Source organism: Nyctereutes procyonoides, unplaced genomic scaffold (genome assembly GCF_905146905.1).
Source record: "Nyctereutes procyonoides isolate TBG_1078 unplaced genomic scaffold, NYPRO_anot_genome, whole genome shotgun sequence".
Taxonomy (NCBI): Eukaryota; Metazoa; Chordata; class Mammalia; order Carnivora; family Canidae; genus Nyctereutes; species Nyctereutes procyonoides.
Window position 1 is genome coordinate 60,320,857 of NW_026575142.1, and position 72,089 is coordinate 60,392,945.

Consider the following 72,089-nt stretch of genomic DNA (forward strand, 5'->3'; position numbering starts at 1 on the left):
GTTATAGCAGAAAGAGGTGCTAGACATAAACTCTCTAGAAGAAGGAGTACATAGGAAAGAGCCAAAGTCAAAATGGAAGATAAAAAACAAAGACACTAGGAGAGCTTGAAACCCTGGCACAGATAGCTGTGGAAAATATTAAACAACTCTCAACTTCTAGCCCAATTAACATAAATTCTCATACTAAAGACCTATACACATCAATCCCTATCACTCAATACAATATGTTTGTTTTTCAGTAAGAATATTAAAATGTATATAAAAAGGCAAGAAAAAATACAATTTGGAGAGACAAATCATCAGAATAAGACTCAGATATGAGAGAGATTTTGGAATTTGTAGATAGGGAAGTTAAAATAACCATGGATATTATGCTAAAAGCTATAATGAAAAAGTTCGATCATGCAAGAAGAGATGGTAAGTATAGATATAGATATGGAAACTCTAGGGAAAAATTCAAAGGAAATGCTAGAAATTAAAAACACTGTGATAGAAATGAAGAATGCCTTCGAAGGGCTAGATAGTAGACTGGACACGGCTGAGGAAAAATCAGTAAACTTGAATATATGTCAACAGAAGCCTACCAAACTTAAATGTAAAGAAAAAAAATTAAGCCAGAGCAGAACAATCAAGAACATGGCATGATAATTTTTAAAGATGCCATTCCCTTTTATGCTAGGATCCAGTATTTCTATTAAGAAAATGTATTGTTTCATTCTTACTGTTACTACATTGGAGATAATGTAACATATTTCTTCATCTGCTTTGTATTTTATGTTTTAAAGTAATATACTATAATATTGATTGTTTTGTGTACATTACAATGGATTTTAACACAGGTAACTACACCAGTTAGAGTATAGAACAATTTCATCTCTCCAAAAAATTCCTTTGTGTGATCCCTTTCCTACTATTTTCATTCAAGAATGAGTGCCTTCAGGTTGCTCATCTTAATCTTACTCTGAATCTTAAATCTCATAATTTATTTTCCCAAAAATCAAGGAAGTTTTAAGTTCCATATAAATTTATTTTCTGAATAAGTATGTAAAACATTTATATTTATTTCATATCTCTTTTTTTTATCACAATGGAACAACATCACTCTGGCAATTGAGGTCAGTGCAGGATATTTTGCCAGAAGAGACAGTATTCCCCAGTTATTTGTAAGATTTTTTTTCTGTTGCTTTCTTTGGTCCTGACTTCTGCTTTCATATTTATCCTCTGAACTTGATTCCTAGACTTTCTAATCAGTCTATTTTAAGGTTATCATATCAAACTTGTTCCCTATTCTTTCTTCCCCTCATTCTTCAGGTGAAATAGCAACTCTGTATATAATCCTTAAGATTATGATGCCTCCTAAAATCTGGCACCCACTGCGAGTCATATACCTGAAAGAGTTCACCCCTACCTGTGACAGCAGAACTAGGGCAATGACCTCAAACATAGTCTTACTCTTTGTGGCTACTTTATCTTAGTATTTGGTGACAACAGATGCTAACATCTAAGAGTCCAGGGCTAATTTAAATAATTTTATCTTCAAGATATTTACAATAGGATTGCCTTTTTTTATTATAGTTGTCTTGGAAGATTTATTTTATCAGAAGGTTTTATTAAGGTTATATCAACACAGCAGTAAGGTTCTTGTAATTTCAGTCATGATAATTCACAGAAGATTCAGCTTAAGCATTCTTTGGCTGGTCTGATAAATACACTGCCCAATTTATACCTAAAGTAAAACTTTGAAGTTTAGAGAAGACTTCTAACATTATAATTAATATTTGCATAATCATATTTTGCCTTAAAACCAAGATTGGTTCATTTGCATATTTCTATGCACTTACCTAGTGATTGTCATACCAAGAAGGACTAAGTAAAAATAATAATAATAATAATAAAATAATAAAATTGTATTTAATGCTGTTATTCTTGTTATTTTTCTTTTCCTTTTTTCACATGAATATTACAATGAAAAAAATTGTTGAAAAGATGAAGTAATTTATATTCACTTTGTTTGTATCCTCCAATATAAACTATTATTTTGAGTAAAGACATATTTTTAGGATGAAATGTGAAATTAGTAACACTAAATAGTGCTTAATAGGTCTAAATTCCTAGAGATGATTCAATATAGAGAAACCAAATGCTCCTCCACATGCTTCTCATATAAATATAAAGCAAAAACATAAATTGATGCAGGCACTTGAAAGATTTGATATTGTCATAGATAGTAATCACCAGAATTCAGTCTGTGGGACATGAACTACTTCCTCGTATTTTTTAGTATTAAAAAATAAGAAAAACATGTTGCATTCATTTTTTTTGTAAGCCCAGATATTGTGATTGTCAAAGAAAATGGTCTTTTAAGTGAAGTAAGAAAATAATGATTTTATATTGACATATGTTTACTCTTCAGATCATTAGTTAGAAAATGCTTCTTAGTGGGTCAAGCAAGCTAGTACAAATATACCATTAGCTTTAAGCACTTCAGCAATTGTAGACTGTTAAAGTGTAACATGTTTTCTTTATTCTAGAATTTAAGATAGAGTATTTGTGTTTGCAAAAGGATACCATTTGCACAAAATGATGATACAAGGTAATATAGATTTGTTTAATTCTAATTACAGGTGTTTCTACAAAACAATGCCTTAATTTTACATAATGAACCCAGTCTTATTTTTAAAGAAACTTGTTTTTAATATTGAAATTTCTTTTAATAATTTGTTTAGGAAGTAGTTTTAACATTTCTATTCTAAACTGTTTTTGTTATCTGGGTTAGGCTCTTATGGATATATGCCAGCAAGGTCGTTTTGAATTTGCTTTTGCAGGGGATGTTTCAAGACCAAATCCAGTATATGTTGATTTCTGTGGTTGGGTTCCTGCATAAGCATGTAGCAAAAATTTAGAACCCGCCATGTACTTTCATAATTTAAGCTTGTGTTTTAAATTTTTCCTTTTTTTTTAAAGATTTTATTTATTTTTTTCATGAGAGACACAAAGAGAGAGGCAGAGACGCAGGCAGAGGGAGAAGCAGGCTCCATGCAGGGAGCCTGATGTGGGACTCGATCCTGGGACTCCAGGATCATACTCTGGGTGGAAGGCAGGCGCCAAACCACTGAGCCACCCAAGGATCCCTAAATCTTTCTTTAGTGACTCTTTTTCCCTACCCATAACTTGGATTAAGCAGTACATCTTTGCTTTGTTGGGACAATTTAGGAAGAGATTTTTCTAGGTTTGGTTTCACAAAAAATACAACTTTTTTATGTTTCTAGGTTTTGGCAAGGAGCTTAGTTTTCAGCCTCTGCCAACATTTTAAAGAATATTTTCATGGATATTAACAACATAAACCCTAGACAATAGAACAGTAGCTTTCCAAAAAAAAAAAAAAAAAAAGGAAAAAGAAAAAAATTCTCATTTGTATTATAATCTGGTACACAAACACACACAAACTACGTTTCTAAAAATAAAACTTACTTTGTTATAGGATATTCATTCTGATTAATGCTACTTAAAGCTCTTCAAATATAATTTCCAAAAGGTGAACAAAAATAGTGGTCATTCAAACAAAAAATGATCATGCTTCAGTGATTTTATTTATACCATTTATAAGGGAGCTAGTAAGCTATTAAGACAGGTATAGGGGAGTATGGGTGGCTCAGTTGGTTAAGCAACTGCCTTAGGCTCAGGTCATCATGTTCTTCAAGATTCTGGAATGGAGCTCCAAGTCAGGCTCCTTGCCCAGGGGAGCTCCTCTTGCCCCTCTGCCCTCCTCCTGCATGCCTTCTCTCTCAAATAAATAAATAAGTCTCAAATTAAACATACAGGTTTAAACAAGAATTTTAGAAACTATAAATATGAATTTTTATAAAGGAATGTTAGGATAGAATCACAGGATAAGATACAAATTGATTAGTGACCTAATGGGAACAGAATGTAACTCCTGATGTCATTATATCTAGTGGAATCAATTATTCCTATCTTTCCCAAATAAAAATCTACAAGTTAACTTCTATGCAGATATTCTATTAGAAAATAACCCAGTCAATAAAATCTCAACAAATTTTCAATCTGAGCACAGTAGTGAGAGTAATCTACATATTTTTGCATAATTTTAATATTCATATATTTTTTTGTGATACAACCCACCAGATAGATTTCAGTAGGTCACCATCCTCCAGTTAAAAAGCAGTACTTGACCTCTCAATTATATCTGATACCAGAGTCCACTATAATTTTGTTCTTGCTTACCTCACAATTTTTGCCTTTTATCTTCAGTTTTAGAAGCTAAGGGTTTCTCTCTCCTCTCTGTATGTGTGTATGACAAGTTACTTTTTTAAAGTTTTACCTAAAATTTTTATGTATTTTTAATATGCCCGGGAGGGGGCCATTCTGTCATAAGTTCAATCTGTCATATGGCAGGATGTCCTAGCTATCAATTTTCTACATCTCAGGTTAGTTGCTTTAAATTCCATAACACAATGGAACATAGAAGATCATTGAACACAGTGGAATTTGATTTTTCCACAAAAAGGATTCTTGCCCCCCAAAATGCACTTTTTGCTATTTAAAAAATTCAGTCCATTCCTCTTTTCATTTTTTTAAAAGGAGAAAAAAACATAGTCATGCTTTATATGTAATCAAACTATGAGAAATGCTAGGGTTAGTAAAGGAGATCTTACAGTATTACTTCTTTTTTATGTGTACTTACAAAATTTTAAAATAGCCTTTAAAGAAGAGACCTTGTTTCTGATTAAAGAAAACAGAATTACAAATAAGTATTACCAATGGAAAAAGAGATTATTTAAAGTGAAATTCTTTTTTTTTAAAGTGAAATTCTTATTTGATTATATCACATGTTCTCAAAACGAACTTTGTCACACTTTAGCCAATATGGCTTCATTATTACAATAGAATTACTATTTTACACCTTGAATAAATATACTAAATATACAAAACCCAATTAAAAAAAACAAAATCAAAACTACATTAGCCTTACTTGAAGATGCCTAACAATAGTAGTTTCTCATATTGACAAGTAATGTGAATCACTGATAAAACGCTTTATCAAGTTTTTACGGAAGTATATGAGGCAGAAAATTGTAAAGATAAGCAGTAAGATGGCTTGTTGGTAAGAAAAAAGTTTAACATTTGCTGATCTCTGCCTGTCACATAAAGGAAATGAGTTGCTCTAGGATTCAAATCATTTAATATGTTGTTTTGCAAAACACTGCAAATTCTTTATTATAAACATCTGTCTTTCAATACCCAAGGCAAAAGTAGTGTGTTTTTAGAAAACAAGCTTTATTATGTAAGGATCGCTGGATTTATTAAAGGAAAATAGAACATCGCAGTGTTCTCTATTTTCAGATAGACATTTTATCTTATTAGGCAAGACAAGAGTTCTTTTTTTATTCCATTATAATTTATAAAGTATCACATTGATAGCCTGTGTGCCACTTTGTTATTGTTCACTCTCTTTGCACTGTTAGGCTGTGAACAAAGCTTAACAAATTCAACACAAGTCGTAAAAGACCACCATCACATATGGAAAAATTTACTAAAAGCTTTTGGATACATATATGAGTAGAACCTTTAAATTGTCATTTTCATTAACTTTATGATACTTGGAAAAATCAATACTTCTTCTTCCAACAATAAGGAGAAAAAAATCTATCCTCATTTTTCAAGATTTTGATAAAATTCATTGTTAGTAGGGGGAAAAGAAAAAAAAAAACAAACCTCTCCAAAGAAATTCTTTATACAATTGTTCTTTAAGCTGTCAAATATTTTACCTAGTTACTTCAACTCTGTCTTGAAAATAAGTGTCATCTGTTGACATCTTGTCATTTTGCTGCCACCTATTTGTCTTTCTTCCAGTGTATCATAAGTAGTCTATTATTTATAATGAGAGGCCACTTCTACAATAGAATAAATAATATGTCATTCTAATTGCATCAACATTTAGGAATTTTTAAATTTCCTTTTTAATCTCTATAAAATTAGAAAAGTTAAGTATGAATTAATAAAAACAATGAAAAACAGTTACATCTCAAGATGTGTATTATAAATGTATTAAGATAAACTATTGCAGTTCTTGACTTCAACTAGTACGTGGGGGAACAATTTTTTCTCGTAACAAGATGATTGGTCTTACTTGTTCATTTTTAACTCAAATGCCATGAAACTGAAAATTTACACCTATAAAGGATGTACTTATGCCTTGACTAATTTCTGTCTTTAGAGATTATTATTATTTTATAAGGACAAAAAGAAACAATAAGTTACATTTGTTTTAGCCATTAACTTGCTGGGGAAAATAATATGCTAATTGACCATTAGTAGTAAACATTATCTTGTTTATTAATTCCTGGATTTATAGCTTCATAAAATAGCCCTTGTACTCAGTACTGCAACCTACAGTTTTAATCTAATGGCTAGAAAGCATTACTTGTTACAAATTTAAATTTCTACTATTATAAATGTTCCCCAGTATTATAACCATAAGACTGCCTGAACCCATCTTCCCTTGTTTCATTGAGGAAAGCCTTAATGAGCAGACAGGCAGCAAAAACAAACAAACAAACAAACAAAAAAATGGTAGCCTGGGTGCCGAGTAGATATCCACTGCAGCTTGGAAAAGGGGAAGGATATATGCTGGGTGCAGTGTTAAAGGTAGAGGAAGGACAGTAATATTTGTGAAAGGTGTACACTTGATATTTGAATTCACAGTACCTAGGAAGCTTGAGGTCCAAATGGAAAACCCCAGCCTTTTCCTCCCCCCAGCCAAAACACAATCCGAATAAACTTTTAATAAAGATAACAATGGAATGCAGCTAATAAGGCTAGAAATAGTTCCTCTTTGGGGAATGACAGAGTTGTAAGAACCTAACCGAAATGGGGACAAAAAGACAATGTATTAGTTACTAAAAATATCTGAAATAACAGTGTATTGTGTTATTTTTTTATGTTTTAGTTTTCTTTAAAGATTTATTTATTTATTTTAGAGAGAGAGAGCACGAGCAGGGGTAGGGGCAGAGGGAGAGAGAGAGAAGCAGGCTTCCTGCTGAGCACAGAGCTGATCAAGTGAGGTTCCATCTTGTGACCCCGAGATCATGACCTGATCTAAAATCAAGAGTTGAACTAATATTATGAAAATGTCAATGTTACCCAGGGCAATTTACATGTTTAATGCAATCCCTATCAAAATACCATGGACTTTCTTCAGAGAGTTAGAACAAATTATTTTAAGATTTGTGTGGAATCAGAGAAGACCCCGAATAGCCAGGGGAATTTTAAAAAAGAAAACCATATCTGGGGGCATCACAATGCCAGATTTCAGGTTGTACTACAAAGCTGTGGTCATCAAGACAGTGTGGTACTGGCACAAAAACAGACACATAGATCAATGGAACAGAATAGAGAACCCAGAAGTGGACCCTGAACTTTATGGTCAACTAATATTCGACAAAGGAGGAAAGATGATCCACTGGAAGAAAGACACTCTTCAGTAAATGGTGCTGGGAAAATTGGACATCCACATGCAGAAGAATGAAACTAGACCACTCTCTTGCACCATACACAGAGATAAACTCAAAATGGATGAAAGATTTAAATGTGAGACAAGATTCCATCAAAATCCTAGAGGAGAACACAAGCAACACCCTCTTTGAACTTGGCCACAGTAACTTCTTGCAAGATACATCCACGAAGGCAAAAGAAACAAAAGCAAAAATGAACTATTGGGACTTCATCAAGATAAGAAGCTTTTGCACAGCAAAGGATACAGTCAACAAAACTAAAAGACAACCTACAGAATGGGAGAAGATATTTGCAAATGACATATCAGATAAAGGGCTAGTTTCCAAAATCTATAAAGAACTTATTAAACTCAACACCAAAGAAACAAACAATCCAATCATGAAATGGGCAAAAGACATGAAGAGAAATCTCACAGAGGAAGACATAGACATGGCCAACATGCACATGAGCAAATGCTCTGCATCACTTGCCATCAGGGAAATACAAATCAAAACCACAATGAGATACCACCTCACACCAGTGAGAATGGGGAAAATTAACAAGGCAGGAAACCAAAAATGTTGGAGAGGATGCGGAGAAAAGGGAACCCTCTTACACTGTTGGTGGGAATGTGAACTGGTGCAGCCACTCTGGAAAACTGTGTGGAGGTTCCTCAAAGAGTTAAAAATAGACCTGCCCTACGACCCAGCAATTGCACTGCTGGGGATTTACCCCAAAGATGCAGATGCAATGAAACCCCAGGACACCTCCACCCCGATGTTTCTAGCAGCAATGTCCACAATAGCCAAACTGTGGAAGGAGCCTCGGTGTCCATCAAAAGATGAATGGATAAAGAAGATGTGGTTTATGTATACAATGGAATATTACCTAGCCATTAGAAACGACAAATACCCACCATTTGCTTCAACGTGTATGGAACTGGAGGATATTATGCTGAGTGAAATAAGTCAATCGGAGAAGGACAAACATTATATGGTCTCATTCATTTGGGGAATAGGGAAAGGGAAGAGAAGGGAAGGGAGAAGAAATGGGTAGGAAATATCAGAAAGGGAGACAGAACATGAAGACTCCTAACTCTGGGAAACTAACTAGGGGTGGTGGAAGGGGAGGAGGGCGGGGGGTGGGGGTGAATGGGTGACGGACACTTGACAGGATGAGCACTGGGTGTTATTCTGTATGTTGGCAAATTAAACACCGATAGAACATAAATTTATTATTTAAAAAGAAAGGAAAAAAATATTTGAATGCTTAACCTAATGACCCACCCAGGCACTTCTAGCGTTAATTAATTGATTTTTAAATTTTAATTAATTGATTAATTAATAATTGCTATAATTATTATAGCAATTAATAGGGAAATGAAGATAACAAGGATAGAAAGTAGGATTTTGAAAAATAAAAAAAATAAAATAAAGAAAGTAGGATTTTGGAATATAAGGTTTTTAGACTATGTGTGAAGCAGGTTAATATTATTTGAAGCTAGCCTTAGAACAATTAAAATATATATTATAAATCCTAAGGCAATTACAAAAGTTTTTAAACATAGGTATAAATAATAACTCAATAAAGGAGATAAAATAGAGTAATAAAATTAATCAGTTAAATCCAGAGAAGGCAGAAAAATAGGAAAAGGAAACAGAATAAATGGAGCAAATAGAAAGCTAGAAAGATGATATGATCTCTTTAAAAGTAATTAGGTTAGCATATCAGTAAAAAGTTGTGAGAAGCAAACCCCAAAAATATTCTATTTATTAGAAACAAATTTTAAATATATATAAATAAGTTAAAAATAAAAGGATGGAGAAAAATACCACTTACCCTTATATCTATTAAAGAAATGGAATCTGGGCACCTGGGTGGCTCTGTGCTTTAAGTGTCCAACTCTTGGTTTTGGCTCAGGTCATGATCTCAGTGTCCTGGAATTGAGCCACATATCTAGCACCAAGCTCAGTGTGGATTCTGCTCAAGATTCTCTTCCTCCCTCTCCCCCTGCCCCCCCCCACTCGTGCTCTCTCTCTCAAATAAACAACATCTTAAACAAAATAATAATTGGAATCAAGAAAGCCTTCTAAAACAGAAAGCATAAAGCTAAGCAGTACCAGTTCCCATAATCTCTTTCAGAAAATAGAAGCAGAAAGAACACTTCCTAAATTATTCTATGAGGTATTACTCTAATACCAAAACCAAATAGTCATGAAAACTAAAGACTAGTATTTCTCATGATATATAGGTACAAAACAAATTTAACAATGTTTAAAGAGATATGTACCACAACCAAGTGATTTTTTTTTTATGGCTAAGCAAAGCTAGTTCAGCATTTGAAATTCAATCATAATAATCCACTAAAACATAAGTCTAAAGAAAAAATAACATAATATCAAGCAATGCAGAAAACACCATTGGCTAACACATACACACGACATAAACCTTCAGAAAACTATAATAGGAAACTTCCTCGACTTGGTAAATAATGTCTACAAGAAATTCAGCTAACATCATAATTAATGGTGGGATATTGAGTATTTTTCTCTTAAGATCAACAGCAAGGCTAGGGTATCTTAGCACAACTATTCAATATCTTACTAGAAGTTATAATGAGTGGCCAAATGAGACAAGAAAAAAGAACTAAAATGTATCTATATTAGAAACAAACAGAACTCTATTTCCAGATGGCATTGTTGCCTATGTAGAAAATTTCAAAGAATCTCCAAAAATCCCCTAGAACTACCAGTATCACAATGGAGAAAGGTAGAAGTATCATTATACAAATCAATTATTTTCTTATATACCAGCGTGAAAAACAAAATTTTATTTATTTATATATATATATATATATATTATTTATGATAGTCACACACACACAGAGAGAGAGAGAGAGAGAGAGAGAGAGAGAGGCAGAGACATAGGCAGAGGGAGAAGCAGGCTCCATGCACCGGCAGCCCGAGGTGGGATTCGATCCTGGGTCTCCAGGATCGCGCCCTGGGCCAAAAGCAGGCGCCAAACCGCTGCGCCACCCAGGGATCCCGAAAAACAAAATTTTAAATTTAAAATACCATTTACATAGCAAGAACAAAAATGCAATATATAGGTTTTAGCCTAACAAGTTATGTGTAGGTTGTATATATGGAAAACACTGATGAAAAAGAATAAAAGATTTAAATGAAGGAAGAGATACCCCATTTATGGATTAGAAGGTTCAGTTTTGTTAAGATTTCAGTTCCTTCCAATTTGATCTATAAATTCAAGACAATCTCAATGAAAATCCCAACCGGCTAGTTACAGGTATCGATAAAATGTTGTAATATTAATATGAAAAGGCAGCAGGACTCAAATAGCCAGAATCATTTAAAAAGAAAGAAGAAAGAGAGGAGAGAAGAAGGAGAAATAGAGGAAGAACAGAGTTGGAATATTCACACTGCCAGAATGATGGAATTGCTATCAATCCACAGTAATTGAGGGAATGTAGTGGGAAAGAATAGACCCATAAGTTAATGGAACAGATGGAGAACACAGGAAGAGATGCACACAAACATAGCCAACTGATTTTGGACCAGATTGTGATTGTCAGTTCAACAGAGAGAAGATAGTATTTTCTATACATTTCCCTGAAATATTTAGAAGCCCCTTAAAGAGTGCTCAGTCACTGGGCACTGAAGGGAAAGTCTGAGAAACCTATCTAGAAGAAAGCAAACATTCACACTGTGAACTGCTTATTGGGGGTCATGTCAGTAGGATCTGAGAGTGGTGACTAGAGGAGAATAGCCTTCATGTGACAACCACCAAAGAAAGGGAGACTTCCATTTTAGATTCTTTTAACAAGAGGAATGAGTTTAGAAAGGTGTTTTTTTGTTTGTTTGTTTGTTTGTTTGTTTGGTTTTGTTTTGCTTTTGTTTCCCTCTTGTTACCAGGAGAGTTTAGCTTGGTTGACATCTTGATTTTGATCCTGTAGTTCTCTGGATAGAGAACCCAGTCATACCTTGCCAGACTTCTGGCCTACAAATCCATGAGCCCATAAATATATGTTGCTTTAAACTTAAATTTGTAGTCATGTTCTATTCAGTAATAAAAAAATGATTATAGTATTATATCAATAAAAGTGATTAAATGAGCGAATGGAAGAGAAGAAACAAATCTTCCCAACGGAATTCTGAATTGTAAATGTAAAAAGAATGTAGGAAATAGAAAGTCACCATTAACACTACAAAAATAATTTCTATATACAACATCCATTGAATGATAAAATCAGCATGCTAAACTTTGAGAAAAAAACAGAATATTTGCATAGCTTCAAGCTATCTCATCTTAATTACTTATTAATTACTGTATTGATTGTAACGTATGTCTGCAGTCTTTGATACTCTTCCCTCCAAGATATGGAGTATAATTTCTTTCCTGTAGCCTTGTTTTAGCGACTTGATTATAGCAACAAAGTATGAAAAGAGAAAAATAGTAATTTTACTGTAGATAGATTTGTCAGACATCACCTTATCCAAATATTTCAGATTAATGTCATGAATCATAAACCATGTTGGTATTACATTCCCCATTATCTGATGAGATGAGGAGAGCATCTCATCATCATCTCTCTAGGATTCTTCCCCAAACCCCGAACTCCACAATCAATAATCATGAGAAAATACCTCAACAAGGTTACATTGAGGTACATTCTAAAAAAAAAAAAAATAAGAGAAATGCTGGTTTCTATCACATTTCTGTTTAATTCACCAGTCTGGCTTTTGGAGAAACCAGATGAGTCCAGGGGGAAAAATGTATGTATCACCCAAACTTACCAAGGAGTAAGCCTGATTTCAGCTCTATGTCTGGTATTTTGATCAGTATTACATTACATTAATAAGGTCTCAGGTATACATCTTTCGGGCTTTTGTAATGCCAGATACATAAACAGTGAATCTCCCACACATGATCTCCAGCGTGGAATCCTGCTTCATGAAGAACAGTATACAAGGATGGGTACAACCATAGGATCTATTGGACCGTGTATTGCACCATCCAGAAACCCTAATATGGTGCTATGTTCTCAAAGGAAGGTTGTGTGGGCCCTTGACCCTTGATCTGAAGTAAGAATGGCTCTGATCACTATCACTTGCAGTGACTCAAGTAAGTAACTGGGTTCTCTATTACCACAAATCTGGGCTCTGAATATTCAGAAGTACTGATCCTCACAGAGGGACGCACTCTTGCCAAGACACACACACACACACACACACACACACACACACACAGGATATCAGGGATTGCCTGTTACAGGCACAGCAAAAACAGTTTGAACTTTGCCCATGTGCTGGTAGGTGAAGAAAAGAGTCACCACACTGGCAAAGAAGGAGGTAGGGCTGCTTTCCTACATGGAGACTAGAAGGAATATGTGTGCAACCCAGATAATCCACTTAAGTGCCTCTTGATGCTCCCATATTTATTTTAATTGTGAGGGGACTTATACAGCAACCTGACCTGAGCAGGTGATGAGTATTGAGGTTTCAGCAATGGAGGTGTGGAACACAGACCAGACCGACCTGCCTAAGTCACCCTTCACTGTAGAGGGAAATTAGAATGCATAGTGGTTGGGAGGAGATGATCAAGACTAACTATAGTGCAGAGATCAGCTGACATGATGGGACTGTGATTCAGGCAAAAAGGCCCATGGAAGAACTATACCCTGAACCTTTTATGGGAAATAGATTTGTGTGGCACAGTAGTGGACTGTGGTAGTCATTAAAATGCCCTATAGAGCTCCAACTATGGGGAATATAATTGAATAAGTAGATGGTCTCTAAGATCTGACCCCATGTTTACTTGCTATGCTTTCTGTGGACTGTTCCCAGCCACTGATGGAGTATATCAGCATGAACATCTATGCAGGCTTGTTTCTAGAAAAGGTGAGCTTCTTCAGATGATCCAGTTTGGCTCAAGGACTTCCTGTTTTCTCCCATATAAGCATTTGCTCTAACAATTTTTTTTTCATGTTAAATCTTCCCTTGATGTCAGCTTTCGAGGATCCAGACTAACATTTCTTCAAATTACTAGGGCAGCCCAGGGGGCTCAGAGGTTTAGCGTCACCTTCAGCTCAGGGCCTGATCCTGGAGTCCCAGGATCTAATCCCATGTTAGGCTTCCTGCATGGAGCCTGCTTCTCCCTCTGCCTGTGTCTCTGCCCCTCTCTCTCTCTCTATGTCTATCATGAATAAATAAATAAAATATTAAAAAATAAATACCATTGACTATATTCTCTGTGCTTTATCATCTATTCCCATGACTTATTCATTCAATAACTGGAAACTTGTATCTCTTCCACTTATCTCCCATTTTGCCCATTCCTTCCCCTTCCTCTGGCAACTATGAGTTTGTTCACTGTATTTATAGGTCTGATTCTGCTTTTGTTTCACATTTAAGTGGAATAAAATGGTATTTGTCTTTCTCTGACTTATTTCACTTTGGAAATATCCTCTAGATCCATCCACATTGTTGCAAATGGCAAGTTCATCCTTTTTTGGCTGAGTAATATTCCACTGTGTTTGTGTGTGTGTGTGTGTGTGTGTGTGTGTGCACGCGCGCGCACGTGCACATGAACCTCACATCTTTATCCATTCCTTTATGGATGGAAAAGTTGAGTTGCTTCCACATATTGGCTATTGTAAATAATCCTTCAATAAACATAAGGGTGCATATATGTTTTTGAACTAATGTTTTATTTTTCTTTAATCCATTTAGAATTGATTTTTGTGTATGATGTAAGGTAAACAAGCTTCCATAACTTTTTGCCCATGTTTCTATTATTTATATTTTCCTCATTGATTTATAAGGCTTGTTTACATATTCTTGATAATAAGCTCTTTTAAAAAATGTGTGATAAATGTTTTTCCCTTGGCTTATGATTTTACTTTTAATGATGTCTCTTGATGGATTGAAATATTTAATCCAATATAGTTAAATATTTCATTCTTTTCATAAGTAGTTCGTAATTTATTTGCCTTATTGGATCCAACAAATACTTTCTGCTCACCAGCTTACACTCACAGATACCTCTGTGAGAGGCTTTAAGCTCTCCAGTCTTGGTCTGCAGTTTCTTATGTGTCAGTCTTGGCCTACTGACTTTAGGCCAACTCTGACAGGACAACTCAAGATTTCTCCTCCATCCTGTGAATTCCAACCACACATTCACCTGCTATCTGAATCCCAACCTTGGAAAAGACTCTGCCAAATTTATTCTTTTCTTGAATAATCTCTCTCAGACCTAGATTATTTTTAGAGTTTTTGTTACCTTTTTATAATTAATCACCTATTATCATTAATAATTACTGATATCCAAGTTTCTATTTCATATTATTTGTGATTGTATTGCCCTAGTTAGATCCTAATAATAGATACCATTCTTTATAATCTCTAGTATTCACTGACACCATTTACAAGTATTGCTTATCTTCTTTTAAATCACTTGGGCAGCCTGGGTGGCTCAGTGTTTTAGCGCAGCCTTCAGTCCAGGGCATGATCCTGGAGTCCCAGGATCGAGTCCCACATCAGGTTCCCTGCATGGAGCCTGCTTCTCCCTCTGCCTGTGTCCCTGTCTCTCTCTCTCTCTCTCTCTCTCTCTCTGTGTGTGTGTGTCTCTATGAATAAATAAATAAAATCTTAAAAAGAATAAATAAATCACTTCTATTCATATCTTTATATTATAACCTGTCATTTGGTATTCTTAGTTACTTCTGATGATTCTTAATATATATTTTTATATTTTGTATACATTGGAATAACAATGCTAAGGCTTTCAAAATTGATCCTATATAGAATAATAAACTGATTATAAGGGAGATTTGACCTTTACTGTAAATAAAGTTCTTTATAAACTCACTTATGTAATAATTTGTTTACTACAAAAATATTCCCATTTTGTATAATTCTATAATATGTAGTCCTTCTTGCATATAATTCTCTGGAAGGGAAAGAATGAAACATATACTATATCAACTTTGCCGGTAATTGTTCTTTATGGACAAAAATTTGTTTTTTTGATGTGGAGAGTGAATTTTGCAAGTTAAGAAATGAAGTCTCTGTCCTATATATAAAAGGGAAGTTATTAATCCTACTACTATTTCTAATAAAATGGCATCTTCTTTTTCTAAAAATTGCTGATATTTCATATATATTTATATAATTTGATAAATATCACTCCAAATCAGTCTTTTTAATTTTATTAAAGCTTTTGGAGCCTCTGGGTTTTTTTTTTCTAACTCAGATTCACCCAATGAATCTTCTGACAATCCTCAACTAACCGATTGTAGGTTTTTGAAAATATTAAATTGTATTTGCCTTAAAAATTATTTCTGATCTTCATGACTTCTCATTATATATCAAACCTATTCTGTGTGCTTAGAAATGCTAATATTAATAGAACTAAATCCTCAAATAAATGTAAAAACTAGTCATAATGATTTTCCCTTGATGGTATATTTTTATCATTATTTGCCAACTTATGTTCATGTTGGGACTATACTATAATTTTATAAATATGTAATGTTAATGCTTCTTTTTCAAATTGTGAACATGACATTAAAAAAATAAATTTATCATTATTACTAATATTATTTTGGTTCAGAGTGATGCTATGAGTCTCCCCTAAGTGAAAAATAAGCAATCTCTCCAAAGAACTTAGAAATGATACAGTGATATTGACAAGATATGACACTTAACCACCTTCAGATTTGTTTTACTAAGGTATGTGAAAAACTACCTATAAACAAATATTAAGTTTTTAGGTATTAAGTACAAGTAACATAGTCTAAAAGCCATAAGCCAATAAATGGCATTGTGCCCTTTTTATGTGTTGAATATCTTTTGTACCTTACTTATTTTCACCCATATTTTTTTCATTCATTATTACTATGGCAGTAACAGAAGATATATTCTGAAAACACCTTGCTCAGCTACATCCCATATGTTTGGTTTATGCCTTCATCTTCTCCTTCCACTGTGTGGATGACTGTAGGAACCTGCTCAACCATCTGGTACATGTAAAGTTGATTTACAACTGGGCTAAAAAATCTTTATCTCTGTCTTGGATGTCTGGGTTTTGACTCTTGGCTAAGATAGGACAAGACAATTTTGTGATGTGAAGTTTTATAATGAAACTCTCCTAGTGACCCCCAAATCAGTTCATTACTGATGGTTTGCTACTGGTCTAATCAGTTAAGTCAGGTTTTCTTGATTAAGTGGGGTGTTTAAAACCTTCTCTAGGAACTTCTGCTTTGAGTTTTCTTATTCTTAGTAGATGTGCTCCCGAAGCGAGCATTACTTTGAGTTTACTCAAATGCAAGCTTCCTCACATAGATGTCAGTGGTTTGAGCTGAAGAGAGAGCATGGTCCATGTCTGTGAATAAGGTCCTCTGAGAATGTCTCTGGGATGCCTGATACTTCCCTGCATTCTTGATGGACCACATCAGTTGCCTTTAAATAAAAGCGTTAGATGAGTATGCTCTGTGAGTGTTTAATCTACTCAAATATTCAAATTGGGGAAATTTTTGCATTTTTGCATATCCTGGAAATAAGAAGGATGTAACAGCTCTGGGCCAATATTTGAATAATGAGCAGCAAAGGGCTATAGGTACATATTCCCCTCATTTGTGTCCCAGATGGACAATTCTGAAAGGCATGATGTAAGATTCCTTAGGCCATCTCTAGCAACACTGACCCCTTGTTTCCATAGAAGAAACTAACCTATTATTTACCTATTGTTTGGCTTTCCTTTCTTCTCTAGTCTGCCCAATTCTGGTCTCTGGGATCAAGTCCCCAAATGAATTACCTGCCTGCAAAACCAAGATGCAGATTCTAATTTCTAAGATAAACCCAAACTAATAATAAATTAATTATGCTATTTTTCCTATTCTTTTACAATTTTTTGAAGTAGTATTCTTACTACCAAATGCTAAATAGATGTGGATTTTTAAAGTGAAATTTATACTATTATTTCTGTTATGGAATGAATAAGTCACAGGGATAAAAGGTACAACACAGGGAATATAGTTGTCAAAGATATTATAATAGCATTGTATGGTGACAGATTGTAGCTACACTTGTGGTGAGCACAGCATAACATACAGAGTTGTGGAATCACTGTGTGGTACACCTGAAACCAATGTAACATTGTGTGTCAACTATACCTCAATAATGGAAAAAAGAAACATCTGTTATGCAGTATGTAATAATTATTGAGCTCCTGAAAAAACTAAAATTGTGCCCTTTTCTGGATGGAAATAATCCTAGGTTATGTACATTATCTTTTCTATATTAGCCTTCATTGTTCATTTGAGTGCTACTGCAATATAATGGATAAGAATTGGTTTAGAGATACCATCCAAGAATTTTCCTGAAGTGTAGAAAGGTCTGGTCCACAGAAAGAAAAATACCATCAAATGTTAGCAGAATTCATTTTAAAGACCAGCATTGATAAATGTTACTTTAAAATTGAAATTCATTAGAGAAAAAGAGGGGTGCCTGGGTGGCTCAGTCAGTTAGGTGTCTACCTTTGGGTCAGGTCACAATCTCAGAGTCCTGGGATGGAGCGCAGTGTCGTTGGGCACTCTGTTCAGTGGGGAATCTCCTTCTCCCTCTCCCTCGCCCCCCCTCCACTTATGCTCTCTCTCTCTCACTCTCTCTCCCAAATAAATATTTAAAGAAAAAGAATTATAAACTTTTAGCAACAATAGATAACAAACTTCAGTGAAGAATAACTCAAAATTCTAAAGGGAAATTGAAATTAGACCTTTATGTCTAACAAATTAATCTAAAACAATTTAAAAATAAAGTTATGTAGTTTTCCAAAAATTTTCATATTTTCAGGTCTGTTAAATGAAAAAGTTGAAGCCTTGATATGCACAGGAAAATTATAAACAATATGTTTCAAAGAGAAAAAAATGAATCCAAACTATAGTAAAATGAAAAAGTATATCAATAAGACATTTCAGCCAATCCAGAAAAATATGACTGTGATAAGATAATAACACTAATTTTATATATATTTAAATGCAGTTATAATTAAAAATTTTGACAAAATGCCTTGGAATTTAGGAATGAGCTTTTCAGATGGAAATGAAAATCTGCTTGTAACTTGTCCTATTCAGGACTAGACTAAAGATATGAATAAATTAAGACTTGGCTAAAAATATACATGTTACAAACTTAAGGCTAATGACTTAAATAATAGAACTGTAGATTATAAAACATTTAAATCAGAACAGGAATAAAAGGTGGCTCTAGAGTAAAAGGAAAATGCTATTAACTCAACGTTAAGCAAGAGCACAGAAAGTGTATACAATACAGTCATTTCTAGTGGGAATGTAAATTGGAACAGTTACTTTTAGGAGTAATTTAAAATGATCCAATAGAAATTTAATGCCCATACCTTATGACTTGGTAATTCCTGGATATACAATGGAGAAACAACTTGTTCACACGCACAAGGGGACATATACAAGAAAGAGCCTAGTAAGTGTTTGTAATTCAGTCTGATTTAAACAATCTAAAATTCCATCCAAAGGAAACAGATAATTGTTAACACACAATGGGATTTTATGTAGTACTTTAGTTTGCTCTTTCTTATCCATTTCCTTTATCACTCTGCCTATATATATAGCATAATGTGTGTATATACATGAGGAATCCATCATTATTTTAAAAACACAGTAGAGTGACTAAAACAAAACTCAACTATTAATTTGTATAACTCAAAAAGACATTTACCTTTTAAAAATGGTCTAAATAGACACACGTTAGGAACTGCCTCTGCCATCTGTGATAGATCAACTACACCAAAACTAGCTCTCCGACCCTAAGCAGCCATAAATGATGAGGCTACTGGACAAGCAGCCCCAAGCAGGGAGTCTTGAGTGAAGGGGAATCCCGAATGAATGACAGTCTCTAAATCTGTTCTAGAGCTGTTTATTTAAAACTTAGGAGACAATAGCGTATTAGGCTCTCACTACAGTAAAATAAATTCTAAGTTTATTTTTGAATCTAGCATGAGGTCTACAAAAGAGCCTGTTCTTCATTTGGACTTTAAACATTTATTTATTCAAAGTACACCCTGCTGTATTTTGCATAAAATTTTAAACTGAGTCTTGTTCTGATGTTTATTGTTGACATACTTCACATCCTGAGTAAACACAAGAAAAAAACACAAGTGTGGATCCACATGAATAAAAACAGTGTGACCCTTATTTCTACTATGAAAGAAAAAGAATATAACAAGCAAAAAAATTTAAAGTGGTAGTGGATTTATTAGTGGTATTTTTAAATGTAGCAAGAACTTTAAAGCTCAGATTTTTTGTTTCAGCTCTGAAGTTTTATGACTTTTAGCCTTCGGGCAGATAGAGGGGGAAAGAGAGAGAGGGAAAGAGAAAGAGAGAGAATAGGATTTGCTCCACTTACTTGGGAAGAGTGGAGCCTTTCCAATCCTCCCATGCTCACCCTTGTTTTTGCTCCTTTTTGTTTTTCCTCCTATCATTTTTCCTAAGTATTAGGTAGCATTTTATGTTTCTATGAAGCTTTTCCTTACAGTTTTTATTAATCATCATTATTTTAGATCAAATTAAATTCTGTTCAGTCTAGAGAGAGTATTTGGATAGATTGCAAACTCTAGTCCTTACCACTGCTTTCTTTCACTTTGTTCCATACTCTGTCCTCTGGAAAAAACACAAATCTCATTTTCTTGCCATGTTCCTTACAAGCCTTCTACTTCTTCTTATCCTCTACAAATGAAATAAAACCCCTGAACATGTAATTCAAATCTCTTCCTAACTCTTTTAACTTTCAAACTTCCTTCTTCCTAACTTTTCTTGCTGCAACCCTGGTGTTTCCTATATGCTCTGTGGTCCTTTCTCTCTTTCTCCCAGTTGGTAGAGGGACTCTATTGCAGGACCTAGGTATGTATATGGATACACACACACACAAACATATATTTATTTCCCATTATTCTCAGAGCATCTTAAAGCAGTGACTTTTGAACACTATGGACAATTGGCGAAATGTAAGGGAATATAAATATTTGTGGAAAGATTACCTTTAAATCATTATAAAGGGGAAAATGGGTAAATGAATGACATCTTCCATTCCATATATTTAGGGCTGTGAAAAACATATTTCTCACTCTCTTCTACAAAGCTTTTCTAAAATATAATACCAGATTTCATCTACAGTCACATTTTAGAAGTTACTAAAGATAAAAATATAATACATTCAAGAAGAGCCATAAAATTATGCAAACTTTCTCAATAACAAGACTACTATAATTTAATACTCTTCTTAAATTATATAAAACAGGGAAAATTTGATACTGAAAAATTAGACTAAGCCCAAATGATAGTAAGAGTCCCTTTTCAAAGATGCATAGCAAAATACTAGGTATTTAAGTTATGTCAATATATAAAAATCTAGAATCAAGCCAGAAAAAAAAGTTGTTTTAAAATGTCTCAGGACACCTGGGTGGCTCAACGGTTGAGTGTCTGCCTTCAGCTCAGGGCATGATCCTAGGGTCTGGGAATCGGATCCCACCTCAGACTCCCTGTGAGGAGCCTGCTTGTCCCTCCGTCTATGTGTCTGCCTCTCTCTGTGTGTCTCTCATGAATAAATAAATAAAATCTTTAAAAATAAAAATAAACATATATAATAACTCTAAGGTAAAATTATGGTTTTCTTATATTCCTGAAGCAATCATGATCATTAAGGAAGTTTTTTAAAAAGTATGGAAAATGAGCAGCACAGAGATAATCATTCTAATGTATTAATATATGTATAGTTATATACATATATAGAGAGAGTGTACGTACACATACATCGTCTATATATATACATAGCCTTTACAGACAGATACATATATATACATGTATATATAGATATATAGTCTGTACATATAGACTGTATATATTCTGCATAATATATACAGATATATATTATATATACATATATTAAAGATTTTATAAACATATATAATCATTATATCTACTGTTCTGCAAACTGCGATTCTCACATTCATAGTTTAGTAATTATTTCATTTTATTACACAAATGTTTGTTGGGTATCTATACATGTCAGGCATTTTTTTAGACCTATTTGTATACTCATTTATTTAATAATTTATTTATTTTTCAATACAGTTTCAGCACCAATTAAGTACCGACCTATCATATGCCTTGGAAACACACCAGTGATTACAAACAGCAAGTTTCTGTCATTAGTGTGTCATAGTATAGACAGTGAGTCAGCAACCTTCTACTAGAGGCCAGATAGTAAATACTTTTAGGTTTTGTGAGCCATTTGGTCTCTGTTGCAACATTCAACTCTGCTGTTATAGCAGGATAGTAGCCAAAACAAACAAACACACTACTTAATGAATGAACATGGCTGTTGCCAATAAAACTTTATGTACAGAAACAGGTAGTGGGCTAAATTTGGTCCACGGCTACAGTATGCCAATGTCTGGTCTAGTCTGAGTATTAAGTACTTAACAAAATTTTAACAAACACCAGAAGACAGTTTATGCAAAGAAAAAAAAAGAAAGAGTAAGGCAAGGAAATGTAAGCTCCTGTTTTTCATGTAATATCAAGGGCTTCTATGAAGAGGTAAACTGACCGGAAAACTGAAAAGAGAAAAAGAGTTGTACCAATATCTCAAGAAAAAGTCATCAGAAAGAAGGGAAGAAAGAAATGAAGTGTCCATGCGTTAAGAATAAAAGAATTAAAAATTTGGAATTGATTGCATAATCAGATAGTGGGATAGATTTGATTTGCTAAATCTGTAACATACTATATTATAAGTCAATCTCTATTTCTTCAGTAAAGAATGTTTTTCTTCACTCTTCTTTAGTTATATTTTTTTTCACTTAAATCCCTAATTAGTGTTACCTAATTTCACTAAATGATGAGGATCTAAGTCTCATTCAGTCCTTGAAACTGAATATAATTATCAAATATTGAACAATAATAGTGAGACATCCTTATAATTACTGTTAAGTACTTTCCCTGTGTATAGAAAAGTATCATCTGTTGTCTTGTATGGATAAATGATGTTTTTCTAATGAGCTAGAGAAAATTATCACAACATTTGCCCAGGTGTTTCTCATATTCTTACAGAAATGAGTAGTGCTATTACCAGACTTTATACTTTGTCTTTTTAATAGCCTGAGTACATTGATCAATTGTGGAGTTGAGATATCTGCTGTAAAATAATCATTATTTTTTTTTACTTATTTGATTTCTACTCTTTCTCTCCTTACTTTCCTCCCTTTCTACTGAATAAAGTTTTCTTTTCTCTTTCATTTTAAATATTTTCTCTATTAATTTAAATAGAAATACATTGTATTCCCTCATCTTCATGTTTAGTCATCTTTGTACTACTTTTTAAAGACCTATATACTATATAATCCATAATCCAACTCTCACAGATTAAAAATTGAAGAGCCCAGAGAGTGGTCTCCTTTCCAGTCAAATGTCCCACAGTCATATTTTGGGAGGCCAGTGAAACTTGAAATCTTTAACACACTAGTTTTGCCTTAGGTGGCCTCTTTTGCAAATTACAGATGGTGAACATCCCCATCTTTAGGCTATCTAGTGTATACATGACTGTACTGATCATGCTGGGACACTTTTTTTTAGATTGCCTGACACATGACACTTGGAATTTTAATTTACAAAGACTTTTTCCAGGGGATCCCTGGGTGGCTCAGTGGTTTAGCACCTGCCTTCAGCCCAGGGCCTGATCCTGGAGACCGGGGATCGAGTCCCACATCAGGCTCCCTGCATGGAGCCTGCTTCTCCCTCTGCCTGTGTCTCTGCCTCTCTCTCTTTCTCTCTGTCTCTCATGAATAAATTAAAATTAAAAAAAAAGACTTTTTCCAGACAGTTTGCTATTCTGTAATTTTCCTTGGAAATACATTACTATTTTCATAATATGCCCACCACAAAGGCTACCAGATAAGCCTTAAGCAAGGTTCTTGACTCTTAAAAAATAGGGAGTTTAACACTCTGAGAGGACTATAGAGCAGGATATTGTAGGTCATCATTGCCTCCTGGAGCTTCTGACAAAAACATTCTGTACTTTAGAAGACTGAGAACACTATTGCACATAACTTTGCTTTCTATCTCAATAGGGAGTGGGGTGAGCAGTCCTGTGTAAAGGTGGACCTCTATAGAGAAAAGTGCAGAGCAATCTGTTCTTCTAGCAATTTGTGTTTTTCAGAGCCTTTTATTTTCAGTCTTTTGGGAGAAATAGAGTTTCTTAGGAGAATCTTCAATGGCTTTTCTTCTTGTAATACAGTGTTTCCCAAACTTAATTCTATAACTGAAATATCATCAGAGGATTTCAGATTCTTGAATGCTACTTTGTATTTTTTTTATTAAAATGTCATAATTGAATACTGATCCTTACTTCCTTGTATAGCTAATCGAAGAAAGTTCACTTAGTTTAAATAAGTGGAAATGGGTATTGAGGGGAGGTAGAGTATAGCTTAGTATTATTTTCTTTGCGATATTTAAAGTCCAGTAACATATACTTCAATGAGCTAAATATATAGGAAGGAAATGGTGTAGGTTGGCAGGAAAATTCGACATATGTATGAAATCATATGGTATTTGCCCTTCTCTGACTGATGTGTTTTACTTTAGCATAATACTTTCTAGCTCCATCCACATCATTGCAAATGGTAAGATTTCATTACTTGTGATAGCTGAGTGATACTCTACTGTGTATGTGTGCAGGCAAATATATATATATATTATATAAAAAATATATATATTATAAAAAGTATATATATATACACACACACATATACACACACACGATATATATGCACACTCTACTTCTTTTTTGCATATTTTATTTATTTTTTCATGATAGACACAGAGAGGCAGAGACATAGGCAGAGGGAGAAGTAGGCCCCCTGCAGGGAGCCTGATCCGGGAATCGATTTCAGGACCCCGGGACCATGACCCAAACCGAAGGCAGATGCTCAACACTGAGCCACTCAGGTGTCCCTCATTAAAAGTATCTTAGCAAGGGAATATCAGCTTTTAACATTGCAAACTATCTAATATGGAAAATGGTATGTTTGAAAATATGTGTTTAAATGAAAGTATCACGCTATAAAAAAATGGTGTGCCTAGGGCCATGTTTCAGTCAGAATGTTGCATATGCCTTGTACTACTCTGTTGGTAAAGTCATTCTCCTCTTTTCCATAATCTCAAATACTCCAAGAAACTATTCTCATTCCTACATATGGACTCACGAAGGGAAAAGCAAAGGATTATGGAGCAGTGATAATCATATGAAATGAAGTGTAAAGCAATGGTTTCTTCCTCTTGAGGTCATGGTCTGGTTATCTTTGCAGCATATTGGTACTTAATAAGTTATGAATTTGTTAGAATGGACTAATTAAAGGGGTCCTCTCTGTTTATCTCCACTATTTCTTATATTTTGCAGTCTTTTGCACTTTACTAACATTTCACTCTCAAAATCCTTAGTGTTCTTGAATAATATTCATTTTCAGCACCTGAATCAGAAATAGTTTAAAACTTGATGCATTCACTTTTAAATTCAATTAGCCAACATAAAATACATACTTAGTTTCAGATATAGTGTTCAATGATTTATCAGTTCTGTATAATAGTTGATGCATTCATTTTAAAGTATCAGATGTGAAAAAATAAAGTATCAGATGTGAGTAATTTAATTCAGAAATGATCTCTAGAAACCCCGATACAAGGGAAAGATTGTAATTGGGTGAGTGGGGAGGATGGCCAACAAAATTGCATTAATAAGCAAGTTACCATTGGAGGCAATATAGTTTAATCCCACTAGGAATTTGGAAAGCCAGTATGGAACACAGATAAGTCTTCAGATAAGTCACCAAAAGTAGCTAGAATATTTATTGACCACTTCTTGTCAGTCATTGTTTGGGTAGTGTGGTGTTAATTCCACAGCAATTCTGGATTGCCATTTGTATGGACAAATTGGGGTCCAGCTGCCAGAAAAAAAGGTTTTCAGTTAAAGGGATGTGGCTGCCACCAGTTGGAATTTCAACTGATGTACCCAAAAATAATGACCAAGGGGATATGTACTTGGAACTGACAACATCTAGTATAAAAAAGCCCTTAGTACAGATTAATCCCATTTTAATATATCTTAACATTTCCCCCTTTATAAGATTTATTTATTTATTTTAGGGGGGGAGCAGAAAGCAGAGAGGGGGAGAATCTTCAAGCAGACTCCTTCATTGAACATGGAGCCCAAGGTGGACCCATGAGATCATGACCTGAGCTGAAACCAAAACTCTCATGCTCAACTGACTGAGCCAGCCAGGCGTTCCTATCTTAACATTTCTAAGCAAACACACTGTCTTCAGGATAAATAGATAACTGAATTGAATTGGAATGAACATTGACTTGAAAACACAGAATCTGTATCCAAGGTCTGTATTAAGAAGACAGGAAAAGTTATATATGCCCTTGTTCTCCTCAACTTCTCCATTTAATGACGGTGGCTTCCCTGTGTTGCTCATTGATGAAAATGTATACAGAATTCTCTGAAAATTGAAAGAAAATAAAACTATAAAATAGCTAATTTCTCTCAAACAATTTTGAGAAGAACAAATATCCAGGAACTTAGAAGAAGGCAACTTATTGGGCAATTCTTTTACTTAGATTTTAGAAAGTCTATAGTACAGCTAGTAAAGGATTGTGATTAGAATTATTGGCCAAGTTATAAATGATTTTTAGGTAAGACATCAAATGTATTTGATAAATTATATTTCCATGTATCCATGGATACTTAGATATCTGGATTCATCTTAAGATGTAAACAATCACTAAAGATAGACTCAGCATGTTACTAAAATTGATATCTCTAATTTGCATCACAGCATGCAACAGTCATGATAATTAAGCCAACTGATATTATCACTTATGATTGCTTCTTGTCAGAAACTGTGGTATTTTTCCTATTGAGTGGGGAGTGAGGGTGGGTGAATCAAGCTTAGTGCTAGAATTATTTCCCTCTTAGGTGAAATTCATCAGAACCAACAGTGAGATTCAAAATGACCAGTAATAAATGTAGGAAGACAGATGATTGTCTATAAAGCTCAATTTAATGGAACTGGACTCACAGAGAAAATAACCACCTAGTGAATTAGATCAAATTAAAAAAAAAAAGAATGGCCTGCATATATTCTATTAAGAAGAGCAAAATAAAACAACCAAAATTTACATTATGGAATTCTAGATTTAGCACCTATTCTTTTTTTCTGATTCAAAAATATTATTTTGTTATAAAATTGACACATGCACATAGTAAAAGTTTAATAAAGAGAGAAGGAAAAGCTCCCACTTCTAAATCTAGCCCAGTTTCCCTGAGGACAGTCCACAGTTTCTTGTGCAATTCCTTAAATGGTGAATTGGCTTGAAAGGCATATGCAATTAAATTTTGGATTGCCATGCAAATGATCTATATTGTTTAACACCATTCACATGCACTGTAGGTCTTCACTTGTCTACACTTTCATTATTATTATTTCAACTTACTGATTTTGCTTATTTAGTAGATGAAAAAAGAAACCCATGCTTTAATCTTTATTCTTCAGTGGTAGGTGATGTTAAATATTTAATGTTTAAAAACCTCATTTTATTATTTTTTTGGTTGTGAATCACCTGCTCATCTCTTTAATTTACTTATATATTGTATATATTGGTTTTTATTCATTTGTGAAATATGTTTGGATATTGATCCGCTAGAAGAAGGAAATATTAGCATTCTCTGTGCTCTGCATACCAGTTCTAAGCCACTGAAAACCCTTCCTCTCACATGATGTTTATTGTTTTTAGTAGCTTTACATAAAAATATGCTTATATATGTGATACTTTAATCCTTATCATGTGTCTATAAAGCAATCAGACTGTATTGATACTGCCACTTCAATTTCAAAGTTGAAGAAATGCAATCCTAGGATGTTCAATGACTTGATCAAATCTCAAAACTGAAATGAAACTCCTGACTTCTTTTAGTTATTTTTTTCCAAACTATACAAATCCATTATCTCTATTTTACTAATTAAGTATTCTTATCCCACTATCATGAACCTGCATTTCTTTCTATTATGTCTCCTTCATTGAGTGCATCCTAATAAATGGAGAAACAGGTGAACTCCCAGGAAATTCTTGCCTTTAGTAGTTTAACATTTCAATACCCCCATCATTGCCCATTGACTCTTATGAAACTGAACCAACTGTTTTCTGTACCACTGCAGGTTTGCTACCAAAGTCAATGCACACATTATTTCAGCTTTCTGCGATGATCTCAAGTAATTAATGCTAACTGTTGCCAAATCATTACCCACTCTGGTGTCATTTCCTCCTCCCTGAGGAAAACTTTCATGATCTTCTTATCAAATCAAGGTCAGAATTGTTTTCATCCTCCGAGGTCCCATGAATTTTACAATATTTTTATATAAGAAAAGGATCTGGAAAAAAAAAGGATCTGTTTGCTTAATTATCTCTCATAATCTTTCAAATAATGTTTGTAAAATTATATTCACTTACTATTAATATGCAATTTGACAAAAGAATAATATAACTATACATAAATTCATGCAGTTGGTGTTGTTCATATGTGCCAATAATTATTGGAAAGCTGGGAGTTGAAGAACTTCAGGGGGACTCTTACGAACTAAAAAGTAATGATTTAAAATTTAAAAGTAGAAATGAGAAAGGGGAAAGAAATGGAAACTGAGTAGATAATTTAAAATGTAAAGATGGATGCCACCATCTAGACCTAGGTTAAGATTTAGAACACTGTAAAACAAAACCTTTCCTAATACTTCCAGAATTCTGCTGCCTACCACTCACACCAGGCTCAAGATTCATTTCTTATCAGGGACACCTGGGTTGCTCAGTGGTTGAGCATCTGCCTTTGAATCAGGTCATGATCCTAGGGTCCTGTGATCCAGGCCCATATCAGGTTCCCCACAGGGAACCTTCTTCTCACTCTGCCTATGTCTCTGCCTCTTCCTCTGTGTCTCTCATGAATAAATAAATAAAATCATTAAACAAACAAAAAAGTATTTCTTATCAGAGCAACAGTAGATCATCCTAGGGAAAACAATATGGAAAGCCAAATAGTGGGCTTGTTAATTTAGCTATACAAAGTTAGGAGGTGGAAAGGAGTTAAAAAAAAAAAAAAGATGATGGAAGAACAACCAAAACAAAAAAGGAGAAAGAAAAAAGTAAGAAGCAAACAGGAAAAAAATTAAACTCAGTTGTGGAGGTCAAGAGATTGTTAAAGGTGTGCATACAAAGGAATGAACACTAGCTGTCCTGGAGCATTAGCACGCTACATGAATTGTGGCCCCATATATTTCTGTGGTCCAAGTCCTGGGACCATGGAGGAGTTTCCATCTAGACACTGCCCCCAGAACAACCTAGGGTCTGCATAAACTCCTCTGGAATTTTTCTCTTTCTCTATATTATAGGTTACCTAACTGGATTGTCTTAGGGGCAGTGGTTAAACCACTTTCTTTATATGTATCTCCATATCTAGTCACCTAACAGTTTGTCAAACTATGCTGTTTCATGTATTGGTTTTTCTAAAGATTATTTCATTTCACTTATTCAAGTCAGTTTTCAAAAATTAAAATGTATGCATGCGTTTGAGTTTCACTTAAATTAATAACATTGAGCTTTGCACAAACGGTGATGCACAAATAAAAGACAGCTAGTGTTTTTTATATTGCTATTTAGTATATTATTAATATGGCAGGTAAACAGAAAATGTTCTATACATAATCACCTTTAATAATTCAGTGGCTGCTTTAATTATGCTATAAAGTATAGAAATGTTGCCAGTTAACTTTAAAAGACATAATGATAGAAGAAATGGATTTAAAACTGCTTCAAATTATTTTTAATAAAAAAAATATGTGTCTTGGTTTCACCTTTTTCAATCCTATCTGCTTTTGGATTCCTATGGCCCTTAAAAGGAGTATTGTAAATGACTGAACAGAAACATTATATCTGATTTTGTGCTAGAAAATTGAAACAGTATGCGATCCTGGCTAAGCAAGAGCTTTATAGCAGTAGCAAATAGTTACATGATTACTGAAGTATAGCTGTCACTGGAAATAGAAACCTGCAAGGAACCTATCATAAAAGTAGCAATTTCAGATTCACCAGTGTTTAAAATTAAAGTTTAGTAATTCACTGTGGATATATCTTTTTAATGGCTTTAGGAAAGTTTCTTTCACTTAGCATTTTCATTTTTTTTTCTTAGTATCCTGCTCTTCAAAATGAAAATGTGGTTATTTAAGATTACTAAGAGAATCATTTATGAGGCTGTGTGAATGAGACACCTTGAAATTTTTCGCATTATGGAAAATGGTTAGCTGATTGTTATTTATGGTAACATGCTACTTTTAATTAGTTGAGAGATGCAACATGTTATCTAGATAAACTAATTTAACAAATAGTTTTGTTTGTTTTCTCTTCTGGAGAATGATTGATGGATGAACCTAAACAGAGATATGACAAAACCATCAAGTAAAAATGTGTGATGAAAAAAAATGGCTATTTAAATAGTTTTACATAAATGTGTATGACCTTATATTGTCTAAAGACATGGAGATGAGAAGGGGATTTAAGAAATTGGATACTAACTTAAAATAGAGTTGAAAAAGAAGAATTGAGTTTTTTACATTTTGTTGATTTAGCATGAAATGGATTTATATGTATATTTCCATTAAGATATGTGTAAAATATTATAGAGGGACATTACAGGATTCACATGGACAAAATATTAACTTTGGAAGGGTTGGTAAAAATGATCAGTGTTTGAGACAAATTAAGACAAAACAAGGAAGGTATTGAACATAAATGAAGAATTCAGATTGAAAAGATTTTAGAGAGAAAATAAACAGTTTGGGACTTAATACTCCTTTACCCATACAATATTTTAATATGGTTCTATGAAAACTTTGAAGTGGAGCACTTTCCTAGGCCACACTGAATATAAAAGCAGAAGCCTCACTTAATAAGAGCATATTTTCCAAAGTTAAAGTTCCAAAATATTTTTAAAAGCTTAAGATTTCATTGTTATCAAGGATAAAAAACTTTTGGAATATATTCATATGCATTGGTTTTCATGTACTTTTGTAGAAAATACTATAAATAATATAAATCCCATAGCATGTTTTATATATGTTAAGCAGATAGGATATAGAGTAGAGATGTACATGTTTGTGTATTGCAATTAGTATAGGTAGAAATCTACATATTAAAAATAAATGGCATAATTTAGTGCTTATTGGCATGGGATTATTATTCAAATCTGACTAGAAAATATTTCAAAACTAGAAATTAGCTCATTTTCTTTGTGAAGGTATAGATTATTCCTTAGGAATATTAGTTTAATATGAGATAAAAGCAAGAGGAAAGGAAAAGGCAAAACAAACAAACAACTATGCTTATAGAAATAAAGGCATGGAAAGTGTGAAAATGATATTTTAAAATCTGCCAATCTAGTCTACATGTATCTTTTCATTGTTATATATTACCTCATTCTTTTGCATCATGCATTCCTGCCCTAAACTATGCCTTCTTTTTAAATGTACTGTGGCCTTACATGTCCCAAACTTTTATTTATCCTGTTACTGAAGCATGGAAAGCCCTTGAACCACATTTCCCCAAATTCATAAAAACCTCTACTGCCCATCAAGACATGTCTCCAAAAGCCAACTACTCCACATTGCCTTTCCTGATTATTTTATTTGTAATTAGTTGGCATTTCTTCCCCACATAATTATTTATTTCTCTATTCACAGCAAATTTTTATATAAATGTATATATGATGTTTACCTGTCATTCTCTTGAATTATATGAATTTTAAAAGTTTGAAGGAAAAGTCAAAAAGAAATCTAAAAATTGAGTAAGATGAAAATAACAAGAAATAAGATATCTTTGTTAAGTACAGTTCCACTCTTAAGATTTTACTCTGGACAAATAAAACATATGTCTACAAAAAGACCCATGCATGAATGCTCATTGCAGCATTGTTTAGATATCCAAAAAACAAAAACAAAACAAAAAACCGAAGCAATAACAAAAAAACCCAAACCCAGAAATGATCCAAATGTCCACCTGTAGGAGAATGGATAATCATACTAGGTTTTTCCACACAAGGAAATAAAATGTCAGTCAACAAACTTCTAATGCATACAGTAATTTGGATGAATATCACAGAAATTAGTGAAAAAGTCATATAATAAATATACATATTATTCGTTTTTATATGAAGTTCTAAAGCAGACACACACATCATATGATAAACATAGCAGAAGATGAAGTGGTTGATTAAGAATGGTTTCAAGAGAACTTTCTGGAGTGATGGAAATGTTCTATATATTAACATTGTATGAAGTACAAAGGTATGTACTCATTGAACATGAAATTGTACATTTAAGATGTATACAGTGAAAGTACATAAATATTACTTTATAAATAACTATAAAAACATTGAATTGTATTTAGTATCTTTACTTTTTCTGCAGTATAAAGCTGGAAAACATGACAGTATTTTCTGTATACTCAAGGCATTAAGATAATACTACTACATGGAAAAATAATAGGGAAGAAAAAAGAGAAATATGGAAAGAAGATTAGAATGTATAGACTCGAATCAGAGTTATCCATATGAACTCACGACACACATGTGTGCATGCATGAGTGCACACACACACACACACACACACACACTTGGTGGGAGGCAATTCTCCATGAGTCTCCTCTGTTTTTGCTGATTTTTTGAGTAAAAGGATTGAAAGTATTTGTTCCAGATAGCTTCCCAAAAGTGTTCTTATAGTATCCAGTTTGGATAGACAAACATTACCTCCCTGACTCCCTCTGAGACAGAGAGCAGATATGCTTCCGATCAGAGTAGTAAAGTCTCATTCCAGGGCAGTTTGGGCAGATTTGCTAGCAACTCCATTATAATAGTGGGAGTTTCCTCAGGTCATATTTCCTCATTTGTGACAAAACTTAACTGTGTGGACAACATCTACATGGACTCATCACCAAATTATCCCTATAGAGTTTGGGGACAACTGAAGCAGATGGGAGCATGAAGCTCCTGATGCCTCTGTGCCCTGCAGAATAAAGTCTCTGATCTGATAATTCTGTGTCTTTTGCCTGTTTCTATGAACTTCTGCAGACTAACTTATTTTTTTTAATTTTTATTTATTTATGATAGTCACATAGAATGAGAGAGAGAGAGGCAGAGACACAGGCAGAGGGAGAAGCAGGCTCCATGCACCAGGAGCCCGACGTGGGATTCGATCCCGGGTCTCCAGGATCGCGCCCTGGGTCAAAGGCAGGCGCCAAACCACTGCGCCACCCAGGGATCCCTGCAGACTAACTTCTTAATGTATAACTAGAGTAAAATTTCAGAACTCATGTTTTATTTATTTTTTGAATTTTTCTGATAAGAGGGTCTAAAATCAAGGACCTAAGATATTCTCGGCCATACTTAGTATGCAGATTTTGGTCTCCAAATACCACCTCACGCTAAAAGGAAACAAGGCTTCTTCCTTTTTCTTCTTCTTCTTCTTCTTCTTCTTCTTCTTCTTCTTCTTCTTCTTCTTCTTCTTCTTCTTCTTCTTCTTCCTTCTTCTTCTTCTTCTTCCTCTTTTTTTGCTTCTTTAAGAATGTACTGAATCTAATGCTGAGGCAGGTGTAGAGAAAGTAAGGAAGTGCTAAAGAATGATGATGGCAAATCTTAACCAAGTGATTGTATTAAACATCACCAACTTTGGGACAAATTGGTATCAGTTACCTCTTGATATGATACACTGAGAAGGACACATCACATTAATACTATTCCAGCCTAAACTGCACAACCTAAATCTAATCATGAAGAAACATCAGTGAGGAACATCCTACAATATAAATGACCTGTGTTCTTCAGAAACATAAAGGTCACAAAAGACACAGAAACTTTGAGGAATCACTCCAGTTTCTTAGAAACAAGAGAGACCTCACAAATAACTGCATGATCGTTGTAGATCATGATCGTTGTAGATGAAATGTTTAATTTAACCATGGACACCAAATGAACATGTGTCAGAATTACCCATTATGCACTGGCTACTAATGACCTGCCAAATCAGTGTCTAACAAGCCAGCAGCAGATGGAAGTGTTACAACCAGGATCAAGTATGAACAGGACCAGAGGGCACGATTAAGCTGTGTGAGCTGGTAGTCAAGACCTCCACACAAGTGCACCCAAGTGCCACCTGGGGTGTTCCATCTGACCAGCTCAGGGTGGAAGAAAAGCCTGAGCTAGGTTCTGGATGACTTGGCTTGCTAGGTATGGGTAAACTCAAAATGCACAGCAACGGCCTCATAAGCACATCCAGAGATGGTCCTGAAAGACACAGGGAAAATCATCCTATTGGGCAGAGCTGAGAGCAGTGCATCCCATCATCCACTTTAGAAGTGGCCTGAGGTAAAATATATACACATTCCTGGATAGTGGTAAATGGCCTTGCCTGGTCAAGACTATGGAAAGAAAAAAAAAAAAAAAACCTAGAATATCACAGGAAAAACACAATCTAGGGTAGATCATGAGTATGCAGATATGAAAATGGCAAAAAGTATGAAAATTTTGTTATCACATACTCATGTCTAAAAAATATCACCACCAAGGAAGTGCTAAATAAACAAAACGACTAGAGGTCAGCAAATCTTTTCCGTATTGGATCAGATCATAAATATCTTAGGCTTTGAGGTCCACCTAGGATTGTTATCACATATTCATATCATTTTTTTTGTTGTGTGTTTACAACTTTTACAAATACCAAAACCATACATGAGCACCCAAGCCTATGCATCCAAGCTCCATCCACATTCCTAAAAATAGTCATGTTTTTGCCACCACATACACTTAAGAATGTGGACTCAGGTAGCATCATGCAATCCCTAGTAGTGTTATGCAGGCTTTGGACCAGAACTTGGAGCTGTTTGGGTAGGAAACCAGGTACCAGGTATCCAGAACATAGACTAGAAGAGGTGTCAGCTCCAGGGTGCTCTTCAAGCTATGGAAGGTTTAGAGCTATATAGGCCTGAATGGAGTTTTCTTAAGCATAAGACCTAGGTCAGTGACCCTTTTGCTCAGACCTAAAATGCTAATGTGTCCCAAGCTAAGCCTCTGGCTACAATGGCCTGAAAGTTCTCCTCAGCTTGACTAAAGGTTAAGACAGGCTTCTTTCTGGCTAAACCACAGGTCTCCCTTTTCTTAGAGCATTTGCTTTAGAAAACTTGGAATTGCAAATTCTTTCTGTGTTCCTCTGAAATGTAATTATCTCAGTCTCTTGTTTTATAATCCAAGAATGTCTTTCTTGAGGTCCTGGGAGCCATCCCTTTGAAATGCAATCATCTAAGGATACAGCCTCTTTCCCTGGTCTCTGTGGGAGGGTAGGGGCCTAACTTCAATAAGCAACACTTTGCAAACCCATGGCTGTATCAGATTGACCAACCTACCCTCTACCCTGTTCCTGTACTTTTCCATGCATTTAAAATTCCCTTGGCCTGTTGTTTCAGAAGAGCTGAGTTCCACTATTGGAAGAATCTCAAATAGCTTTCCTTGCTTGTTTAACTATTTCAGATGTGATTCTCTTTGACACCTGTCACTTGAGTGTATGCAAGAAAAGGAACAAACCACAAGTACTGCACCAGAAAGCAGTCCTATAAGCCAAGCAAATCACTGAACGTAAGCATTTAAGCCAACCAGACTTTCCTACATTCCTCTGCTCCCTTCCTCTTCAACACTCAGTTATCTAAAATTAATAGTTAGAAAAGTAAAAGTAGAAGAAGGGAACCTGCCTGTCCTTTCTTTTAAGGAAGCTCAGCCAGGTCAGCCCTCCTCATTTCACAGTGAAAGGTTGTATGTCAAGACCATTGCCACGGTCACCAAAAGAGAAAAATCTTCGAAGACAAAGTTTTAAGGGAAATCAGAAAATACCCAGAATAATATTTTCCTAATGCTTTTGAAGTACATACAAGTGTTTCTTAATTTCAGAATTGTCAGTCTTAATTGCATAATTAATAAAGTATTTTAAGTACCCTCAGGAGAAAGAGTTTGTAAACATTATAGATTTTCACAAGGGTGACACTTTATTATAGTTTTAATTACTTGGGAGATACTTCTAGACAGAGCTGTCATAAGGCTGAGCCTCAGTGCAATTGGGCCGGACCTAAACCTTTTTGTCAACATAGACATGAAATAAACAAGTGCGATCTAAGCAACATTGTGCAGCACACAGAGACCTTTCCCAGGTGGCTTATCTCTCCCATTGCACATAATCCTTTCATTTCCAGTTTTTGGCAACAACACCCTCCATCCCCTTCTAATTAAAATAGGTTGTTTTAGAAATGGGGAATTTTAAGGTTAAGCTTTTTATTTTTAACATAGTGTCTTTAAAAGTCCTTATATTTTTCACTGAAAATTACTGTAAGCATCTGGGAACAGAGATACGGATTTTTTTAAAGGAAAAATGGATGTCTCTTGTCCCAGAAATAATATTATGTGCATGCCTGACCCTGTAGGTATACTTGCTTTAATCTACTTTGGTTTTTCAAGGGGATCAGATGAAAGACCTAACTCTCCTCATCTGACCCATAGTGCTCAACTCTGTTGATGAGGATAAATCTAGCCTGAAGCTGCCTGCTTTTTATCATCCTCCTATTGCTTTCTTTCCTCCTCTTCCAGAACAAAGTCCTTTGCCAGTATCTGCCTCAAGTACCAGAGCTTGGGGGTACTGTGCTTCCTCTCACAGTACTCTGGAGCAAGCAGCAGATGGTCCTCAGTAGCACTCTTAGATGCGATGCTGGCTTAGGACAGGACTAATAAAATGGAATCCCCTGGGAAGATCACAGGGCATCAGTGGCTTAGAGTATTCCTGTGAATAAAAAGGAAATAAAATAAATTTTATTCAGCCTCATAAGTTCCAAAAAAAAATCAAGTGACATTTAACTTTAAGTCAGCAACTATCCTGTTGTTATTCAGATTTTTCAAAATATTCTGCAATATGAAAATAATTTTAATTAAAATTAATATAATATCTTCTGGCAATATCTACAAATGTCACTTTCAGCTGGTAGACTCACACACATATTTTTATTAACTTACAGGTAAATTGGTTTGTCTCTAAATTAATGACAAGTTTACTGATATTTACTTTGAAAATTTTAGTGAATGATTTTATGTGATTTTACATTTGAAATTAGTCTTATAAATTTCTTATAGAATATGCAAAAGTGAAAGATCTGTGTAAGATGACAGTGAATAAACTTGTGTAATAATATATGCATTTAAAATGTGCAGGAAAAATACAACTAAGTATTTGTTGAGAAATTAATTTCTTTTAGAAACATTTCGTATTTCAGAATGGCTAAGTTAGGAAAGAGTCCTCTGACCTTTGTTATTCTATTAGGAAATAGCATCTGAATGTCACCAAGATGAATTTAGCTAGATGTCAAAAGAGCAAGGGGCAGCTAATGGTATATCATAAAATCATGGGTCAAATGTTAATCAGGCAATTCTGTAGTGCAGATTATTTGATGATTGAGAGAACATACAGCAAAGGTATAAATAAGATTGGAGGTAATTAGAAAAACATGAAATAGTCATAATTGTAATAAACTTTAAAGAATTGATCATTTAATCTCAGCAAAAGCATGCTAAATATTTCATATTATCATCTCATTGCATTTTCAATTCAAACTTAAAATTAAAATCAATGACCAAAGGAACTTATACTGAAGGCATTTAAATAAAATATCCGTGTTCCCAGAATAGTTTTGGAGTGAGAATTTATTCTACATTTATTTAACTACCCAGTAGGTACTTAGAACTGTCAAATTCTTCCTTCCTTCCTTCCTTCCTTCCTTCCTTCCTTCCTTCCTTCCTTCCCTCTTTCCTTCCTTCTGCACTGTATGAACTGAATCCCTAATATTTCATACTCCATGTGTCATGATAGAGCAAAGCAAAATGAAAATAACCCTGACTGAGTTTTAGAAGGAGCTTCTGTTAAGACAATTAGCCTGTTGTTTGTTTTTGCTCTGCTGAATGCCTCCCTTTTTGCACTTTTTGACCTGCTTTAATATATTATGTATACAAAGAGGTACTGCTTCAACTTTCAGAATTCTTGACTCTTCCTGTGTGGCATGAGTGGAAGCTTCTGTAACTCACTTGAGATGTCTTTGAAATATTAAAGTTTGGTCCTTTAAAAAAAAAAAATCTACAGGGCAGCCCAGGTGGCTCAGCGGTTTTGCGCCACCTTCAGCCCAGGGCTTGTTCCTGGAGTCCAGGGATCCAGTCCCATGTTGGGCTCCCTGCATGGAGCCTGCTTTTCCCTCTGCCTGTGTCTCTGCCTCTCTCTCTCTCTCTCTCTCTCTCTCTCTCTCTCTCTTTCTCTCTCTCTAATGAATAAATAAAATCTTTTTTTTAAAATCTACATTTTTTGTTTTACAGTCTTGGAAAGTGAATTTGCAGTAATGACTTAAATTCAATTCAACATGCCATTTTCCTGTGTTTTTCCTGCCATGAATGTGTTTGAATCTAGTGCTGTCTACTCATCACATGAATTCCTGAAGCTGAACATGGCTAGAGATAATAAACACAGGAGCCTGTTGAATGGTAACCCTTTAAACCTAAAATCACCAGATTCAAAAGTTGATACTGCCTTACTATCATGACAGTTTCCTAGTCTTTTCCCACCCTACTCTTCAAGATAAGTTTATACCTTCTTTTTTATTTTTTCCTTTCTTCAAATTTCCATCATCTCTTTTCACCTGTGGCTCAGCTGAAAATTTTGTTTCTTATTCTCCAATGTGGAATAAAAGAAAGAATTAGAAGGAAATTTTCTCAATTACTACTGTATCTAACAATTTACTTCTATATACTTTCATGTCTAACTTCACATTTATTAGTTTGGGTGAATAGTCCAAGTTCTTATCCAAAACATTTTTTTTTGCATTCAAAGATTCAAAACTTTTTTTCTTAATGCAATACCCCAGCAATTTTCACCTCTCTCCTACATTATGAATTCTCTCTCTGCTTCCTTGATCAATAGGATCAGCTTACAAACATGTTTTGACATTTTCCCTTTAAAAAGCCCACTTCTAGTGTTGAATCACTAAAGTCTACTCTTGAAATTAATATTACACTGTATGTTAACTAACTGGTATTTAAATAAAACCTAAAAAAAAAAAGCCCGCTTCCAGAGTTACCTCATTTCTCTTTTCATACTCATTCTTTCTTAAAGATCAAGAATTGGTGTTTGTCATTCCACTAAAACTAATCTCCATTTTTTTCTGTGCCTATTGATTAATTCCCATTCTGTATCTAACTAGATTTAGCAGCATTTGAAATAGTAATTCAGTCTTTTCCCCTTGAAGCTCTTTTCTTAGCTAATAGAATATTACACTCTCCTGGTTTAACTTCTAATTTACTGGGTGCCTTTCTTTCTCGTCTGCTGATTCTCCCTAGTTCCCAACACTGGAGTGTTCTAGTGTTCTATAATTCAATCCTCAGACCTCTACATTTCCCTCATTCACAGTTATGGAAGGAGGAAAGTCAAACACTCAATCATAAAAAAAAAAGAAAAGAAATCCTGCCATTTGCAATATGTATGGAGATAGAATGTACAACACAAAGTGAAGTAAATCAGAGAAAGACAAATGCCATATGATCTCACTTGTGTGAATTTAAGAAACAAAACAAACAAGCAAAAGAGAAAAGAACAAAGAGAAGGAGGCAAACCAAGAAACATACTCTTAACTATAGAGAAAAAACTGATGGCTGCCTGAGGGGAGTTGGGCAGGGGATGGGTGAGATAGGTGATGGGGATTAAGGAGGACACTTGTGATGAGCACCAAGTGATGTGTGGAAGTATTGAATCACTATATTGTACACTTGAAACCAATGTTACACTGCATGTCAACTAGATTTTAAGAAAAATTTAAAAAAGAAAATGAGAGAATTATTCATGAAGGATAGTAGACATATATAGACTTTAAAAACCTTTTGTACCAATAGAAAGGAAAGAACTCAGAACCATTATTAGAGTTAATCAATTACCAGCTGTATTTTTGAAACTGTATTTAATGATTCTCTGGAACTAAAAGTTAGACTTAAATATTTAAAACGAATATTTCTTATTTAACATATTTAAGGGATCCCTGGGTGGCGCAGCGGTTTGGCGCCTGCCTTTCGCCCAGGGCACGATCCTGAAGACCCGGGATCGAATCCCACGTCGGGCTCCCGGTGCATGGAGCCTGCTTCTCCCTCTGCCTGTGTCTCTGCCTCTCTCTCTCTCTCTCTCTGTGTGTGACTATCGTAAATAAATAAAAATTTATATAAAAAAACATATTTAATTGGATACTATGATTCAGCTTATAGGATTCTATCTAGACTTATCCATGGCATACAATTCAGAGACCATAAAAACATTCACACAAATATATACAGCAATATATCCCTATCGCTTTCTTGTGTATATCATTTTTACACTAGAATTAAATTAGACATTTTGAAAACGTAATTTGAGAAGTGTTTAAATATAATTTCAACACCCACTCAACACACAGTAAGTTAAAATAAAGTATTTGTTAATATACTGAAACACCCTCAAATTAAGTTCTACTATATCTTAGCCATGATTTGGGTTGGCCTGGATTAGAGTTATCTAATTAGGCATTTCTATAAATATAAAATGAGATAATCAGAAATATATTTGGAAAAAATAAACTCGTTTTTTTCCTGGAAATCTCTCTTGAACATATCATATACTTCTTAAACAGGACAGTTGTGAAATCTAAATAACATGACAAATAGTGTCAAATTGAATGCCATGTGGAAGACGAAGAAATCATATGCACACTTCTATCAATAGTATATGTCCATGTCAGTGTCATATATACATATGTAAGTAATAGGCATTATAAACTGATGAAGAAAAAACAATATTACATTAGGTTTATCTTGCATTAACAAAATACTGCTTATTTGGCTTTTATTCAACTAAATTTTTACTAATACTTCTCACATGACTTTATAATAAGCCAGTTCTCCATATTTAATCTGTATGACTAAGTTTTCATAAATTAAATTCATAAACTTTATCTCAAGATTAATCTTTTTTCTATTACTTTAGCCTATTAAAAAACCTTACACATAAATCTACCAGTCTACCTAATAACTTCTCCTTACTCTATACTAATCACATATTTGATCATCCTACCCTTTATATTATCACCTACAATAAGGTAAAACAATTTAATAGGAAACTGTCAAAAAAGGCCACCAGTGAATATTACAAGCAAAGTTTGTCCAGATTAAAGCTTTAATTGGATCTGCTCAAAGATTGAATCTAGTTAATTGTACTATTTTCTAGCTTGAGGTTCTCCTGTCTGTTTGCAAGCTACTTTATAATCAATGACCCTATCTAAAATGAAATACCAATTATCAGGCATAACTTTTTCTTTAATGAACAAATAATGGGCTACCTAATTTTTAAGTGCTTATACACTGTACATTTATTCACTCAAAGATATACTCAGTACTTCTTGTGAAACTCTGCTCTAAGTACACATGAGGTCCTACAATCATGTACTTTCTTTTAAACTACAGGTGGTAGGTAGAAATATTTTGACCATAATAATCACACTCTCAATTTTTTCTAAAGATTTTTTTTACTCATTTGTGAAAGAGAGAGAAAGAGAGTGAGGTACAGAGCAGAAGGAGGGGCAGAGGGAGAGGGAGAATCTCAAGCTGACTCCCTGCTGAGGACGGAGATCTGTGTGACTCAATCCCAGGACCCTGAGATCATGACCTGAGGGGAAATCAAGAATCAGCCACTTACCCAACTGAGCCACCTCGGTGCCCACTCTTAATTGTCTTTATAGGAAATCTTAATATTCATTTGGCCAATTTTATTGTTTTATAGGCTTCCCCCCACCCCCAGCATATTTCTTACTATGAAGTAAAGTTTTTCATTTTGTACGTTACTCTTAACTCTGGATTATTTATATTATTTTTGCATTTCTCCTAGCAGGAAGTCCATGGGATTTTTTGTTTGTTTTTTGTTTTTCTGTTTTTGTTTTTCATAAAAGTAAGAAAGGGGTGCCTGGGTGGTTTAGTAGGTTAAGAGTCTAACTCTTGAATTTGTTTCAGTTCATGATCTCAGGGTCATGAGATTGAGGACTTTATTGGGCTGGGTGCTGGGTGTGCAACCTACTTAAGATTCTCTCTCTCCTTCTCCCACTGCCTCTCCCCACAGCACCCCCAACACACACACATGTGCACATGCACTTTCTCTCTCAAAAACAAAGTAAGATAAACTATAGTAAGTACCTAGGTCTTTATTTTTTTTAAGATTTTATTTATTTATTTGGCAAAGAGGGAGACAGCCCGAGTCAGTGGAGCAACAGGCAGAGGGAGAGACAGATGCAGATTCCCTGCTGAGTAGGGAGGATGATGCATTGCTAGATCCCATGGTCCTGGGATTATGACCTGAGCCAAAGGCAGATGCTTAACCCACTGAACCATCCAGGCACCTCAGTAACTAGGTCTTTAAATTAAAAAAAAACATATATATATATATATATATATATATAGTTTTGGGGGGCATCATGTTGGTTCAGTAGGCTAAGAATCCAACTCTTAAAAAAAAAAAATCCAACTCTTGATTGTGGCTCAGGTCATGAGCTCAGGGTCCCGGGACTGAGCCCCGGGTTGGGCCTGCCCTGGGTGGGAAGTCTGCTTGAGGATTTCTCTCCCTCTGCCCCTGCCCTATTCTCTTGCTCTATTTCTCTCTCTCAAATGAATAAATAATTTTTTAAATAAATATATGTTATACTTTGTAATTAATTATAACTGTTCATCATCATAAGTGATAATGAAACATAGATATATTAGCAATAATTGATGAAAGAAATAGACATAGGAATAAAAGACCAGCATTTCGTTCTCTCTTCTATGGTATTTGGAATGTGAAAACATACATTAAAGCAAACAAACTAATGCCTTCATGTCTTTCTGTATATTTCATATACATTTGGAAGATGTATAACTTACTCAGCAAAATGTCTGGACTAATATTTTTGTAATTGTTGCTCTTGTCATTGTTGTGGAACATTATGTCATTGTTGTGGAACACAGCTTTGCTGTGACCATCAATACTCTTTTTATTCATTAGCCTGATCAACTCTGTATGACATCCTTTATAACCATGAAGTAAAGATAGAAGTTTTAGATCTATGACTCATCTCTTTAGTTGAATATACTTTTAAAGTGAATGCTGGAAACACCTGTGTTCCCAAAGAGATTTCCCAGTGCAGTGAAGTTTAACTGCAATTGCTGGATGCCTCTAAATCGGGTTGTACCTGACTGAGGACTATAGAGCGATCTTTAAAAAACTACTAAAATTATTCCCAAACCCCAGGGGTACGGTTTCTAAAAGGATTGGATTGTACTTCAGTCTAAAAGAAATTATTTTCTTTCATGATTTTTGAAACCATCTGCTACTGTAGTTCGGTTGGTTTATTTGCCTTTATTTGTTTTTCTTTCAGAGAAGAAGATATCATTCATTACCATTGCAGGGTAGCCATTTAGTACATATTTAACCCATAATTATGCTCTTTTGTTAATTTTGCTGATGATACTTTTTCATTTTGTTTCCTGTTGCAAAGTATCTTGGCCAGGCATACCCTCCACTGAAATGAATACATAGCATAGCATGAAAAGCTGAAGGCTGCCAGGTGAACATTTGAACTTGGCTATAAGTGGTGTAGAAGCTGAAAAAGAAGCAGCATCTGTTGTGATAGAGCTGAGCAATGGCATAGCCGTTAGAAAAGCCAAACCTTGTGAGAAGGGCCAAGGGTGAATGGAAGAGAACTATCCAGAACATTTGCTGTAGGAAAGAAAGAGTATGCAATTTCATAAGAAGAATGGTATCAAAGAATACAATAAGCTATTTTATGAGGAGAATGGTGTTGCTAAAGAATGAAAATATCTATTGTCGAAAATTTTATAATAATCATAATCGGTGAGACCTTTTCTGCTGTCATGAAATTAGAAGCACCTGCTGTTACTGGTAATAACAACTCCTGGCCCTAGTATGTCAAATAGATTTTCCAGGCACTGAAAATTACTGTTGTTATGGAGAACTGCAACCGTCCAGGAATGAAAGGACTCTTTTTGTAGAGTTAAGAACAGTTTGGATCATTGCTTGTTAATATGTTACTGTCGCCAAAGACAATTGCTTATGTCTGAATGTAAAGTTTGCTTAGCAATCTAGCAGGTTTTACTGTTTGCTAAAAAGTTATCGGGTCAATAATCTCAATTTGGGTTACTGTTGTTGTTGTTGTTGTTTTTAATGACCACCTGTTTTCAATGTTTCTAAATAATAATAGTTTGCAGTAATCATATAAACTGGTGTATCCATTACCATCATAAAACTGAACGGATGGTGTGAGAATTATGTAGTTTATCAAATGAAATTGCTCTGATTAGTTAGATAAATAATATCTTTAAGAAAATGATACTGAGGGGCAGCCCTGGTGGCACAGCGGTCTGGCGCCGCCTGCAACCCAGGGCGTGATCCTGGAGACCCTGGATGGAGTTCCATGTCGGGCTCCCTGCATGGAGCCTGCTTCTCCCTCTGCCTGTGTCTCTGCCTCTCCCTTTCTCTGTCTCTATGAATAAATAAATAAAATATTTTTTAAAAAAGAAAATGATACTGAGGTTAGAGGGGTAACATTTAGAGAGGATAAAATTTAGGTTAAATTATATGTTTTTATAAGAGCTAATATATCACAACATTTTATTATTACTGATATATATTATTCCTCATTGCAAAATGTAAGTCTACAACATAATCAAATGAAAATTTGAGTACAGGGAAATTGGATGAAAATTAGTTTTGTATTATTATAATTGAAGGTGGTAAGGAATTTGAAACACTACAAATAGTAATAAAAAATAGTCATTCAGGTAAGCAATTTATTCCTAGCTCATCTATTCAACATAAATCTAATGTTGCTGAAATGTCACTGGAATGTATGGCATTGAAAAAATCTGACAAAAATATGTGCCCTCAGAGATCTTACATAATATTGTTATTACATATTAATTGCATTTTAATTAGTTGCATGTTACATTAAATATCAATAGCATGACCTCTTTAGCAGAGATCCATCTGACTTTCAATGATAAGATCTGTGAAAATTATGGTTACAGCATCACCATCGTCTATATTTTGGTTATGATGGTGGTCATATAGGTGTATACTTGTCAAAAGGCATCAAAATGTCCAATCAAAATTTTAAATTAAACTAGACAATTCATGCTATAGACTTAAAATTAAGCTTTTTGTAAATCATATTTCAATAAGGTAGATTTTTAAATACTTGAAATATATTACATACTATAGTAATTATGAGGATTAGTATATTTGTTGTATTTAAGAAATACAATTTTTATTTAAAATGAAGTTATTTCATCCCTGTATGTCCTTCAGATCCCCAGGATGACATTATTGATGTCACTAATAGATGGCATAGAGAAGGCATCATATGAACTTTGGGTGATTTATATAAGAATAAAATTCTATTGTCTTGCTATAGTGACATTTACCTTTCTTTGGAGCTTTCATTTTTAGTAATATTTTATTAAGAAACAGGCTTTTTTTCTGGCAAATAAATGAAGAAAAATAAAAATCAGTTTGTCTTTAGCTTATCTGACACCATGAAGTTCTCAGTTATATTGTTTAAAAGAAGCAAAACAGCACATATCCTATGTGATTAATGACAGAACCAGTTCAAAAGAGAATTTATAGCTAAAGCCTTTGAGAGTAGCTATCTAAATCTGTGCCACAAGTTGTAAGTGCTTGGGATTAAGAAAGTATCAGTACAGAAATGCAGGAATAGAGGCTGTTGACCTGACTCCTTTGACTGATTCAAACATACTGATATTGGCCCAGAAACAGAATTATCAACACTATCCTGAGATAGGAATGATTCAAATGGCACAGTACTAACAAATAAGATGGAAAATGTGTTTCTACTGCTTAAGACTATATTAAAAAGTAAAATGAAGCTTTTATGTTGTAATTACATAAAAGTGGAGGCAGTCCTATGTATGTCATGATAGAAGAAAATCATAATGAGCAACCTAAACTTGCCAAAATATGAATAACTATGATTCCTAATGAATTCAGTCTCTTATCATGGCTCTCTTTCCATAAACTTGTTGCTTTTGGATCCCTTTATTCCTACTCTTTCCTACCTTCTCTCTATCCTGTAAATATGGGCTTAGACCACAGAATTTTGTTCATGTCTTTTTTTGTTGTTGTTGTTCATGTCTTATCTCATCCAGGAAGCCTTCCTTGCTTCAATCTCCAGCTCTGTGCCAGAGAACACTTTTATTCTGTGTGCTCATGATAGACTATGCCTGTTCATTGCTCAAGATAATTACCATAGGGTATTGGAGTTTTCTCTTTACTGAATCATGTCCATCATTAGCAGGCAGCTCCTCAATAAACACGTTGTCCAAGAATCCTTCCCTCTCATCCTCTATCATAACATCATCTTCAGGCCATTTTTAAGCACATTATAACTTATTCTTTATTAATTACTCTCCATGCTTGTGGAGACCTATATTGTTTGTCCTATTACTAGTGCTTCTCACAGTGCCAGGAACATAGTACAATTCAAATATCTTTTGAGTAAATGAATAAATGAATGAATACCTCATGACTTTTTAATAATCCTATGTCCATCAGACACAATCTTGTCTAACACGTAATAGATACATTAATATGGAAAAAGCTTGTGTGAAATATTAGGAAAAACGAGACATTATTGTTAACATGTGAAATTATTTGAATATGTGGATTACTAGATGGTATAACAATACAGGAAGAATATAAGCCTTGTATCTAAACTTTGGATTACATTCTATATTTTTATCTATTTATAAATTTGCATCCCAATGCCTGATTTCTCCACTATAAGTTGGACTCAGTTTTATAGATGTCTTCTACCGAAATCATAGAGAATAACAACTATGTAAAACATTAACATACATTAGAAAATATTTATCCCAACCATATTATTATATTAAAATGAGCAGTCTCACTAATGTGATACGTTTTGTCCAAAGTTGAGATCTAGTTAATAGAAAATCCGAAGCAATAACACTTATTTGCAAACTATTGGTATTGGGAAATTTACCAAGACATATAATATATAAGCAAAAATATATTTAGCACATTGTGTGTTCTTATGAAGAACATGTGTGAAGTCTTATAGGACTTATGAAGAAGGGCATATTTGCTTAGTTTGTACCCATGCTAATAGAATTTATGGGAAAGGCTAGAGGATCTATCAAATCCAAACTTATTAGTGGCTTAGATTCCTACTATAAATTTAATAGTTCTCACATATATCCTCAGATGGTTAGTTATTAAAAAAAAACAGGAAAAGAAAGAAAAAAGGTGAGGGAAAACATGAAAATAAAAGATAAAGAAGGGCATAAGGAAAGATAATAAAAAATAATGAACAAAAGAAAATATGACAAATATGAAAGAATTGATAATATGAGAACAGGAAAAAGTCCCTGCAAAACAATTATAAATCATCTGGTAAAATTCTGGCTCATTGTCTACACTAAGTAGATTTAAGTTCCTTTCTTTCTGATCCAGAGAGTATTTCTTCCTGAGCTTAGTAAAACTACAGCAGTAGCAACAACTAATATTTATGTAGTATATCGTTTTTGGCAAATCACATTTTTTTTTAGAATCTTCTAGCTGTAGATTTCATGTCATCTTAAAGAGAAACCAAATGACCTCACCAAAATATCATAGGTAGATAAGTGGATATTTCAGATATTTGTTCTTTTGTTATTGACATATACTTGAGATGGGTAATTCTGCACAAACATCTCTGATAGAGTTCCAAAAACTTTTAAGAAATTAAATTAAGTTTTAAAAATTAAAATTATGAATAAAGACCCTTTGAAATAGTTTATAATCTTACCTTCTATAGATTAATCTATATAACATTGTAGGTTAAGAATCATAAATAATCATTAGTGTAATATGGTCTTTATGGTTTAAACATTTTCTGTTTATTTTATACATTTTCAGATAAATGCAATGTCACTTCACAGTTTCATTGACTCAGATGTATTTACATGGTAAATCTGGTATATCACATTGTCCTTTTCTCTAAAATCTAGCCTAATTAGTTTTACTGATATGTTAATGAGAACAACAAGAAAATGACAATATCTTCCAAGTACATAGTAAAGAACACATGGAAAAGATGATGGAAGTCCTTTTAAGTTGTGCAAGAGTGAATATGCATAGATTTGTTTTTTTTTAATTCTGCATATTTTATATTTTTTGTATAATTTTAATTGTAGATAGGAGTTTTTGTTTTTTACAAAATAAATACTTGGATGGGCACAATTTTTAATTCCTACTTAATTCCTTCTTAAGAACATATCATAGGTCAGATAATAATTTTCGCGTCTCCAATACAAAATATAAAACAGCATACACATGAAACTGTGATAATACCTTTCAGCGAGTTAAAGGTGTTTGTTGATTTGCTCTTTTCCTTTAATATTTATGTGTTTAAGACATTAAAAATATAGTCAAAATAATTTTAAATTGGTTTCATTGATATTTCCTTATGAAACAATTTATATTAAAATATGACTATAAATTTTAGAAAGGAGGAAAAAGAAGCCAGGACCAAACTTTGGGATTAAAGTAGCTAAATTTTAATAGAGAAAACATTTTTTTTTAAGTCTGCAACACAAAGCTCTTGAATTAACATGACTGACTCTGAGGATGGGTGAAACAGAGCATAGAATAAATCTTCTCAAACAAAATACCAACACTCCAGAGGATTACTTCCATGCTCTATTTCTTTCAGTTTGTTTCTGTGGTCTATCATTGTAATACAGATACAGTCAGTAGGTAGTCCAAATGAATTGACTAAAATGTGTCAAACTAAAAAAAAAGAGTATATTAAAATTGAATAATTTCTGGCTTCTTATTAACATGAAATGCTCAGGATTTCACAAGTCAACTATACTGAAGGGGAATGAAAGATACATTTTTATGTACTAATCACTTACATGACTTATACAGTTAAAATCTTTAGAATATTTTATATGGCTGGAAAAAAACCCACAATGCTTAATAACGGCAAACATGTAGAATTACCTTTTATACATTTATATGGCATATAAATATATGCATATAGGACTGGCATCTTGAGAAATAGATCATTTTAGGAAAAAAATCATAGTGGATTAAATGGTCAAGATGTCAAAATGTGTAAATGCTTTACCTCCTCCTCCTTCTCCTGTTGTTGTCTTCAAAAAATTACTGAAAGAAAACATACAGTTGTATTCATTTAACTGAGGCTTTTTAGACTATTTGTATAAATGTTTATTCTCTGTAAAATACCATCTGTTTTTTTAAATGACATCTCTGCTTCCCCTGCGATTATGACATTTCCTGCCATATTCAAAGATAACAAGACTGAATCCCCAAATAGAGAGTTGTCTTTATGTTATTTGAACAGTTGGCGACATTGATCCATCCAGACACTTGAATCCAACTCTACCTATTATTAGGCATTTACTTTGACAAATTATGGTTTTGGGTAATTGTAGGAGGATATTCCATATATGCTGGATATTCCCCTCATATAAATACATTTATAAGCCACAGATATGTTATTAACATTACAGTGAACTTCATCTAATCCACACTTATTATTTCAGAGGTGCAGTCTCAGAGGACCAATGTTCTTATTTGCTGAAATGCAAAGCAACAGCCCTGTGGGTCCCTACAACATTGTTAAAACATTTTAAAAGTCTGTGTAACCAGTAACCATGGAGACTGTTATCTCCACAGAAACAATGCTCTCAAATTAGATGTGAAAAGAGGTCAAGTAGAGGATTGTAATTTCCTCCTTGTTTTACCTTTCTAGATTGTAGACATGAAAATAAGATAAATTATCTTTTTACAATGAAAGATAGTATTAATTGAACATAAATTGTGTTGCCCTAAAATAGACCTTCAATTAAAATTTTCAGGAAAACTTTTATAATGTTTATATATTTCAACTGAAATGTTATGCATTTCATATTGTGTGAGATTCATATTGTTAATTCTCATGTACTTGAAAGCCAAGACACTGTAAAGTGAAATCCATGTTAAATAGATACATGAGGATAAAAAATAATATTCATCAATAATAAAAATTATAAATGCTGCAATTAAAGTGATCCCTAATTCTTTGCCTAGAATATCTACTTATACAATGATTGAAATATTTTCTAATTCTTATACTATTATTTTACATTATAATTTTTAATTAAGACACAAATAATATTATTTTTGAGTCATAGAATATATCATAATTTGAAAATTTCCTCTAAAATATTCTAAAGGTTCTCTTTTGAAATCTAACCCTGAATATTGAATTCCAATAAACCACAAAAGGATCACATCATCTCTGATCCAAAGATAAGCAGATATTGGTTAAAATGCCAGATCTGTGCAAGATTAAATCTTAAAACCATATGCTTTATTAACAACAGATGTGACATTTAACAACTGTGCCTTAATTAGCTTCAAAACACACACTAATTCCCCTTTCAAACCACCATACCCATTAACATCCAGATGAACTAGCGCCCAAGGTCTCTTCTATTTTCCAAATAATTGTTTTGAAGTGCTGACAACTCTAATTGCTCAGAATATCTTCATTCTTCCGTTACCCAAAACATAGCATAATTTAACCTTATTCTTCTTTAGATTTCAGGTGACCAGGGTTGCATTTGTTTGAAATACCAATATAGGAGAATATCAAAATCGTATCATGAAAGAGTTCTTAGGAACTCATTTAATCAATAAAATAGTAAGCCGTAATTTAAAAAAAAATGTAGTGTCTAATAGGCAAAAAACATTAAAATGGCATAGCCATAGCTTTAGAATATAAAGGTATATGTGTGTGTTAATAGATTCAATTTTAAGGTGATGGCATGTTAGATGATCATATACAGATAAACCACCAAAATAAAATATACATCTAAAATAATATCATTATAACAATCTAGTTTCTTTTGACAAACTAGTATTAAACATATGACAACACTAAACATACGTATGTAAAAGAGGTTGAGGGAAAAAAAAAAGAGGTGACAAGGATCCTAGAGAAAGATGATCAATTAGATCCTAAGTAAGAAGTGAACTGGGGGGGGGGGTGGATTTCAAGTTGAATCTCCTGTTGAAACTGAGGGAATGTTTAATAAGAAACATGCAATAGATGGACATTTATAAGAATGCCAAAATAGATAAAAGTTCATTTGTTCCTTGAACTAAATATTCAGATCAATTTCCTGTTTATAAAATAAAATTCTATCTGTATCTACAAGTATATATACATTGAATTCCTCATAAGTGGAAATAAAATCTCAAGTGGGACATAGTCTCTGCCCTAAGTTCTCTTAAGATTAAGTTAATTTCAAATAATAGTACATACCAGGAGAAGACAACTTACCCAGGTTTAAGTGATAGCTCTGAAATATAATCATTGTATAATCACAAGTAGAAGAATCATTAAATCTGCCTTAATTTCAATTTCTTCAACCAGAATATGGGATTAACAACATGACTGTAATATATTTCAAGTGTTGTGGAAGGATAAAAGGAAGTAGTGTTTATGTGATTTACTTACCTTTCAGAGTCTGAATAACAATTATTATTTTGACATTTTGGTGTTGTACAAAATATATTTGGGTACCAAAGAATAAAATATTAGTTCTGGCGCTAATGGTGTCATGAAAATCGCAACTCCCTTTCACAAGTAAAAATTTCAAAACTGGACACAATTCTCAAAAACAATCATTTCAGGGATTTGGAAACTCATCAATATCAGACAACAAATGGAGAAGAATTTGTTCTCAAAAACCTTCTAGAATTTGTTAGGAGGCACCAATATCTGTGCCTCCTTACCTAGACCTATTGTTTATATTGCCACCCATAGTAGTTGATGAGAACCGGAGCTTTTACCGACCTTGTGCTAGCCATGAAAAATAGTAGCTTTACTTCCTGAGAAGGTGATTTTAATTCAGGGCAGAGAGTGAGACAAAAAAAGTGTGGTTTCACATGATAACAATTGGGAATGGACAGAATAAAATAGTAGATTTGCTAACCTAAGTTTTCAGGCTTACTTTGAGGCAAGTGATAGATCATTCCTAAGGAGGCCGTGGAATTGGCACAGTAGAGGAAGTCCTGACATAAGTTCTCCACACATCACTCGATGACAAAGAAACTATGCAAGTTCCTAGAGACTAAAGAGTCTGGCAAAAATGTGAAAACAGAAGAAACTTGAGAAATGACCACAACTTTCCATTTATTCCCTCACCAATACACAGATCAGTCAGCAGAGTTTGGAAGACTTACACACTTGAAGTATTGGAGTACAACTTCTATTCAAATCATTGGCTTGGCATTAAGCTATGCCTGTGAAAAAGACCTAAGGAACTAGGCTCAAAGATAAATATAAACAAAATGAAGAAGAGGAGGAGACAAAAACAACAAGAAAAGGAATTAGGCAGAGATATCAAAGACTAAATTTTATTTCAGGTTACTAAACCAAACAAAACTCAGAAAAAGAAAATATAATCCACATTTGCTGTAGTATATTATCTAAATATCTGATTTTCAGCCAAATTGAAGTAGACATGCATAGAAGTATCAAATTGTGACCCACACTATTAAGAAAAAAAAAGAAATCAGGTAATACAAAGAAACTCTGTGTGGGATTAGATTTCAAAGAAAAATCTTGGGGATACATATGTTTAAATAGCTAATGGGTAATATATTCAAAGAATTCAAGAGGAATATGATGATAAAAACTCAGTCAAATTAGAAATGTCAATTGAAAATTGAAATGATAAAAAAGTGTCAAGTGGAAATTATGGAGGTGCAAAGGACAAAAATTGAAATAAAGGATTTACTAGACCAGCTGAACAGTACATTTGAAATAGGAGAGGCATCAACAGGTCACCTAGGTGGCTCAGTCCGTTGATAATCTGCTTTCAGCTCAGGTCATGATCCTGGAATCCTGGGATCAAGCCCCCGCATCCCCTGCTGAATGGGGAGCCCGCTTCTCCCTCTGCAGTTCTCCTCATTCATGCTCTTTCTCAGTGGCTCTCTCTCTCTCTCTCTGAAATAAATAAATTAAAATCTGAAAAAAAAAAGAGAAAGAGAGAGAGAGAGAGAGAGAGAGAGAGAGAGAGAGGTTATCAGGTCACTTAAAGTTAGATGAATATTCAAAACCCAACCCCCAAAACAGAAAATACACCAAATATATAAATTAAAGCCATAATGAGATATCACTACACTCTAAAAGAAGGGTAAAAAAAAAAAAAAAGAAAAAAGAAAAAAGAAAAAAGAAAAAAAAAAACTAAAACCTTATGGGCAGCACCAAGTACTAGTGAAGATGTCGAACAATTCCTACCAGGGATCTCAGACTCCCTGGTAGGAATGTTACAGCCACTCCAGAAAGCAATTTAGCATATTCTTAAAGTTAAACATACTTTCCATATAGCTTAGTAATGTGTGTTAGCATAGTTATAAAAAATGAATATGTTTTCATTTCTTCATGTACATGTTCATAACAGTTTTACTTGTAATAATGAAGAACTAAAAATAATACAAATGCTCTTTTATGAGGATATGAACAAAGTCAGGCATTCATACAATGGAATACTACTCAGCAATAAAAAGCAACAAACTATTAACACATGTAACTATTTGGATGGATCTCAAAAGCATTATGCTAAGTAAAAAAATTTTCAAAGATTGCATGCTACATGATTTTATTTATGTAACACTCTCAAAATGAATTATAGTGGTTAGCACTAAGTGGAAGACAGTGGTAACATTGGGGGTTTCTCTGTGGTGATGGAAGTTCTGTATACTAATTATTGTGATAGTCACACAGATCTATTTTGCAACTCGTGACTGAAATTATTTTTTTATTTTATTTTTTTAAGATTTTATTTATTTATTATGAGAAAGAGAGAGAGACATAGGCAGAGGGAGAAGCAGGCTCCCTGCAGGGATGGGATCCAATGTGGGACCCAGGACCCTGGGATCGCCATTTAAGCCAAAGGCAGATACTCAACCACTGAGCCACTCAGGTGCCCCTGAAATTATTTTTTAAATATATATTTTTTTAATTTTAAAAAAACCCTCGTATTTCAGCCTTCACATTTAATGAGGGAAAGTCATTACTCATGTCTTTACAAAAATGAAACATAACAAAAACAAATATTTTTAACACAAATTTAAAAGCAATACCTTTTTTGAACTAATAAGAGAACTGAGATCCAGGGCAAACTGCTAACCTAAAATCTAGAGAGATTTACTAATATATCCAGAGAGACACAGCTAAGATCTGTTTACCTAAAATAGAAACTTCTGGATTCAGTAACTGGTAGGGAAACTTAAACAGTAATTATGAAATCCTGCTAGTGACTCAGTGTGGCCTAGCATGAGAGTGAGAAAATTCTGGAGCCATATTTTTAGAAGAGCCCAAACATATTTATGGTTTTAATCTCCAGGAACTCCTCCACTGGGTCCTCATGTGAAGATTGTCACTGGTCCCCCCAGTGAAGATGCAGGAAGGATCCTTTCATGGCTCTGCCACTGAAAGGAAAAGATAAATCACTGTTAAATATTCCCAGAGTCTTCTCTATAAAAAGTCCAAGTCTTCAGTAGGAAAAAAAAAATTGCTATAGATGTCTCCAAGTTGAGGGAGGGAATTGTCTCATTCCGGATCCATCTAATCTTCCTGTCTTACCTGATGAGGGAAAAATGTTCCACAGGAATCATGGCTTCAAGAAGATATATTTGGATCACTGATGATACAGAAGAGAGTAAGAGACAATTGAGGAAAAAAAAAAAAACTCTACCACTTGAGAAACAATTGTTGAAATCACAGACAGAAGACAGGATGCAAAAAGCCTGAGATTTCATCAAATTATAGAATATCTTCCCTTCCCCACATTTTACCAGCACACCAACCAGGCTACAATATAATACTATTGAATCAGAGTTGAAAACCACAAATCCAAGAAGCTCAGAGAACACCAAGCAAGCAAAACATCAAAGAAATTAAATAACTTAATATATTTCATTGCTACCATTGGCTTACCATTTGTACAGTTTTGAGTACATAATTATCCAAAAAGGCAGTCACTATAGTTATTTTTCATATTTATGAAGAGGTAAATTATAGAGCAAAAGTATTATAATTTATTTTTTGAACTCCTAGATCCCTATGAAATTACTTAAAACTCCCATATGAGTAGACCAAAGAGAATGTAAGCAGAAGAGTTAGTAGACCCTTCAGAGCTCACTACACAAGTTATTGATTTTCCTATGACAGAAAGTCAGCAGAATTGTAGTGTTGCTCATGTTTAGTAGAAGAGACAGCAATATTAGGAATACTAAATAATAAATGAGAGTATGCTGTAGGTGTGGCAAGTTTAGCAATTGCCACAGAATAAAAAAAAAAAAAAACACCTGTTCATTAATCACCTACCAAGATCTCTGCCTTGTGGGTTCTCCCCTGCAAGAACTTAACCATGCTTATTTAGAGGTCACTTTCTATAGTCTCTGGTCCAAGTTATCTCAGGGTTTGCCCTTTAGTACCCACAGTAGTATATACTTTTTGAGCTCTAGGACTCCTATCAGTACTTGTACTGGTTGACACTAGGCAACTACATTTATCAAGAATTTATAACTTATGAGTGAAAGAACTACAATTAAAAGGATATAATAACTCACATAAAAAGAGTTTACTTTCACAGATCAGGAGAACAAAGTCCTTCCACCAGGATACTTAAATGCATGGATCTTTCCTTGCCCCCTCCTCTTTCATGATATTGCAGGCTGAGTTTAGCTCCCTCCAAAATATTTCATTAAGCAGAATTCTTTTACCTCACTACCATGTCTCCAAATCCCCTGATAAGCAAAGAAATGAATTAAAGAGAGTAACAGCTAATACTTACCACTCAAATCCTTGTTTTCCATTTGGGGAGGTATTTGCTCCCTTAAAGTATTATAGTGAATTTATCTAATATTCCAAGATAAATGCCACTCATAACATATCACACTAATAATAACTTGCTGTTATCATACAAGCCCTATGTAGTATGGTTGAACAATATACCTTAAAAAGTCATGTTTACTGGAACCTATGAATGTGAGCTTATTTGGAAATAGGGTCTTGCAGATGTAATCAAATTAAGATAAATTTATATTGAATTAGAGTGATCCCTAGATCTAATGACTAATGTCCTTATAAGGGAAAGGAAATTCAGACACAGACACACAGAGAGAAAAATTTCATGTGAAGACAGATGCAGAGATTAAAGTGATTCATTTATAAGTCAAGGAAGACCAAGAACCACTAGAAGTTAGAAGAGTCAAAGTAAGCATTATTCCCTAAAATCCCTGGAGAGAGCATGGCCCCTTTGATTCCTGATATTGGACTTTTAACCCTTAAAATTGTGAGGGAATAAATTTCTGTTATTTTTAAGCCACTCAGTTTGTGGTAATTTGTTATAGTGGCCCTAAAAATACTAAGTCATCCAACTAAAATCAATAGTGTAATATAAATATCAACAGAATATTGCACACATGCACGTAACACCAAAATACAGAAATGCCAATTCCCTATTAGCTAAAATATTCAGTCCTTAGACCAACTAAATCAATAAATGGAAAAACAATGTGTTTTTATCAATGGAATACAACTTGCAGAAATACTGCTTTCTATACCATAAATTAATATTTAACATTCATACTAAGAATAATTGAATTCCTTAGAAACACAGGCTCTGAAATTTTTTATTCTATGAATTAGTTTTTGTCTATTTTGTAGATGTATAAAAATACATTTAGATAGATCTTTGTTTCTAAGCAAAAACCCATTTATGTCCAAGAGTAAGACTCCATTTTCTTTCCTTCTTTTCTTTTTCTTTCTTTTTTTTTTAAATGTTAGGCTTGAACTCCCCACTCTGAGATCAATACCTGAGCTGAGATCAAGAATCAGACACTTAACCAACTGAACCAACTAGGCACACCAAGACTCTCCTTTTTTGTTACTATTATTTATTTATTTGTTTATTTATTTATTTTAGAGAGAAAGAGTGTGTATGAGTCGAGTCAGGAGCAGAGGGAGAGAATCTTCAAGCAGATTGACCACTGATCTGGGAGCTTAATGCAGGGTCAATTTCACAGCCCATGAGATCATGACCTGAGCCAAAACCAAGAGTCAGATGCTTAACCAACTAAGACACCTAGGCACTCCAAGACTAAAAAAAGACAACATAATCATTTCAAGTTTCAATTACTTTTTTTCTTCATTCTTGCCCTCTGGTTCCAAATCAAAGATAATCTCATGGCTGTGGGCCTCATCACATTTTTATTTCCATTTCACAACCATAATTTAAACGATAAAACACAATCACCTGAGTAGGTTAGTCAGTTAAGTGTCTCAGCTCAGGTCTAAAACACAAACAAATAAACAAATTAAACCCATGAAGTTCAAAGCCGTAAAGAAATGGGACTTGAAGAATGTCAGAGTAAGGATCCAGTGGATTATCTCCTCAGCAAAACAACAATTTAACTGGTAAAACAATATATTGAATGCAATTATTTAATGCCTTCAGAAATTGTTCTAATGGTATAAATTAGAAGAAACATTTGTTCAAAAAAAAAAGAAACATTTGTTCAAGTAAATCTATTAAATTCGCATATGAGCAGTAAGAATCTGTGACACATTAGGGTATGACACATCATCCTCTTCCTTACAACTTTGTGCTATGGAAGCTCTACCTCGGTCACTCTGATCTAAGAAGGGGCAGCCAAGAAAATGGTGGTTCCCTCTCCCCACAGCTCCTAACTGTGCTGCAGTTTTACCCCTGGAGGGGCAAAGTCCCAGTTTTCTCATTCACCTTTGTCCCTAGTCCTTATTATAGAAAGTCTATTCCAAGAAACAGAGAGAACTGGGTCCCTTTGCCCTCACCTAGCTCCCATGTGCAGTACAGAAGCTCTACTCCTGGAAAAGAAGGCCAAAAATATGGGTAGCTTGATCACCCATCCTCAGCTTGCTCATAGGATGAAGTTTCCATGCAGGAAGGCACACCCTAGAAGACCAGAAAGTCTGTTCCCCAGGATGCTAGCATATGCATGTTATTCCAAGGAGGTGAGGATTTCCACTGTTTATTTAGAAGAGAGGACATAAGATTGAAGAACTCCATAGTTCTACCTTACAGTACTGACTTTATTTGGAACATGGCTGCATTTTCTATATCTGATAATGGATTGAAATCCAGACTATATAAAGAACTCTCACAACTCAACAATAAAAAGATAAGCCAATTACAGTGTGGGAAAATAATTTGAACAGATATTTCTCCCAAGCATATATACAAATGACCATAAGCACATGACAAGATGCTTAACGCTTAGTTTTTGGAGAGTTGTAATTTATTAAAACCACAATTAGGTATTATTTCACTTTTACTATAATACTATAATTGAAAGGACAATAATAACAAGTATTGACAAGGATGCAGGGAAATGGGAGTTTTAACATTCATGTCAAAGGAGTCCCAGAAGAGAGAGAAAAGGGGACAGAAGGTTTATTTGAGGAAATTATAGGTGAAAATTCCCTAACTCAGATTACAGAAGACACTTCCAAATCCAGGAGGCACAGAAAATTCGCATCAAAATAAAATAAAACAGGCATCACCAAGACATACCATAGTTAAATTTGCAGAATAAAGAAATAAAGAAAAAAATCCTAAGAGCAGATGAGACCAAAGAAGTCCCTAACTTGTAAGAGGAGACAAATAAAGTTAGCAGCTGATCTCTCCACAAACACTTGGCAAGCCAGAAGCATGTGGCAGGATATATTCAAAATGCTGAATGGGAAAAATTTGCAGCCAAGAATACTCTATCCAGCAAGGCTATCATTCAGAATAGAAAGATAAATAAAGAGTTTCCCAGACAAACAAAAACTATGGGAGTTTGCGATGACATAGCCAGCCCTGCAAGGAAGATTAAAGGGGATTGTTTGAGGGGAAAGAAAAGACCAAAAGTGACAAAGACTAGAAAGGAACAAAGAAAATCTCCAGAAACAACAACAAAACAAGTAATACAATGGCACCAAATTCATATCTATCAATAATTACTCTGAATGTAAATGGACTCAATGTTCCAATCAAAAGACATAGGGTGTCAAATGGATTAAAAAAAAAAAAAGACCCTACAAGAGACATTTTAGACTTAAAGATACCTGCAGATTGAAAGGAAGTGTTGTAGAACCATTTATCATGCAAATTGATGTCTAAAGAAAGCCAAAGTAACAATATTTGTATCAGACAAACTAGATTTTAAACCAAAAACTGTAATAAGAGATGAAGAAGGACACTACATCATAATAAAGGGGTCTGTCCAACAAGATAATCTAACAATTGTAGACACATAAAACTATTAATAACAAACATTAAGGAACACATTGATGATAATACAATGATAGTATTGTATTCAAGTCTTGAACATTCATTTACACCGATGGACAGATCATCTAAGCAGAAAATCAACAAGGAACCAGTAGCTTTAAAGGACACACTGGACCAGGTGGACTTAATAGATATATTCAGAACATTTCATCCTAAAGCAGTAAAATACACATTCTTTTCAAGTGCACATGGGCCATTACCCAGAATAGATCACATACTAGGTCACAAATCAAGCCTCAGCAAGTACAAAAATATTCATATCATACCATGCATACTTTCTGATCACAAGGCTATGTAACTTGAAGTTAACCACAAGAAAAATATTGGAAAGATCACAAATACATGGATGTTAAAGAACATCCTACTAAAGAATGAATGGGTCAATCAAGAAAATAAAGATTTTTTTTTTAAAGGGGGGGGGTGGAAACACCGTTGGGAATGCAGCAGAAGCAGTCGGAAGAGGGAAAGTACAGATAGCAACACAGGTCTATCTCAAGAAGCAAGAAAAATCTCAGATAAACAAGGTAATCTTACACTGAAAGGAGCTAGAAAAAGAACAATTGAAGCCTAAAGTCAGCAGAAGAAGGAAAATTATAAAAATTAGAGCAGAAATAAATGATATAGAAAAAAAAAAACAAGCAAAACCAGTATATTAAAGCAATAAAACCAGGAATTGGTTCTTTGAGAAAAATTAATAAAGTTGATAAAACTGCTAGTCAGACTCATCAAAAAGAAAAAAGACCAGAGGTAAAATCACAAATAAGAAGGAGAAATCACAACCAACTCCACAGAAATACAAACAATTATGAGAAAATACTATGAAACTATGTGCCAACAGATTAATCTTAATGCATAATTTCTTAGAAACTACTATAAACTATGAAAACTGAAACAGGAAGAAACAGAAAATTTGAACAGACCCATAACTAACAAAGAAATTGAACCAGTAATCAGAAATCTCCCAACAGGGGAGCCAGGGTGGCTCAGCGGTTTAACGCCACCTTCAGCCCAGGGTGTGGTCCTGGAGTCCGGGGGATAGAGTCCCACATCAGGCTCCCTGCATGGAGCGTGCTTCTCCCTCTGCCTGTGTCTCTGCCTCTCTCTCTCTCTCTCTCTCTCTCTCTCTCTCTCTCTGTGTGTGTGTGTGTGTGTCTCTCATGAATAAATAAATAAAATCTTTAAAAAATGGTGATGGGGGATCCCTGGGTGGCGCAGCGGTTTGGCGCCTGCCTTTGGCCCAGGGCGCGATCCTGGAGACCCGGGATCGAATCCCACGTCGGGCTCCCGGTGCATGGAGCCTGCTTCTCCCTCTGCCTGTGTCTCTGTCTCTCTCTCTCTCTCTCTCTCTCTCTCTCTGTGACTATCATAAATAAATAAAATTAAAAAAAAATTATAAAAAAAAAATGGTGATGGGAAAAATGAACAGCAACTTGCAGAAGAATGAAACTGGACTCCTTTCTTATATCATTCACAAAAATAAATTCAAATTGGATGAAAGACACATATATGAGACAGGAATCCATCAAAATTCTAGAAGAGAACACAGGCAGTAATCTCTTTGACATAAGCCATAGCAGCTTGTTACCAGATTCATCACTTGAGGAAAGCAAAACAAAAGCAAAAATGAACCAATGGGACTTCATCAAGATTAAAAGCTCTGCACAGTGAAGGAAGCAATCAACAAAACTAAATGGCAGCCTGCAGAATGGGAGAACATATTTGCAAATGATAAAGGATTAGTATCCAAAATCTATAGAGAATTTATCAAACTCAACATCCCCCAAACAAGTAATCCTGTTAAAAAATGAGCAGGAGACATGAATAGGTATTTTTCCAAAGAAGACATAGAGATAGCTACAGACACATAAAAAAGATGATTAACATCACTCATCACTAGGAACTACAAATCAAGACTACAATGAGATATCTATCACCTCACACATGTCAGAATGGTTAAAATTAACAACACAGGAAACAATAGACATTGGCCAGGCTGTGGAGGAAGGGGAACCCTCTTACACTCTTGATGGAAATGCAAAGTGGTGCAGCCATTCTGGAAAACAGTATGGAGGTTCCTCAAAAAGTTAAAAATGGAACTATCCTATGACCCAGCAATTGCCCAATTAGGTATTTACCAAAAATCTAGGGCAATACTGATTCAAAGGAATACATGTTTATAGCTGCATTATCCCCAATTTTTACAGCAACACTATCAACAATAGTCAAATTATGGAAAGAGCCTAAATGTCTATGGAGTGATGAATGAATGAAGAAGTGGTGTGGGGTCTCAGCAGTTGAGCATCTGCCTTTGGCTCAGATGTGATCCTGGGGGCTTGGGATTGAGTCCTGCATCGAGCTCGCTGCGGGGAACCTACTACTCCCTCTGCCTACGTCTCTGCCTCCCTCTCTGTGTCCCTCGTGAATAAATAAATAAAATCTTTTTAAAAACCTGTGTGTGTGTGTGTGTGTGTGTATATATATATATATATATATCTTTTATATATACCTGCACACATACACAATGGAGTATTACTCAGTTATCACAAGGAATGAAATCTTGCCATTTGCAATGACGTGGTTGGAGGTAGAGAGTACTAACACCAACTAGATATAGTAAAATACATCAGTTAGAGAAAGGCCAATACCATATGATTTCACACATATGTGGGATTTAAGAAACGTAGCAGATGAACATGGGGGGAAATAGAGGCAAATCATTAAAAATAGGTCAGTCAGAGAAAGGTAAATACGTTTGATTTCACACGTATTTAATTTCACACATAACAGATGAGCATAGAGGTCGATCATAAAACAGACTCTTAACCATAGAGAATACACTGAGGGTTGCTGGAGGGAGGATGGGGGGGTGGATGGGTTAAATGGGTAGTGGGTATTAAAGAGGGTGCTTGCGGTGATTAACACTGTGTGTTATATGCAACTGATGAATTACTAAATCCTATACCTGAAACTAATATTACACTGTATGTTAACTAACTGAATTTTAAATAAAAACTTGGAAGAAAAAAATAAAAAGAAAGAAAGAATGAAATGGGAGTTTTTATACCCTGCCAGTGGGAAGGTATAATGAATCTGCTCCAGCTGTTAAATGCAGTTACCCTATGACCCAGCAATTCCATTCCTATGTATATACCACTTGAAATGAAAACATGTGTGCACATAAAAACTTGGGCATGGGCATTTATGACAACATTTTTCCTAATAGCCAAGAAGTAGAAACAATTCAAATGTTTATTACTAGTGAGTGGATAAACAAATGTCAGTCCATACAATGGTTCACCATTCAGCAATAGAACGACTGAAGTACTGATACATGCTCTAACATGAATAAACTTTGAAAATATTGTGCTATAAGTGAAAGAATCCAGTCTCGGGACACCTGGGTGGCTCAGTGATTGAGCATCTATCTTCGGGTCAGGTAATGATCCCAGGGTCCTGGGACTGAGTCCTGCATCTGGCTCCCAGTAGGGAGCCTGCTTCTCCCTCTGCCTGTGTCTCTGCCTCTCTCTCTCCGTGTCTCTCATGAATAAATAAATAAAATATTTTAAAATATTTAAAATAATTTAAAAAAAAAGAAAGAAAAAAGCCAGTCTGAAAGGCCACATACCATATGAATACATTTAGGAAATGTCCCAAATAGGCCAACACATAGAAACAGGAAATAGTTTAGTGCTTCACTAGGGCAGGTGCGTAGAGAATTTGGAGAGTAGTTGGTAATGGATATGGTTTTTGTAGGGGAGATGAAAATGTTCTAAAATTAGATTGTGAGGCTAGTTGTGCTATGCTGTGAACATATTAAAAAAATTAATTGTAATTTTAAGTAGGTAATTTTTAAAAATTTATTTATTAATGAGAGACAGAGAGAGAGAGAGAGAGGCAGAGACACAGGCAGAGGGAGAAGCAGGCTCCATGCAGGGAGCCCGACACAGGACTCCATCCCAGGTCTCCAGGATCAGGTCCTGGGCTGAAGGCAGTGCTAAACCGCTGAGCCACCAGGGCTGCCCTTAAGTAGGTAAATTGATTCATTCTGAATTATATTGCATTATATCTGCTTAAAAAAAAAAGAAAAGAAAAGAAAGAAAAGAAAAAGAAAAGAAAAGAAAAGAAAAGAAAAGAAAAGAAAAGAAAAGAAAAAGAAAAGAAAATCTTAGAGTGAGAAGACCTAAGATTCATCCCAAGCCATTCTGACTGCCATCTAATTCATTTTCTCCTGTTTAAAATTACCTTTATTGCTCCACGCCTTAACATTTACATTATGTGTAGACCTAAGTTTTTCATTTCAGTTTCATACGATTATCAGTACCCATCTTCCTGCACCAATTTCTCCTGCCAGCCTTTCACTCTTGTGCCCCTTCAAGCAGTAACTAACCATGTTCTCTCAGCAGATTGTTGACTTTCTTTAACCAAAATAAAAAGCATTTAGAAGCATGTAGCACAAAGTCTAGCATAACACAGATGCAAGAAATATAGAAATCCTCCTCAGAGACCTTCATCAAAAGGGGTTATAAAATAAGTATGAGTAAAACAAACAAGATGATAAAGGACCGAAAAACTTTAATGAAGTAGTTAGTACCTTCTTGCTTATAAGAGAAACTAATTGTCCAGGTTTTGTAATATTTAGAGATCACAACCTCTTAAAAGTCCACTTGCCTAGGACTTTACCTAGGGATACCAGATATTCTGTTATTTGTTGTTATGGCAATTAAGGGTGATACATGATTATTAATATTTTCTAGGGCAAATCATTTAAACTCAAACCAGAAAATTATGTCCAAATGGATGAATACAACACAAGATTACCAGTATTAGTATTAGTATTAACATTGGTAACTACCAAACACTTGGTGGCTTAAACAACAGAAATTAATTTTCTCACAATTTCTGGAGACTAGAAGTCTGAGATCAGAGTGTCAGCAGGTATGCTCCTTTCTCAAGACACTAGAGAGGGATCTGTTTCAGAACTCTCTTTTATCTTCTGGTCATTCCTTGGCTTGTGGCAGTATAACTACAGTCTTCATGTATTTCCCTGTATCTTATCTGTGTCCAAATCTCTCCTTTTTATAAGGACATCAATCAAATTGGATTAGGGACACACCTTTTACAGGATGACTTCATCTCAACTCATTGTATTTGCCCTGACCTTATTTCCAAATAAAGTCTGAGGTACTAGGAGTTAGGACTTCCCAATATGAAATTTGCGGTTACATATTCAACTCATAACAGAAAGCATAAGAACTAGGATGCAGTCTGTGCCTTTCAGACGCTGAGGCAAATCCAGAAATAACAGCTTGAATTGGGTGCAGAGGAAGTGGTTATAAATACTAGAGAAAGGTGGCCAAAGCAAGGGTTTAAAGTCACTGATTAAAAGGATGGGTCACATATAATCATGTACTCAGCAATAATTAAATGTTATCCATTTTTATATCATTTTAAAACATCTATAAATTTAACTTTGCTATTTAAAATGTATCTTTTAGTCTTGATTTAAGCAATGCACATGTGTATGTATTATTACATAAAATATGGCAAGTGTTTTGAAATAGAAAAGTACTTAAAACACTTAGTTATAGTGACTTTTGACAAAGTAATTAAAAAAGAATTTCTAACCATTTCCTGAGAGTAGTTTAGAAAAGAGCAATTATTTTTTTTAATATTCACATAATGTATGCTTTCAGACAAAAAAAAATAAAAATGTATAGTAAATCATATTTTAGAGAAAATGAAGATAAGAACATGGTTTATTTTAGAAAAATTGACCTTTGTGTTACCAGGGAAGGTAGTGTCAGTTCAGATTAAATGTAGAATAAGTCCCATTATCCTAGTTATCCTAGACTCTGTTTCCCTTCTAGGTTCCATAGCTGTACACACAACCATTTTTAAAGGGATCTATTTTGGTCTCTACATCTTGAACTACCAAAAACATTTACTTTCCTTTAAATATATAGTCAATTTTGAAACAAAAAGAGCAAAATTTTACACTTGAGAAAAGCTGCTAAAATACCAAAGTGAAACTAAGTTTAACTAAAAGGGATGATTTCTGTAAATATAAAAGGGAGGCTGTACTCACTATTGGAATTGCTACCATGATTTTTTTAGTTCTTCATTTTCATCCATGAATTTTTATATTAAGTCAACATATATTTAAGTATTCTCCATTTGAAATACATTTGGGGAATGAAGGCTTCTTTTGAAAAAATATGTGAACAAGTGTCACTCAAAACTTAACTATGTAATCTGTACACATCACAAAGGAAGTCCAGAATTCCAGTGTTTGTAAGTGAAGAAACACTAAATTTGACATTATCAGAACTTCCCCTATTAATATCTTAAAAGTTGATGTTTAAACTTCTGTTACTTTTTGATTTAAAATAATTTCAAACTAAGAAAAAACTTTAAAATAACTCAATAAATTTTCCTATGCTTTCCACTAGCATTTATCGACTATTTACATTTGTTCTGTATTCTTTATAATTTTGTCTTTTGATACATTTTTGTATGTCAACACTTGTATTACATCAATATCAAGAGTTATATAGATAAATAGAGATAGAGAAATATCAATTTTTCTGAAATATTTGAAAATAATTTGGGAAATGATGACCATATTGTCTACATTCTTTGGTATGTATTTTCTAAAAACAAGAACATTTTTTTATAAAATTTCTGTTTTCAAATTTTCAAATCAGGAAATTTAATTTGGTACAGCAATATTACCTAATCAACAGTCCATATTCAAATTTACTAAATTGTTGAAATAACTCAAAAAACAAGAACAAAGTAAAATTTGTACTAGTCAATATCATAGAAACCCATTTGCTTATGTCAATGTCTTAAATAACATAGTTTTTCAAAGTGGACTTTTAAGGGTTTGGGCCTGAGCAGACAGGGTTTTGAAGATTCTGAGACACTGAATTCTTTGAGGTGAGGACACAGCTGTCTTGGCATTTGGATAACCAGAGTTCAGTGTGACCTTACTAATGATTGAAGTAGACAAATGAAACACTGAAATACTGCTAGGTTAGGTTTCCAGTAAGAAGCCCTTGAGACATGAACCCATATGCAACTAATTTCTTAAAGAAGTGCTTGGGGAGGGGGTGAGAGAGAGAGAGAGAGGCCAACCCAGAAACAGACTTAACTAGAGAGAACAAACTGATAGTTACCAGAGGGGAGATGGGTGAGAGGATGGGTTAAATATGTGATGAAGATTAAGGGCAGCACTTGCTGTGATGAGGGCAAAGTGTTGTACAGAGTGATGAATCACTATATTGTATACCTGAAACAAATATTACACTTTTAACTAACTGGAATTTAAATAAATACTTTAAAAATAAAAAAGTAACTGGTGAGCAGAGGGGCAAGCAAGATGGGGAAGGATAAAGAATTCAGAATCATTCCCAGCCCCAGCCTGATTTCATAGTGAATTCTGCATCATAAATCACATCTTAGAGTTCTTCCAACTTCTAGAAAGAGAGTTAAGATTTCAGATTGCCCTATCAATAAGTCGTTTACACCTGAGTGGATGTAACTCTCAGGCACTTCCAGCTCTCTCCTGCTGAGGGAGAAGGAGTTCCAGGACTAAATGACAAATCTATGGAGATGATTGCAGGTATCAACCATGAGAAGCAAAGAACAGAATTTATAGATGAGATCTGAGGGCATCTGGATGGTCAATGACAGTGTCTGTGGTAGTGTCCCTGTGAGACATAGAGAGGAAGACTGAATAGATGTTCCCTGTCTTATGATGTTATTAAAAGTCACACTTGTAGTGTCACATTCCCCTCTTGAATACTGGAAAAATAATTATACTTTGTAATAGAACATTGGTAGTTTAACTATTATCTTTGGAGAATGGGAGTTGAATATGTTTTTGTATGTTGAACATGTATTTTACAAGTTTTAACATTGTATCTTTTAATCATTGAAATATGTTGCTTCCATTACATCCAGCTCCAAACACTTTTTAGCATAAATAATAATAGTTTTTTTTTTTACATATTCCTATTCAGGGACTCCATGGATATGATACTGAAAAAGTTAACCCTACCTCCCTCTCAAATATGAATAATAAGTAATTAGTAGTGTTACATAAAGAAGTGTTACTCAGTTTTAGTATATGTGCTGCCGAAGTGAGCACAAACAGGTGTTATTCAGGAATACCTAGAGCCAAATATGCCAGGGTTGGTCAAATGGAAGGTCTGGAGTACTCTCTTAGTGGTGTTTATGTATATATGTAAAACAAAACCTTGAAAGGGGTAGAGGCTGTCGCATCTAGAATGTAGGTATGAGCCATGTGTGGATAAGGAGAAACTAGACTGTTTAAGTGGTAACTAGTTAACTCTGCAGGTAGAGGTGTGTCTTATGAGTGCTTCAGTGGCAATTGAGCTCAAGATCTAACCTTAGTATCTGTTTCATCAGGTACTCATTAGGTTGGCCTCATGGAGGGTTCAATTGGGTGTGGCCCAGAGATGAAAAAATCAATATGTTCCTATTGACAATTCACATACTGAGTGCCCAGAGGAGAACTAATTTTAAAAATGCTGTCTTCAAAACAATTCTAATGATTTTAATTGATTATTGGTAAATTATAAATATCTGAGATGATGCTAGGTGCATGGTGGTGACATGTTTAAATCATAATGTCCTTTGGTTGAGTTGTGTCAGCACTGTCACCATGTTCTAGGACATTTGTATTTCTGGAAGTATCCTGGCAAAGTAAATGGCAGCAGAAGAACCAACGGCTAATAACTAATTTCCAATATTTGAGGCAAAGCATTTGCCTTCCAGGAACCCAAAGTCTATAATACAGACTTTTGAGCATAATTATATAACAATGAATGACCAACAATAAGTACTAGGAAGAAAAGATAGGTAGGATTAAATTTGCAGGGTTGTTTCTATAGAAGGCCTCTCTGTAGTGGTAACTTTCAGTAAGAGACCAAAATAAAGTGAATTTAATGAGGTGACTATCTAGGGAAGAGTGTTCCAGGCAGAGAGGGAACAAGTGCAAAGATTCTGGAACAGCAGTATGCTTGCTTTGATTGAGGAACAAAAACGAGAGCAGTATGATCAGGGCAGAGAAAAGAACTAGAGAAATATGCAAGAGATCATAAAGATAGGGAATTGATTTATGGGAAACTTACAGTCTTGAGGATTTTCTATTTTAATCTGAGTGAGATAGAAACTATTGGAGGGCAGGCATGACCTGATATGTTTTAAAAGATTATACTGGCAGTGGTGGTGATTTTACAAGAGCAATCACTATGCTTGTTGTAATGCCTTATATTCACTGGGTATTGGCCTTGGGAAAATTCATAGAGATATTTGAAATTCAGTTACATCATTAGAGAATTTGCCAAAATATTTATTTTATTTTTCTTCCTTTCCGGTTAAATGAGAATGTGATTTCAGATAAGCTTGTAAACTACAAAACATCAAATCAGTACTAATTGTAGAGCACTATATGAAATTCTTTATATAAACCACTGGTAAAATTCAAGAAATAGACCTCTAATTTCACTGGGAAATCTGTGCTCAGTATAGTTACTTCCTGCTAAATACCACATTTATTAATATTTCTCTCCTAATACAGGATCGTTTTGGACTGAGGTATCTGAAACATATATTTAACAAATAAATCTCTTATTCATCAACTCTTCTTTTGCTTGCTAGCAGTTTACAAATTCAAGCACCTGAATGTTTGGATTGTCAACAACACAATAAGTGTAATTCAAACACATGAATCTACCAAGTTGTTAGTTTTAACAATGAGTTCAAGGGCACTTGAGTGGCTTAGCTGGTTGAGCATCCGACTCTTGGTTTTGGCTCAGGTCGTGATCTCAGGGTCATGATATGGAGCCCTGGGTCAGGCTCTTCACTGGGTGGGAAGCTTACTCCCTCCCTACCCCTTTCCCCCCACCACTTGCTCCCTTTTTCTCTTTCTAAAATAAATCAATAAATCTTTAAGAAAATGAGTTCAGTCTTTCAAAACTTTTCATAGCATCTCAATTGATCGTAATTATGTTTTAAATGAAAAGTCAGGGTACTTGTAACAATCCTATTTCAGAATTTTTGCCAGTGGCAATTACTGAAGAAATTTGCAATTATTTTTGCAAATGCTGTCTTTTTTACTTCATAAATACTAACTTCAACATTTTCCAAATAATAAATTAAACTCATAAGTGTAATTATAACCATATTAATAAACAATAAGAATTTGTCATAGTGTTCAAAAATTGTACCTGCCACTTTGAGGAGTCCTTGATTGACCTCTGCAGAGTAAGCGAGGGCCTGGCAAAGAGAGTGTTGTTCAGTAAAATGAGTTATTTCACCTACAAAGACAACATGCATTTGCCAAACAATGTAGGTGGGTTTTCACCACTTCCTTTCATTTTAGCAATCAATTTGAGAGCTGTACTAAAAGCAGTATAAAGTTCATTGTCCTCTGGCACAAAATCAGACGGCACATTTAAATTTGGCTGTGTTATAAGAATCATGTAAACAATAAATGCTTTTACATGAAAATATGCCCAAAGTAAATTCTTCAACTAAGTTTTATAGTGAATTAGAAAATAGTGAGTTTGTTAGAAATTAGTTTTAAATAAAAACTTTTTTTTTTTTAAAGATTTTATTTATTCATGAGAGACACAGAGAGAGAGTGTGAGAGGCAGAGACACAGGCAGACGGAGAAACAGGCTCCATGCAGGGAGCCCGATGTGGGACTCAATCCTGGGTCTCCAGAATCACGCCCTGGGCCAAAGGCAGGCTCTAAACCACTGAGCCACCCAGGGATCCCCAAAACTTTCTAATTAAAAAACACTTTCTAATTAATTTAGTAGAAAGTGTAACTTAAAGGATTCTATCAGTCACATTTGTATTTTTTACTTCAAAAATCACATAAGTTTACTATTTTTTGTAAAAATTTTATAAAAGAATAACATTTTTCCAGCCTATATATTGGTAAATCATTCTTCTAAATTGTTATGTACATTATCTCAACTAATTTTTCAAAACAGTCTTTGGAGTTGCTTGTAGTATCATCCTGTAATACAGATGAGAAGCTGAGGCATTGAGTTATTTGCCCAAGATGTCACAGGGAGTAAATTGTTCTGCCAAGATTCAACCCCAAGAAATCTGCATACTAACTATATATGATTATGCTTGTGAAGAATCACAAGAAAATATGAAGTAAGGACATCTGTATTAGACTTTTCAAATAATTAGGTTTTTATTGTCAAGATGGTATGCTTGTAAAGAAGATATGGCTTTTTCCTTCTAAAATTGGCATGATTTTTCTTCCAAACTCCAGATAGGGTTGAAATATCATATAATGCAATCTTTTTGAAAGGAATTTTGGCAAATGAATTAAAAGCTTTATAAGAGGCATAACTTTTGACCCAGCAATTCATCATTTCGAAAAGTAATTATAGATTATCAATGGTCAGGCGAGTTGGAGAGAGAAAGTCATGAAGGTGGATTGCCTAAGGTAAAACACACTAGTTTCTGTGTTGATTATGTGAAGAGTACAGAAACATCAACCCCAGGTTAGGAAGGATACAAAGTTATATTTCATTGTGCCCTCAAAAGACAACACAGTTGTGTTCATACACAATTTTTAATTGAAACGGTGTATAAACTACTCAAAGAGAAATTGCTTTACAGTGAGGACATAACCAATATAGCCACACAGATTTCCTTGAGGACTTAATGACCTGATTTCTAAATCCAGTTGGTTCCCATTGTTTGAAACCAAATAGTGTAATTATAACATATGACCTTCTTAGGTCACTATCCTTTTTGGCAAATAAGACATAGAATTTCATTCATCACTGAGGTTCCCACCAATAATCCACCTACTGAGCCAAAACATTGCAGTTTATACACAGGAGAGCTCTTTCTGGTCTTTGGTCAACCTGGATACCATAGTCGATTTGATCTGAGGCTTTCGTTCCTATTTTTCCACATTGGGGCATATAATTTGTAGTTGTTTTTTTTTAATTTTTTTAAATTTTTATTTACTTATGATAGTCACAGAGAGAGAGAGAGAGAGAGAGGCAGAGACACAGGCAGAGGGAGAAGCAGGCTCCATGCACCGGGAGCCCGATGTGGGATTCGATTCCGGGTCTCCAGGATCGCGCCCTAGGCCAAATGCAGGCGCCAAACCGCTGCGCCACCCAGAGATCCCTAATTTGTAGTTTTGATACCCTGGGATACCTTGATGTCTCCACGTCTCCAGCAATATCTCTAAGAGCTCTAAGGAAGCACAAGGGTAATCCTAATCAATCTCAAAATTAGCATACCTTTACCATTATTCTAAATTGAGTATGTTTTTAACCTTCTCTTATCTCAGGGACAGTCTAACCCTACCTGTAGGCGTAGCGTTCTTCATAACAATTTCCTTGATCCAGTGTGACAAGAAACTACCCAGGACATCAGAATTTGTTCTTCCCTCTATCTGGATTATCCACTCCTTGGTATATAAATGTATTAATCTTTCACTTCTCTCAAGTCTTTACTTGAATGTCACTTTTCTAGAAAAGCTTTTATAGTGATACTATTAGTGTTCACAAATATGTAAACTCCCTTATTTCCTTGAATGCATAGAAAACCACAGTACCCAATTCAGTTACAGTTGTGTGTGATGATACAATGATTTTTGGCTAGTGACTGAGAAGAAATGAAGAGTGTCGTGTCTAGAAGCAGTCATATCACAGACGGTAACCAGTAACCCATAATCAATATGGCCACTTGCCCATATCCATTACAGCAAACAGGAAAGTCTTATTTTGTTATGATGAAGCCAAAATTTGGATC